Below are 52737 nucleotides of genomic sequence, written 5' to 3'. Positions count from 1 at the left end.
CCACACGCATCTTTAATTAGGGCACTTTCCCCAGGCATGAAATTGACACCAGGTAATTTTCTAGGGGAGAAGTTCCTTGCACATAGATGCTAAAAAATTATAACATGAATAACATTATCATTTATTGATTCAAATGGAAGTTTATCCTCTCCTTCATATTAGAGAAGCAATCTCCCTTTGAGTATTGCTATTGTCAGCAAGTGCACCTTCCCTGGAGTTGCTTGAAAATTCTCCACCCCTCTCTGTCTCCCTTACCCTCACCAGTGGGGCACTTGGTCTGTCTGTTCTATTTTTTTCTCTAAAGCATCCCTTTGTCTTAATCTAGGCCTTTGCAGCTCTTGCCTGGATTGGCAGGCAAGCATGTGGACAAGACTCTGGTTTCTTGGCAGAATGGTTTCTTTCTTTGCACCCAAACTTACTAAAAGCAAACCTGATCATCTTATTTCTGTGATTGAAAAAACAGCTAGTTTTCCCCTATCTACTGGATAAAATATTAATGAGGCATAGAATCAGGATTATTTACCACCTCTCAAGATTCATTACTCCCTCCTCCCAAAACCCTTGCCCCCACTACACACACACACACACACACACACACACACACACAGAGCTGACAATCCATTCCAACAGAACACTCTGCCTTTCTCACTCTTCACCAGGTTCTTTCATGCCTCCCTGCCTTGGCACAAATTACTGCCTTGAATGTTTTGTCCTATTCTCCACCTAAAAGGTCTTTCAAGTCCCATGCTATATTCAACTCCCGGGGCGCTCTCTCGGAGTCTTCCTGTAGCATTTGTGTTATAACCCAACCTGCTTGAGGGCAGTCACGCGTTTTATGACTTTGCACTCCAGTGCTGCTAGCCCAGTGCTTTCATATAGGCTGGCGGGGGGCGCGGGGTTGCAGTAAATATTTGATGAATGAATGAGTGACGACATTATTTCTGGTGCCCAGGACAATCAAGGCAGATGATGATGAAACAACTTGTCACTTCTGCAGAATGAGGGCAGGAGGTTCAGAGTAGTTGAAGGTTCTTTATTAGCGGTGGCAGGAAATATTGCTGACGATGGTAGAACTCCTGAAACGTTTGGCAGAATGTTGAAAACTTGGGTGGCTGAGGACAGGACAGTCTATGCACATTCGTAAGGTTTGCCTTACCTCCAAAGTGTCATCATCAGTCTGGGGGGGCCACCTCCATCCTCACGAGGGAGGAGGAACTAAGCATCCTTGGTCCTTCTTCACCCGTCCCATCATCACTCTGTCTTGAAATTCCTGGCTCTTTCTCTATCCACTAATCATCCTCCTTCTGGTCAGGCTTCGACTTTAATTCTGCCCTTAAACTGCAGAATGATTTAATTAACATGCCTATCAGTGAGGTTCTGGAGGACTGGACAGGGTCCAAATGGCTAAGTGGTACATCCTGCAAACATTCTGTACTTGACATGCGACCTACGAAAAAAGCAAACTTGGAAGATGGGAAGATAAATCAATTAGAACAGAAGAAAATAAATTTGTTTTGCTCGTATTGAGATGAAGAGCACCACAGAAGTTCTGGAGTTTATTAATATCCTTTTCAAGAAAATGGATTAAAGTAAATAGCCATGGAAGGCGGCACTGAACAAAAGAGCAAGTAGGAGAGACCAGATGACTGTTTAGTCAAAAATGTGGGGCTTGAGTAGCTTTTTTCCTTTGTATGTGTTGTAATTTTAACTGCTCATGATGCAAAGTTACCAATTAAAATTTACAATGTGAAGATACTTTGTGTGGTTAATAGTTTATCCTTACCATTCGATCTGTCTCCAAAAGGAGACTTGGAAAGACTTGGCTGAAATTTGTCTCAAGCTACTTTGAAAGATGTGATCTAGGGGGAAAATCCCCAATGATTTTTCAAACACCATTAAGTTAGCCAGGGCTCAAGGCGAGTGAACGGACGAAAGTGATGACTGGGTTGTGAGAGCAGACATTTCAGCAGAGTAGAAATTTGCCGGTCCCAAATGAAACGTAGTCATCTCCTGTTTGAATGAGATGCCTCCACCCCAGTAGAAAATCAGGTGCCTCCACCCCAGTAGAAAATCAGCTTTCTCAGGACTGGACGGGTCATCATCATTGAATTCAGCCCCACAGCACCTATAAGGGTCTCCCGTGCATAACAGCACCGCCCCCCCCAAAAGATATTTTGGGCACCCTCCATCAAACTGTCAGACGTGGCTCTTCTCCTGGTGAATTGGAAAGAAAATGTTCTCCAGAGCAGGTCTGCTGCTAAGTCACTTCAGTCGTGTCCAACTCTGTGCAACCCCATAGACGGCAGCCCACCAGGCTCCCCCGTCCCCGGGATTCTCCAGGCAAGAACACTGGAGTGGGTTGCCATTTCCTTCCAGAGCAGGTCTACTTGGACAAAATAGGTATCATCCCTTTAAAAAAAAGTTTTACTTTTTTTAATTGAAGTATAGTGGATTTACATTGTGTGCTAAGGCTCTTCGGTTGTGTCTGACTGTGTGCAATCCTATGGACTGTAGCCTGCCAGCCTCTTCCGTCCATGGGATTCTCCAGGCAAGAAAACTGGAGTGGGTCGCCATACCCTCCTCCAGGGGATCTTCCTGAGCAAGGAACTGAACCCAGGGCTCCTGCGTTGCAGGCAGATTCTTTACTATCTGAGCCACTAGGGAAGTGTTGTGTTGATTTTTGCTGTACAACAAAGTTATTCTGTTACACACATACATACATTCTTTTTCATGTTCTTTTCCACTATGGTTTATCACAGGATTTATTTTTTTTTAAAGATTTCTTTTGATGTGGACCATTTTTAAAGTCTTTTATTGACTTTGTTACAATATTGCTTCTGTTTTTTTGTAGTTTGCTGTTTTGGTCCAGAGGGTGAGGCATGTGGGATCTTTGATCCCTGATTAGGGATCGAAACTGAGGCCCCGGCACTGAAAGACCAAGTCTTACCCACTGGACCACCAGGGAAGTCCCATTATCACAAGATACTGAATACACAGTAGGACCTTGTTGTTTATCTACCCTATATATTGGGTTGGGCAAAAAGTTCATTCAAAAATTCAACTGGCTCCAGTTTTCTTGCCTAGAGAATTCAGTGGACAGAGCAGCCTGGTGGGCTAAAGTCCATGGGGTCACAAAGAGTCGCACACGACTGAGTGACTAAGATTTTCATCTTCTATGAGCATCATTTCATGTTCCATGAAGATTAATGCGTAAAGTTGTAAAAACACTTGCTACCATTTCTTACCAGCACTCTCTATTTACATTAGGAGAACGGTGGTAAAAACAGCAGAGATTACTTTGCCTGGGAACACTCACATGGATTTTTAACTCCGGAAAAGTTGGGAAGATTCAGGAGCTCCTGCCAAAGAACAGTTACCAAGCTGCCTTAAGGAGGCCGCACAGGTGGGCTCCTGAGTGAGACCAACTTCACACCCTGCCTTGTTGTCAATCCCCTGTGAACTTGGGCAAAGTGAAAAAAAGAAGAGTTTCCTTATCTTAAAATGAAGCTAACACTACCCGTCAAGCAGAATTGTTGTCAGAGTCTGACACACACGAGGTACTCAGTTGTGGTTGTTGTTGTGTTGTTGTTGTTTTAATTTTTAAAAAACATTTATTTTATTTATTAATTTGACCATGTGGCATGCAGGATCTTTGTTGCATCCTGCCTGATCTTTCATGGCAGCAGTGCTTGGACTCTCTCGAGCTGTGGTCCTCAGGCTCAAGCGTCGTGCAGGCTTGGTTGCTCTGTGGCAGGTGGAATCTTAGTTTCCAGACTGGAGATCGAACTTGCATCCTCTGCATTGCAAGATGGATTCTTTTTCTTTTTAAATTTTAATTAATTCAATTTTTCAATTGAAGGATAATTGCTTTACAGAATTTTGTTGCTTTCTGTCAAACCTTCAAAAAGGAGGGGATATATGTATACCTATGGCTGATTCATGTTGAGGTTTGCAAGATGGATTCTTAACCAGGGGACCGCCAGGGAAGTTCCCTGTCACTACTAATATTTTGAAGTTGTTTTAGGAAAGGGCATACTTGAACACTCTACAAGGTATAAGTAGTTGCTTTGAATGATGTGATTTTTCCCACTTCACATCTGGGAAAAAGAAGGTTTGCTGAGGGGCAGTTATTCAATCAATAATAATACCTAACAATTCTTGATCTTTTACCATATGCTAGCACCTTAATTTTCTCCACAATCCTCTGGGTACCGTTACGATCATTCCCATCTTTCAGATGAGGAAACTGAGGCTCAGAGAAGTCACACAGTGGCCTCAGTTCATTTAAGCCAGGAACCAGGAAGCCTGGCTCCAGGAAGAAGAAAGAATTTCAGAAGCTGCTTCCCTGGCCTTCCGTAGGGCCTGCCATCACCTCTGAGGGAATCCCTGGGACCCTGTTGCTAGTATTTGAGCCCTGGAGGAGGAATCTGCATTTTCACGAGCACCCTGAAGTCCTGAGGCTGTCTCCTGTTTGAAAGCTCTGAATAAGATCCCAGTCCGGACTCCTGGACTCCACCCCAGGCTTCCTGTTTAACCAGGGAAGTCAGACTTGTAGGGGGGAAGGCAGGGGTGTCACACGAGCAAGGGGCCTGGACTGGCCTGGTGCTGTGGCTGGTGAGGCAGGTGAGGCTGGTGCTGCATCCAGGTGGCGGGGCTGCCCTTCCCTGAGAGCTCCTGCCTTTGAAGGCTATGGGGGTGGGGGTGGGGGTTCGGGCCGTGGGTGGGAGCTGGGGTGATGGGCATGGCCAACATGTGCGGGCCCCAGGGCTGTGTGTTCTCCCCAGACTCTTCTCTGACGGGCACCTGGAGGAGATACCTCCACAGCAGCCCTGGTGATTCATGTGCTTTCTTTTCTCCAGGAGGCGGGAGGTTAGCACCTTGCAGGGGAGGAGGGGGTGAGCTGCAGGTCAGCTTCCAGAGGCTGTGGCAGTGAGCAGGTCACTGCAGAGTGGTTTACTGCTGGAGCAGAGCTTCACAGAGCACAGTGGGGGCTAAGAGTGCCTCCCCGCCCCAGCTCAGGGTGAGTGTACTTGCTGGGGTCGGGGGCAAGAGAGAGGGAAAAGAAAAAGGTTTAAAAAGAAAGGCCAATGAATTTCTCCAGATGGAGAAAATATGAGGCTTCTGCCCCAATGTTTGAGAGGCCATTGGTGATCTGTGTGCTGGTTATATCTTTGTAGCATGATAATAAGATAATAAACAACAATTACCTACCATAACTACTGAATATGCACTGTGTTCCATGTATTACGGTTTTAGAGTTCTCCAGAAAAACAGAACCAAGATAAAGATGTATTTGTATTTATTATCATTACTTTAAATATTTATTTATTTGGGTCTTAGTTATGGCACAGGATCTTTACCTGTGGCATGCAAGCTCTGAGTTGCAGCATGTGAGATCTAGTTCCCTGACCAGGGATCCAGCCCAGGCCCCCTGTACCGGGAGCATGGCGTCTTAGCCACTGGACCACCAGGGAAGTCCCTCTTATGACTATTATTACAAGGAACTGACTCATGTAATCACGGAGACTGAGAAGTTCTGCCATCAGCGAGTTGGGACCCCAGCAGTGCTGACGGTGTGTTTCCAGTCTGAAGCAGCCAGTCTCAAGATCCAAGAGCAAGTGTTTCAGTCTGAGTTCAGAGGCAGGAAAAGATGAATGTCCCAGCTCCAGGCAGTCAGGCTGGAAGGAGTTCCCTCTTACTTAAGGAAGGGTCAGCCTTTCTAGTCTATTTAGGCCTTGACTAATTGGATGAGGCCCACCCACACCAGGGAGGGCAATCTGCTTTCCTGAATCACATGTTAATCTCATGTAGGAACACCCTCCCAGACACGCCCAGTATAACGTTGGAGCAAATATTTGGATACGCCATGGCCTGGTCAAGTTGACACATGAGTAATTTAGCCAATCACATATAGTAATTTAGGTGCACTCACTCATTTAATCCTCCCAATGATTCTATTAGAGTAACTCATTGTTTTCATCCCCATTCGACAAATGAGGAAAATGAGGCTCAGAGAGGTTCATTAACTTTCTCATAAGCCTCTCAGCAGGTAGAGTGGCACAGTTGAGAGTCAAGTCCAAGTCTTTCTGATATGAAAACCACTGTACTGTACTTCTTTCCAAGCCAATCATCCCCCTGCAGGCACCCCTGGAAGCTGCTACCATTCTCCTGATGAAGCATTTGACCTTGACTATTGCATGGTACACCTGTCAAGGTTTTCATTTACAAACAATAGAAAAGACTCTGGCTGATTGAAAAAAACAAAGGTGGCAGGGGTTTATTAAAAGGCTTTTAAGTAAGCCACAGAATCACTGGGTGAGCTAGAGAACAACCGTGGGGGCTGCACAGTTAGACAGAGGCCAAGAAAATATCTGACATTTTCAGCATCTGCTTTGGCAGGTGGTCCCTGCCTCCCACCCAGAACTTTGAGGTGAAGGCTCACTCCAAACGTTGGTAGGGGTTCTGACACCAAGGTGGCAAAAGCCACTGCACCCACTGAATGGTGACTGCGTGGTGCAGAGGGTTGTTTCCCACCCTAAAGGTAAATGTGACGATGGCCAAGGCCATATTTATTTATTTATTTGGCTGTGCCGGGTCTTACTTGTGGCATGTAGGATCTAGTTGCAGCATGTGGGATCTAGTTCCTAGACCAGGGATTGAACCCAGGTCCCCTGCATTGGGAGTATGGTGTGTTAGCCATTGGACTGCTAGGGAAGTTCCAGCAATGACTGTCTTAATCCATACTTTCTCTTGCACGTGGCTGCATGGCTGTGGTGACGTCTGCCTTCAAAGCTGCCAGCTTGCCTCCAGAGGAGCCACCTATGGTTATTGGGACCCTCGCTGACCATGCAGGGCACACTGTGCGAGAGAGGGCACATGAGCCTGTGAGAGCCGATCAGGAGGGTGCAGTTCTAGAGAAGGTCCCCAGGAAGATTTGACTTCTGCTTTGACCTGACAGCTGGCCCCGGGCAACTGGAGGTCCTTCACCCTGCCCCCTGTCCTTGGAATGTGCCCTTTGCTTGTCCTCCCTGCTCCAAGAAGTTGCAGGGGACTTAGGCTTGAGACAGTGATGTGTCCAGACCATCTGGACTGTGCGTCTGACTGCACCCAGCTGAGGCCTCTGGGTAAGCTTTCAAGATTCTCGAGGGCGGGGCGGAGATCTTGTTGTCTTGCAGCCGCTCCAGACGCCACGTGAGTTCCCTTGCTTATTAAACCTGCTGCCTACCAGTCTGAGGTGTCTGTCTCTTTCTTCCGATTTCACCCAGGAAGCTCCTGAAGAGGCGTGTGAACCGACAGGGCAGAGGCCTCTCATTGTGACACTGACGAGGATGCAGTTAGCGTCCAGTCATGTTCTTTACGGCGTCTTTTCCCTGTGGCAGGAGATCCAGTCGCATCATGTTATTCAGCTGTCATGTCTTGCCCGTCTCCTTTAACCCAGCTGTAATATTTTTAGGTTCTTTTGTCCAAAGCCCAACCTTTATTGGCAAAGTCACTTTTAGAAAATAACATACTTCATTCGCATTTCAGACTCTCAACATGACCACCTGAACAGCATCATTGAATCTTTCTGAAGGCGTGGTTCCTTTGGCACAAAGCAGGCCACTTTTTTTTTTTTTTTTTAATTTCATGCTTCAGAAGGTTAAAAAAAAATGAACATTTTACAAGATTCCCTTTTCTCTTTCTCGGGTGCGCTGAAAACCCTGAGTGCCACGAACAAGCAAGAAGGAGGCACCTGACCAACGATTTTGGGGTTGCTTGAATGACCGGCTGTATCAGACGATTAGGACCGAGGACAGTTTAACTCATGAGTCTTCATGACACCCCATGGGGTGCAGTCCGGGAGCACCCCTTCCTCAGTCCCCCTCTTCATTGTCCCCATTCCCCAGTGCACTTTAAGAAGCCAGCATGCTCACCTGTGATTGCATTTTAGGAGGAGGAGCCTGTAACAGACGCTCAGGTCTCAGAGGCCTATTACTGGCCCCAGAGTCAGCTTCTCTCTTCTCCCAGCCATCCGGGTATTTGAAAGGAGTATCTGTGTGAGTAATATCAATACTCATTCCATGAAGGGATTCCAAGTGAAGTCATTCAACTGCTGACAGATTTAGATGCTCGAAAACAGGCATTCACGTCACTTCCCTCACACTGACACGCACATCCGAACGCCCACTGGAAGGATGGTCAGGATCCGGAGCCATGGAAGACTCCAAGTGGGGGAAAACTTGTGCAGACGGTCGGAGCAGCCCATCAGCATTGTTCTTCCCCCTCGTCCCTCCACCCTCTCCTCTGGAAGGAAGGCCGCTGCGCCTCCCTGCTTGATCTCTGCAGGTCGACTTCAAGCCTGTTGGAGGCGGTGGGATCCTCCCTTGTCAGTCATGGTCGAGTCTTACCTGCCCGTCTAGAGTGGCAGTATGTGTTTCCCGACACACTCTTCTCTTGGTTCCTACCAGACCTCGTGCATTCATCGACCCTAAACACGGTTTGTCTGTTCTGTCTCCAGGCCCGCATTCGTGTGCTCCTTCCACATGGAACTCCTGCCCGTCAAGCTCCTAGCCTGCCTGCAAGAGCAGATGCACATTCTCCTTCCTCCATGGAGCCTCCTCTGACCCCTTCATGCCTCTTCCCTGGGCCCCAAGCACATAGTAGGTGCTTGGTTGTTACTCTGAAGTGAGTTGAGTAAATGAAGGGGAAAACCCCAAACTGCTCATTGCCTCTATTACTCTTAGTAACGCTGATTAGAGTCACAGAAATTATAGCACAAGTGGGCTAAGGGACTATCCAGGTCACAGGAGAGTGGATGGTTGCCAAGGATCGGATTCAATTAATTTGAATTTTATGTGTTCTTTTTCTGTTTGTGCTGGGAGGCTGGACATAGAGATGAGTGCACGAGGCCACTTGGCCCTGACAAGAATGTGATCTTGCTGATGCTGAGTTTGTCCGGGAACCAGAAGTCTGATGTTTGTAAATATTCCTTTAAATGCAAGCATTAAGGGTAGAGGTTGTTTGTTTAAGTTCTTCCGGAAGAGGGTTGACAATCCCAGTGTTACATGCTTGTGGCAGAGGCCAAACTGACCTGCTCGGATCCCATGAGGCCCTACCTTGCAGGGTCCATGTCACTGGGGCCACTCCACCTCCCACCACTCCCCTACCCCCGCAGCTGGTTGAACGTTCTGTGCCATCCGTGGTCTTGTTTCATCCCTCCTTGCTGACCGCGGGGCAGGAGAGGAGGGGAGCAGGAGCCTCAAGACTGACGGAGCTGGGCTCCCGTGTCATTGACCCGCTGCCCACGTGGCAGCTCCTTAGAAGCAAAGGAATTTCTGTTAGTAACTGACCTTTGCTTTGGTGTAGCTTTCTGGAGCCTGCACACATTTTTCATGGCTGCTGCCTCATTCAGCCATCGAGGGAGCCTGTAAATTAGGCAGTGAAGCTATTATTTCCACTTTTCGGAGGAAACCGAGGCTCAGAAAGACTACCAGCTTTGACCACATAACTAGAGTGTGGCAGCACGGGAATCAGAGCCTTGTTTTAATGACTGCTCCCGCGCGCTCTCCACTCTACACACCACCTCGTGCAAACATTAAGAGTTTTGTGCCGTCCGATGTTCAGTCATTGGCGTTAAGCTGGTTATTGGGTGATATAATGTAATGATAGCGGTGTATCATGCATCTGCATGCTAAATTGCTTCAGGCATGTCTGACTCTTTGCGACCCTATGGGCTGTAATCTGCCAGGCTCCTCTGTCCACGGGATTCTCTAGGAAAGAACACTGGAATGGGTTGCCAGTTCCTCCTCCCGGGGATCTTCCCAACCAGACTGAACCCGTGTCTCTTATGTCTCCTGCATTGGCAAGTGGATTCTTTACCACTATCACCGCATCTGTGTAGATGGCCAGAGTCAAATATACCTGGTGGAGCAGAATTTTCCAGTTTTATTTTTTTGAAACAGGTGTATTATGTAGTTCAGAAAAATGTAAAACTATAAAAAGGCGTAAAGTGGAAATCTGGAAATCTTCACTTCGTTCTGTCCCTATCCACCCCGTTTCACCCACATACCCAAAGGTAGCTCACTGCTTGTGCTACTTTACAAGCTGTTTCGAATGTTTTCCTCAGACCAAGGTTGATTTGAGTCTTTTCTCTTCTGGAAGATGGACTCATTCGACAATGTGGAGTCGTTTAATCATGTGTCTTTGTTTGTGTGGCTGGGTCAGGTCTTAGCTGCAGCAGGCGAGTTCTGGTCCCCTGACCAGGGACTGACACTGGGCCCCTGCACTGGGAGCACACGGTGTTAGCCACTGGAGCACCGGGGACATCCCAGTGTCACATGGCTTAGCACGAAAAACTTACCTATCGAGTCCAGAATCTGACTTTGAGTTCAAACCAAAGGTCTTTTAAAAAAATAACTTTATTTATTTAGTTTTGGTTGTGCTGGGTCTTTGTCGCTGCCCACGGGCTTTCTCTAGCCGCAGTGGGTGGGCTGCTCACCGCAGTGGCTTCTTTTACTGTGAAGCACGAGCTCCAGGGCGCACGGGCTTCAGCAGTTGCAGCTCCCGGCTCAGTGGTTGGGCACACGGGCTTAGTTACCCCACGGCATGTGGGATCTTCCTGGATTAGGGATCAAACCTATGTCTCCTGCATTGGCAGGTGGATCCTTTACCACTGAAACCAAAGATCTTATGGTAAACCCCAGAGTAGTATTTGTGTATAGTTACAGAATTGGGTTCTTCTTTTTTACTCAGTTGGGAAAGCAATTCCAAAATATTCAAGTGTTGGCAGTGTTCAAACAGCCTTGTGAACAAGCTGAATTCACCCAAGAAATAGCCATGCCTCCTGGCTCAGTCCCTTGAGGACTCTGACCCAGTAGACATCTTCCTGTTGTATTGCCAAGGGGTGTTTAGCGGGTCCACATTAGGATTCAGTAAAGTGCATGAAATGTGATGTGGTGTTCAAGCTCCCAGCTGGTTTGAGTCAGGGCGTCACTGTTCTGGTGCAAACTGACAAGGACTATGGTGAAACAGGGACCCGTGGGCAAAACATCTTCTACCGTCCCAGATCAATGCCTGTAACAGGAGCACCTCAAGTAATTTAATTCTGGCTATTTAGTTTCACAAAAGAGGAATTTCAATAGTGCTGAAAGTGACTGGGGAGATATCAGCAAACATGTCACATGAAGGAAAGGAATAGCACCCACAATGTACCAAAAACATAGCTAACAATGGGTTATAACCAGTGCTGAGACCTCTTCCTCGCTGTAATGTCCAGCGGAGGGTGTGGGTTGCAGTGGAGTTGAGAACCATGTTGAGGGGCAGCATAAGCAGCTGATGGACCCCAAGGCATCAGCATAGCATAGAAGCAGGATCCCCAAAGTGTGTGCACACATGTGCACATGTGTGTGCATGCATATGTGTGCACAGGTGCATGCGTGTGCTGCCACCTCCCACTGCAGATGGCAGGGATATGAACAGTCCTCACCCTGGAAGCTGAGGAGCTGACTCTCTGCAGGCTGACATGAGAGAGGGTCAAGGCGGAGAGGGCGTCTAGTCTGTGTCTTTTTGGTATCTTGGAAAGCCCTCCCCCGACCTCTGTTTTGTTCTAGGATAAACAGGATTAGAGGTGACTCCTCGGTCCTCAGTCTGCAATTACGTACAAGTCCTTTGTAGCTAGCTCCTCTCAGTCTGCATGAATGACCAGTGGGGGCTGACTGGGGTGCCCCTCACAAAGGAGAAAGCACATATCACATAAAATCCCACTGAGAAGGCAGGGGGAGAGATGGCACAGAGAAGTCAGTGGAAATGAAGCCTCCAGGACAGAATCACAAGGGGTGGGAAACATTTGTCCTTTTTCAATCATGGAAGCCGGAGTGGGTGGACAGGCAATAGTTAGCAGCAGAGGGACCCTGAAAGTTGGGGGGCCCTGTGCCATCACGTCCTGAACATCATCTGGATGGTTTGACCACTCTGAATCAGGAGGACAGCTGTCTACATTTTCATTGGAGTCTGGAGAAATAGCAATTTGAAATTTTCATCACTGGCAGGTTCCAGAAATTCTCAACTTGGATCCATGGACCCCCAACACCAGATATTCTCATTCATTAGATGTGCTCTTTTTTTTAACTTAAAAAAGTATTAATTTTCATTTTTGGCTGCGCTGGGTCTGCTGCTGCATGTGGTCTTTCTCTAGTTGGGGTGCACTAGCTTCTCATTGCAGTGGCTCCTATTGCTGAGGAGCACGGATTCCAGAGCACAAGCTCAGGAGTTGTGACACAGGCTTAGTTGCATGTGGGACCCTCCTGGACCAGGGATCAAACCCGTGTCTTTTGCATTGGCAGGCAGATTCTTTTCCACTGTGCTCCCAGGGAAGCGCCATTTGATATGCTTTTGGAGAATCCCATGGACAGAGGAGCTGGCAGGCTACAGTTGATGGGATCACAAGAGTCGGACATGACTTAGCTATCTTTCTTTTCCTTTCCTTAACAAGCATCCCAGTTGTCTCCTCTGTAGACAGTCTCTGGATACTTGGAGCACAGAGTCGATCAGAGTGAGACTGAGCCAGGAAAGTCCCTGTGTTCCGTGGGCCTCTTGCTGGTTTCAGTCACTCAGCAACTAGCCCACATTCGGATTAGATAAATCTGGGCTGGAATTCCCACCCCACCACTTTATAACTTGATCAAAGAACCCAGCCTCTCCACCCTCAGTTCACGCAATTTGTGTGAGGGGTAAGGGAAGTGACGTGTAAATGCACAGGCATCTGGCACAAAATAGGCGCCCAGGAAATTTGCATTTTTATTGTTGTTGAGATTAACTCTTAAATAATTCCTGTTTCTCTTCATATCTATCATTTATGCTCTACTGTGTTTTATCCCTTGGCTGTCGTGTAGAGCTTAATCAAATAGAATAGGACATTGATAAATGATGGTGAATCCCTTCCAAGAGTGCCTGCTCTCATTTGGCACCCTTTTCCCTCCTTGCTGGGAAAAGTCTTGCAGAGATGTGCCAGTGTTATTTTCCCAAATATTTTACCTGTTGCTCTTCCTTGCCTTGTATAGACACACTGTTGGTTCCAGGATTATATAGGACAATGGTCTGAGGTTCAGGAGGGTTGGGCAGCCAGCATGGAAGCTGGTTGGAGAGGAAAGTGGCCCCAGTTCATGCTGGACTCAACAAGCCAACCTCTGAGATTAAACAGAGGTTGAGATCCAGAGTGTGGCCTGAATCGGTGCGGTCAGGTGTGACAGGTGAGATGAGGACAGGAGGTGGGGCCAGGTAAGCCAGTGGAAGCGAGGCCAGGAGTAAACACTCAAGGAGAGATGGTACCAGTCAGAGCTGGAGAGGTGCCCAGGGTCTGAAGGGTTGGGGGTTATGAGCTGGAGAAGGAACGAGAAGCACCAGCACCTAGAAGTCAGGGAGGTCATCCCTCGGCCAGGTAAGAAGCCAAGGACTCCTCCCTGAACGACAGGAACCATTAGACACAACTGGGCTGGAGCCAAGAAGGAGAAGAAACAGGAAGACCTGCCTACCTGGCAAGTGACCTGCCAGAGGGCGAGCAGGTGCTCCAGGAAAACACTATTCAGTGCCTTGCACAGGTGAGGATTACAGCAGAAGAAACGTGCCCACCCAACCCACAACTGTGCAAGGCATGTGGTAGATAAGGGGCAGACACTGACTAGATTAGTTCTCGACCAGTTAGGAAAATACATTTCAGGGCTTCTTTTCACATGACTTCTTCCCTGAGGTGAGGAATCCAGGTTTGGAGAAAGCAAGTCATCTTTTTTTGTCCTGGTTATGATTTAGTGAAGTTTTTGGTGGCTCAGATGGTAAAGAATCTGCCTGCCTGAGTCGGGAAAATCCCCTGGAGGAGAGTGTGGCAACCCACTCCAGTAGTCTTGCCTGGAGAAGCCCATGGACAGAGGAGCCTGGCGGGCTACAGTCCATGGGGTCACAAAGAGTCAGACGCAACTGAGTGACTCACACTTCACTTTTGCCCCAGGAGGGTAAGCAGGACTTGTTGTTTCATCACGGGATTCCTTTGAAGTCCCCTCCGCACAAACCTCCCTCCCCACAAGTTTCTGCTGAACTGGGATTCTAAGATTAGCTGTTTCCTCCCTCCTCCCCCAGGCAGAGTTGGGGCCTAGAGACACTGTGCGCAGGGGGACGGCCTGGCTGGGAGGGGCTGCACAGGTTTAGCTGGAACTTGGTTGAGTCTTTCTTAAAATGGAAGCATGTCTGTTAGGACTACTACTTTTGGCTACAATAGAAACTCCAAGATGACAGCGGCTTCAATAAACAGGAAGTTTCTTCTCATATTTAAAAAGTCCCTTAGAAGCAATCCGGAATCTTTTATGAGATGAATGGATAAACTGTGGTTCATCCAGGCTGCTGCTGCTGCTGCTGCCAAGTCGCTTCAGTCGTGTCCAACCCTGTGTGACCCCATAGACGGCAGCCCACCAGGCTCCCCCGTCCCCAGGATTCTCCAGGCAAGAACACTGGAGTGGGTTGCCATTTCCTTCTCCAATGCATGAAAGTGAAAAGTGAAAGTGAAGTCGCTCAGTCGTGTCCGACTCTTAGCAACCCCATGGACTGCAGCCTACCAGGCTCCTCCATCCATGGGATTCTCCAGGCAAGAGTAGTGGAGTGGGGTGCCATCATCCAGGCTACGGAATACTAATTCAGCAATAAAGAGAAGTGAGCTTTCAAGCCACAAAAAGGCATGGAGGAGATTTATGCACATATAACTAAGTGAAAGAGGCCAGTCTGGAAAGGCTACGTATTATCTAAGCATATTCTGGAAAAGGCAAAACTATGGAAACAGTAAAAAGATCAGTGGTTGTCTGGAATTCCAAGGGAGGGAGGGATGAGCAGATGCAGCATAGGGGGTTTTCAGGACAGTGAAACTATTCTATATGATACTGGGATGGTGGATCCCTGTCATTTTCATTTGTCAAAACCTACAGTATGTACAACATAAAGAGTGAACCTGATGTAAACTATGGACTTTAGTTTATAATAACGTATCAATATTACTTCACTGAGGGTAACAGATGTACCACTTTCAAGCAAAATTCTGATTTAAGCAAGAAAACCGTGGGTAGGAGGAATTCTCTGAATTTTCTGCTCAATTTTTTTCTGTAAACCTGCTGCTGCTGCTATGTCACTTCAGTCGTGTCCAACTCTGTGTGACCCCAGAGACGGCAGCCCACCAGTCTCCCCCGTCCCTGGGATTCTCCAGGCAAGAACACTGGAGTGGGTTGCCATTTCCTTCTCTCTGTAAACCTAACACTGTTCAAAAATGAAGCCAAAGAATTAAAACAAAAAAAGTCCAGTGTAGAATAACTCGGGCTGGAGTGGTAGTTCTATTGCTAATCTGAGATTGAAGAAACAGTCATCTTTCTGCCCTTCTAGCTAGCGTGTACCTCTCACCCTCAGGGTCTTCCTCATGGTCCAGGATGGGTATGGAGCACCAGCTATCTAAGTTCCAGGCAGCAGGAAGGAGGATCCCACTTGACCTAACTTTCATTTATGAATCTTCCCAGAGTCCTACACAATACTTGCATTTGTATCTCCTTAGTCACACACAGTTTCAAGAGAAGCTGGGAAATGTAGACTTTTCTCTGGGTGTCTTTGCACCCCTAGTGATACTGTAGTTCTGTCACTAAGGAAAAATAGAAGGGGCAAGACTCTTTAGAGTCCCTTGGACTGCAAGGAGATCAAACCAGTCAATCCTAAAGGAAATCAACCCTGAATATTCATTGGAAGGACTGATGCTGAGGCTGAAGATCTAATACTTTGGCCACCTGATGCGAAGAGCCAACTCATTGGAAAAACCCTGATGCTGGGAAAGATTGAGGGCAGGAGGAGAATGGGGCGGCCATGGATGAGATGGTTGGATGGCATCACCAATTCAATGGCCATGAGTTTGAGCAAACTCCAGGACTTGGTGAAGGACAGGGAAGGCTGGCAGGCTGCAGTCCACAGCATCACAAAGAGTCAGACATGACTGAGCGACTGAACAACAGTTGGCTAGCAACTAGGTCTCTCTACCTCATTTTTTTTTTTTGGCTCCACCATGCAGCTTGTAGGATCTTAGTTTCCTGACTGGTGATCGAACTCACGTCCCCTGCAGTGGAAGCATGAAGTCTTTATCATTGGACCACCAGGAAAGTACCAGGGAGGCACAATTCTTCTTAGGAGCGTAGGGTTTGGCCTTTTCAAGAAGCTCTGTAGTTTCTCAGTGACCCTGCTTGGGGGACAACACTGCTGGGTCTTGCTCCAGCCTGGAGGAATTTCAGAAGGAATCTGTGACTGAGGAGGAGTGTGGGGACTGCTGGACTGGACAGGTGCTATTAGGAACACTTTCCACCCCCTGGCCCCTTCCAACAAAAGCTCCCAGGGCTGCAGGCAGACACCACTTTTCTACCCTCATATTGGAGGGAGAAGCGGAATGGAGCGAAGGATGACTGGGGTAGTAACAGGAGTGCAGTGGCAGCGCCCTGGGCCTCCTCCTCTGGGGGAGGGAAGGCCTGCCTGTGTGCCAGGCGGGGGCTGGGGGCTGGGGCAGCAGGGCACGGCCCCTGTTTTCTATGCAGTGTGAAGTGGAACAAACACACCAACTCCCAGTTCCTTTAGCCAGGCTGGGTGCCCTCCCTCATGAATCACAACCCTCCCAGCAGAGCAGAGCTGCTGGCAGTTGACGGGGCTTCTGTCTGACAATGCTCCCCGTGATCTTCCCGGTGTGTCAGATGCCCTGTTAATTGCTCTGAATGACGGCACAGCACTGGAGGGCAGAGCAGTGGGTGAGGCTGTGACAGGGGAAGAGAGCAGGGATTCATCCAAGGAGACACTGGATCTGAGCAGACAGACCCGTGATGTATGTGGTCTGTCAGCCTGTTAGGTGGTGAAACCTCCTAACTCCCCACTGAGAGCTGTCGGTGTTGGAGCCAAGGGTGGGGGAACCTCTGAAACTCCAGCCACGTGTTGGACTCGAGGGTTGAGGGTGTTTTCTCTGCCCCTCCCCTCTCTGCTTCCTAGACCCTGGGGGCTGACAGAGCCCAGATAATTAAGGTTCAATATCTTTTTTTTTTTTTTTTCCCTGTGTGAAGAAAACACTTTATTTTAAAAACCATTATGTGTTGTGCTGGGCTTAGTCACTCAGTCGTATCCGACTCTTTGGGACCCCATGGACTGTAGCCTGCCAGGCTCCTCTGTCCATGGAGATTTTCCAGGCAAGCATGCTGGAGTGGGTTGCCATTTCCTCCTCCAGGGGATCTTCTCAAGCCAGGGTTCAAACCCAGGTCTCCCACATTGCAGTCAGATTAACATCTGAGCCACCAGGGAAGCCCATGAATACTGGAGTGAGTAGCCTACTCTTCTCCAGGGATCTTCCTAACCCAGGGTCTCCTGCATTGCAGGTGGATTCTTTACCAGCTGAGCTACCATATGTCTGCTTAAATATAAAGTTAGCTAACAGTGGCCATCAGGTATGGAGTAACATGTTACCTGACAATTATCTGGACTTATTTAGCAGTTATTCAAAGGGCCAGCTTGGGGAAATGCCAGGGAAGTGAGCAGTAGATTTAAACCTCAAATCTATATGCTGCTGGCCAGCGTGAGGCCCCCCTCTCTGTGTTTTCTTTCTCTGGTGACTTCAGGCATGTTGATGCTTATCCTTGGAGTGCTCCAAATCTGGGCTTAGTTCCTGAATGGTGTTTGTCTTTCCAGAGACAACAAAGACAGACACAGATGATTGTGGGATGAATCGCAAAGAGACACAGGTGTCATTCTGCTTGAATTACTTAAAAGACTCTTTCTTGCTATTGAAACACTTGTAACTATCCTGCAGAGAGAGATAGACAGAGGAAAAGAAATTTAGAAATGAATGAGAACTAAATTGCAAAATCACATAGCAATTGTCCTAGCTGTCAGATCTGTCGCTCCACCCAAAATCTTCCTCAACAAAATGATTTCCCTTTTTATCACTCCACATTATCATTTTTTATCATTCATTGTTCATCTTAAACATGGACTGGGCAGAAAGTTCTGCCTTTTCCCATTTATCACTCACAAAAAGCTTGTTTCTATGGTGTCTTTTTGAAGGTTTATATGAGGATATGTGCGCTTAGTTGTTCAGTCATGTCTGACTCTTTGCAACCCCGTGGACTGCAGCCTGCCAGGCTCCTCTGTCCATGGGCATTCTCCAGGTAAGAATAGTGGAGTGGATTGCCATGCCCTCCTCCAAGGGATCTTCCCAACCCAGGGATCGAACCAGGTCTCCTGCATTGCAGGAAGATTCTTTACTGTCTGAGTCACCAGGGAAGCCCCTTATATGAGGATGCCGCTGCTGCTGCTGCTAAGTCACTTGAGTCGTGTCCGACTTTGTGCGACCCCGTAGACGGCAGCCCACCAGGCTCCCCTGTCCCTGGGATTCTCCAGGCAAGAACACTGGAGTGGGTTGCCATTTTAACAGAATGCAATTTACTAATTCTGGCAAAAAGCTCCCCAAAGTATATGCTATTCCCTAGAGAATCCCATGGACAGAGGAGCCTGGTGGGCTACAGTCCATTGGGTCCCTAAGAGTTGGACATGACTGAGCAACTAACACACACACACACACACACACACACACACGAGTGCTTATTCATTTTAATCAGTTGCAAATTGTGTAGATACAGCGTCAAGATAGAAAATGCAACGTTTCTTGGTTTGCTACTCACAGAGAATAAAATGGGTCCTGAAAGATTTGGGCTCAAGCATGTAACATTTTATAGAAAAAAGATTTTCTTAAATTTTCCAATCAGAAAAGACTTCTTCACATTTCAGACAATATTTTTCTACAGGATATAAGAACATGATTATAAAAATGAGAAAATAATCCTTCTTTGAAATTAACTTTTTCAGATCATTGCAGCAAAGTCATAGCATTAAAATGAAAATAAAATTATAACTGAGATAAAATGACTTTATAATACAAAAAAGCAATCAGCATGCTTGCTTGAGAAATCCCATGGACAAAAGAGTCTGGCAGGCTACAGTCCATGGGGTCACAAAGGAATCAGACACGACTGAAGTGATTAAAACAACAACAAAAACAGTGAGAATAACACTAATTTAAGGAAATTTTCCAAGTCAGTCTTGAGAGAAGGATAAATCATTGTAGATGATTTAAACAAATGAATTTTACAGGCTCATGGACTTGAGCAGTTTTTTTTTTTTTGCCAAACCCATGGCACATGGACTATTAGTTTCCGACCTGGGATCCAGCCTGTACCCCCCTCATTGGAAGGCAGATTCTTAACCACCGGGCCACCAGGGAAGTCCCTGGCTGTGCCATTTGCATTTTCATCAGCAGTGAGTGACAGTTCCTGTTGCTTCACATCCTTACCAGCATTTGGGGTGATCAGTAGCTGGGATTTTAGGCATTCTAATAGTGTGCAGTGATATCTTATTGTTGTTTTAATTTGCAAGTCCCTAATGACTATGATGTTGATCATATTTTCATATATTTATTTGCCATTTGTATTAATATGTCTTCTTTGATGAGGTGTCCTTTCAGATCTTTCACTCAATTTTTTTTTCTTTTTTTTCTGGCTACACTGAGTGGCTTGTGGGACAATTTCTCAATCAGGATGGAACCCAAACTCCCAGCAGTGACAGCACTGAGTCCTAATCACTGGACTGCCAGGCAATTCCCTTTTGCACAACTGAAATTCATTTTTGTTTTCTTAGTTTTAAGAGTTCTTTGCATACTGTAGATATCAGTTCTTTATTAGATATGTGTTTTGCAAAATTTTCCTCCAAGTTTATGGCTTATGTTCTCATTCTCATGACAGTGTCTTTCAGAGCAGAAGTTTTAAATTTTAATGAAGTTTTATAGTTGCCAGGAGAGAAGGATAGGGGAAAGAGATAGTTAGGGAGTTTGGGACCGACATGTACACACTGCTATATGTAAAATGAATAACCACCAAAGACCTGCTATATAGCACAGGGAACTCTGATCAGTGTTATGTGGCAGCCTGATGGGAGGGGATCTGAAGGGAGAATGGATACATGGATATATATGGCTGAGTCCCTTCACTGTTCATCTGAAACTATCACAGTAATGTTAACTGGCTGGACCCTAATAGGAAACAAAAAGTTTAAATTATTTTTAAAATTTTAATGAACTTCAACTCACCCTTCTTTCTTCCATGGATTATGCCTTTGGTGTTGAATCTATAAGTCATTGCCAAACCCAACGTCATCTAGATTTTCTCCTATGCTGTCTTCTAGGAGTTTTATAGTTTTGCATTTTACATTTAGGTATACGATCCACTGTGAGGCAGTTTTGTGAAGGGTGTAAGGTCTGGGTTTAGATTCTTCGTTTGTTTGTGTTACCTGTGGATGTCCCGCTGATCAGCGTTGGTTCAAAAGACTGTCTTTTCGCAATTGAATTGCCTTCGCTCCCTTTCCAAAGGTCAGGTGACTATATTTGTGTGGGTCTCTTTATGGGCTCTCCGTTTTGTTCTATCGATCTATTTGTCTATCTTTTCACCAAGCGCACACTATTTGATTACTGTAGCTTTATAATAAGCCTTAAGCTAGGTGGTGTCGGTCCTCCAATTCTGTTGTTCTCCTTAAACCTCACGTTGGTTCTTCTAAGTCTTTTGCCTCTCCATATAAACTTTAGAATTGATTTGCTGATATCTACAAAATAACCTTCTGGTGCTTTGATTGAGATGGTGTTGAATGTAATCATTATATACATTTTTGGTGGGTCTCTACCTATCTCTACCTAGCAGTAGAATTGTTGAATTGTGGAGAAAGCATATGTAAGCTTTCATTCAATTTATGTTCAGTTTTCCAAAACTTGTTTTGCAAATTCACATACCAACCAGAAGTAGGTGGGAGTTTAAGTTGCTCTGTATCCTTGCAGTATCCAGTGTTTTCCCCTTTATCTGTTTTGGTAGGTGTATAATGATATCACATTAAAATTATAGTTTGCATTTCCCTGGTGACTAATGAAGTCGAGAACTTTTCAGATATTTATTGGATATCCTCTTTTGTTGAGTTTCTGTTCAAGTCTTTTGTTCATTATTTCTATGAAATATTCTTTTCCTTATCGATTTGAAGGGTTTTTTTTCCTATTCACAATGTGAGTCCTTTGTTGAGCATGTATTGCAAATGCTTCTTCCAATGTGTAGGTTCTATTTTTAATCTGCTAATAATGTCTCTTCGATGAATAGGAGTCTTCATTTTAATATTTTCCAACTGAAGTCATTTTTTTCTATTATTACCAAAGTTTTTGTGTCTTGTTTAGGAAATCTTTGCCTCCTTCAAAAATTGAGGGAGAGCAAAATTTAGTCATCAGAATGGGGCTGTGTGTAATAATAAATTTACTTATTCATATACCTATTTGTGCCATAAATATTTATTTCCTGGTATATTTATATAATGGAATACCATACAGTAGTTTAAGTGAACTACAGCTGCATGTATTAACAAGAATGTATCTCAAAAGCATTATGCTGAATGAAAAGAGTCACAGAAGCATGGAGAATATATAGTATACTATATATAGTATATTACTATACTATAGTAATATAGAGTAGAGTAATAGTTGAAATTTAAAAAAAAATTTAGTTTTATTTATTTATTTGGCTGAGTCGTGGCATGCAGGAACTTTGATCTTTGTTTTGACATTCAAACTCTTAGCTGTGGCTTGTGGGTTCTAGCTCCCTGACCAGGAATCGAACCCAGACCCCCCAGCATTGGGAGCACAGTCTGAGCCACTGAACCACCAGGGAAGTCCCAGACTAATAGGCAAAATTAAACAACGTGTTGTGTAGAAACTCATACGATTGTGGTATATCCTTCAAGAAAAACGAGGGAATTGTTGATGTAAAAGTCAGGTGTACAAATACATCTTAGAGGATGCAGAGGGGTGTGGTCAGGGAAAGCACATGGGGACTTCTGATATTCTGATAAAGCTCTGTCTCCTAAGTTGGTTGGTGGCTCCAGGTGTTTATTTCACTATTTTGTACCTGTACAGTCCACGCACTCTTTTGAATGTAGGATATAGTCACAGTAATAAAAGGGAAAACAAAAGATGAGCATGTAGATTGAAGGGACACACCCAGTCTTATGCAGAATAGATACAAATATGTCCTCACACAGACACAGCAGGGAAACCACAGCAGCCTAGCATCACCAGAAAGACAGGTACCTAAAAACAAGGATACTTTGACTGACAGTGGGCTTAGCAGATGCCAGCAGCTACCTAATGACATCTCCAGACTGCTGAAGGAAAAGAATTCCTTACCCACAGGTTATTCCCAAGATCTAAGGTGCAATAAAAGCAGCTTTTGGCTCCGTCTCTTCATTCTTTCTAGGGATATTTCTGCACTGTTCTACAATAGCATATTGGGCACCTACCAACCTGGGGAGTTCATCTTTCATTGTCCTATCTTTCTGCCTTTTCATACTGTTCATGGAGTTCTCAAGGCAAGAATACTGAAGTGGTTTGTCATTCCCTTCTCCAGTGGACCACATTTTGTCAAAACTCTCCACCATGACCTGTCCATCTTGGGTGGCCCCACACAGCATGGCTCATAGATTCATTGAGTTAGACAAGCTGTGGTCCATGTAATCAGATGGGTTAGTTTTCTGTGGTTGTGGTTTTCAGTCTGTCTGCCCTATGATGGAGAAAGATAAGAGGCTTATGGAAGCTTCCTGAAGGGAGAGACTGACTGAGGGAGAGACTGGGTCTTGTTCTGATGGGTGGGGCCATGCTCAGTAAATCTTTAATCCAATTTTCTGTTGATGGGTGGAGCTTTGTTCCCTCTCTGCTATTTCAGTTAAGTTCAGCTCAGTCGTGATCAACTCCTTGCGACCCCATGAATCGCAGCATGCCAGGCCTCCCTGTCCATCGCCAACTCCCGGAGTTCATTCAAACTCATGTCCATCATGTCGGTGATGCCATTCAGCCATCTAATCCTCTGTTGTCCCCTTTTCCTCCTGTCCCCAATCCCTCCCAGCATCAGTCTTTTCCAACGAGTCAACTCTTTGCATGAGGTGGCCAAAGTATTGGAGTTTCAGCTTCAGCATCAGTCCTTCCAATGAAAACCCAGGACTAATCTCCTTTAGAATAGACTGGTTGGACCTCCTTGCAGTCCAAGGGACTCTCAAGAGTCTTCTCCAACACCACAGTTCAAAAGCATCAATTCTTCGGCGCTCAGCTTTCTTCACAGTCCAACTCTCACATCCATACATGACCACAGGAAAAACCATAGCCTTGACTAGATGGACCTTTGTTGGCAAAGTAATATCTCTGCTTTTGAATATGCTATCTAGGTTGGTCATTAACTTTCCTTCCAAGGAGTAAGCGTCTTTTAATTTCATGGCTGCAATAACCATCAGTAGTGATTTTGGAGCCCCCCAAAAAAAGTCTGACACTGTTTCCACTGTTTCCCCATCTATTTGCCATGAAGTGATGGGACCAGATGCCATGATCTTAGTTTTCTGAATGCTGTGCTTTAAACCAACTTTTTCACTCTCCTCTTTCACTTTTATCAAGAGGCTTTTTAGTTCCTCTTCACTTTCTGCCATAAAGGTGGTGTCATCTGCATATCTGAGGTTATTGAGATTTCTCCCAGCAATCTTGATTCCAGCTTGTGCTTCTTCCAGCCCAGCCTTTCTCATGATGTACTCTGCATATAAGTTAAATAAGCAGGGTGACATACTTGACGTACTCCTTTTCCTATTTGGAACCAGTCTGTTGTTCCATGTCCAGTTCTAACTATTGCTTCCTGACCTGCATACAGGTTTCTCAAGAGGCAGGTCAGGTGGTCTGGTATTCCCATCTCTTTCAGAATTTTCCACAGTTTATTGTGATCCACACAGTCAAAGGCTTTGGCATAGTCAGGAAAGCAGAAATAGATGTTTTTTTGGAACTCTCTTGCTTTTTCCATGATCCAGCAGATGTTGGCAATTTGATCTCTTATTCCTCTGCCTTTTCTAAAACCAGCTTGAACATCAGGAAGTTCACAGTTCACATATTGCTGAAGCCTGGGTTGGAGAATTTTAAGCATTACTTTGCTAGCATGTGAGATGAGTGCAATTGTGTGGTAGTTTGAGCATTCTTTGGCATTGCCTTTCTTTGGGATTGGAATGAAAACTGACCTTTTCCAGTACTGTGGCCATTGCTGAGTTTTCCAAATTTGCTGGCATATTGAGTGCAGCACTTTCACAGCATCATCTTCCATGATTTGAAATAGCTCAACTGGAATTCCATCACCTCCACTAGCTTTGTTCGTAGTGATGTTTCCTAAGGCCCCACTTGATTTCACATTCCAAGATGTCTGGCTCTAGGTGAGTGATCACACCATCGTGATTATCTGGGTCGTGAAGATCTTTTTTTGTTCAGTTCTTCTGTGTATTCTTGCCACCTCTTCTTAATATCTTCTGCTTCTGTTAGGTCCATATCATTTCTGTCCTTTATTGAGTCCCTCTTTGCATGAAATGTTCCCTTGGTATCTCTAATTTTCTTGAAGAGATCTCTAGTCTTTCCCATTCTGTTGTTTTCCTCTATTTCTTTGCATTGATTGCTGAGGAAGGCTTTCTTATCTCTCCTTGCTATTCTTTGGAACTCTGCATTCAGATACTTATATCTTTCCTTTTCTCCTTTGCTTTTCGCTTCTCTTCTTTTCACAGCTATTTGTAAGGCCTCCTCAGACAACCATTTTGCTTTTTTGCATTTCTTTTCCATGGGGATGGCCAAGGTAAGAGAAACAAAGTAAAATGGTAGGTGTTGCAAGAGGGCATCAGAGGGCAGACACACTGAAACCATAATCACAGAAAACTAGCCAATCTGATCACATGGACCACAGCCTTGTCTAACTCAATGAAATTAAGCCATGCCATGTAGGGCCATCCAAGATGGGCAGGTCATGGTGGAGAGGTCTGACAGAATGTGGTCCACTGGAGAAGGGAATGGCAAACCACTTCAGTATTCTTGCCTTGAGAACTCCATGAATAGTATGAAAAGGCAAAATGATAGGACACTGAAAGAGGGACTACCCAGGTTGGTAGGTGCCCAATATGCTACTGGAGATCAGTGGAGAAATAACTCCAGAAAGAATGAAGGGATAGAGCCAAAGCAAAAACAATACCCAGTTGCAGATGTGACTGGTGATAGAAGCAAGGTCTGATGCTGTAAAGAGCAATATTGCATAGGAACCTGGAATGTCAGGTCCATGAATCAAGGCAAATTGGAAGTGGTCAAACAGGAGATGGCAAGAGTGAATGTCGACATTCTAGGAATCAGCAAACTAAAATGGACTGGAATGGGTGAATTTAACTCAGATGACCATTATATCTACTACTGTGGGCAGGAATCCCTTAGAAGAAATAGAGTAGCCATCATGGTCAACAAAAGAGTCCGAAATGCAGTACTTGGATGCAGTCACAAAAACAACAGAATGATCTCTGTTTGTTTCCAAGGCAAACCATTAAATATCATGGTAATCCAAGCCTATGCCCCAACCAGTAATGCTGAAGAAGCTGAAGTTGAACAGTTCTATGAAGACCTACAAGACCTTTTAGAACTAACACCCAAAAAAGATGTCCTTTTCATTATAGGGGACTGGAATGCAAAAGTAGGAAGTCAAGAAACACCTGGAGTAACAGGTAAATTTGGCCTTGGAGTATGGAATGAAGCAGGGCAAAGGCTAATAGAGTTTTGCCAAGAGAATGCACTGGTCATAGCAAACACCCTGCTATTTACCTGGGGCCAAACTGTGGTGGAGGTAATGAAGATGATGGTGACCTCCCTCAAAAGATCCCATGCATGCTCCTTTCCCTGGGTTCTGGTGCACAAGGTTCTGTTGTGCCCTCCAAGAGTCTATTTCCCAGTCCTGTGTAAGTTCTGGAAATGAAGAAAGGAAGCTTCAAAGAGAAGGCTGAATATGACGAAGGAGGCACTCTTTGACCAGAGAACAAGTAGCAAGGGTACTTCAGGCAGAAAGTATCACTGCTTCTGTAAAGGCATACAGATGGATAATAACTTTAAAAACTCAGAAATGAAAGTCACCCAATAGCTTTAGAAAATAAGGTCAACAAACGAACAGGAGTGTGACATTAAAATGAAACCAGTTTTGGACTTCCCTTGTGGTGTGGTGGACAGGAGTCTGCCTGTCAACGCAGGGGACACGGGTTTGATCCCTGGGCCCGGAAGATCCCACGTGCTGTGGAGCAACTAAGCACCTGTGCCACAACTCCTGAGCCCGCACTCTAGAGCCCTCGCTCTGCAACAGGAGAAACCACTGCAGTGAGAAGCCCGTGCACCGCGACGAAGTGGAGCCCCCGCTGGTTGCAACTAGAGAAAACCCACGTGCAGCAACGAAGACCCAGCACAGCTGAGAATAAATAAATAAAATTATTTTTAAAAAATTATTAAATGGAGCCAATTTTATGATTTTGCACTGGGCTTGAGTAAGATACTAAGCAAAATCCGTAAGTTTGCTCATTAAAGTAAGTTCATGGGACTTCCCTAGTGGTCCAGTGGTTAAAAAACTCCACACTCCAATGCAGGGAGCATGGGTTTGATCCCTGACCAATCTAGACAGCATATTAAAAAGCAGAGACATTACTTTGCTCATTCATGCAAAGATGGGCTCAATAAAGGACAAAAATGGTATGAACCTAACAGAAGTAGAAGATATTAAGAAGAGGTGGCAAGAATACACAGGAGAACTGTACAAAAAAGATCTTCACGACCCAGATAATCACGATGGTGTGATCACTCACCTAGAGCCAGACATCTTGGAATGTGAAATCAAGTGGGGCCTTAGGAAACATCACTACGAACAAAGCTAGTGGAGGTGATGGAATTCCAGTTGAGCTATTTCAAATCATGGAAGATGATGCTGTGAAAGTGCTGCATTCAATATGCCAGCAAATTTGGAAAACTCAGCAGTGGCCACAGGACTGGAAAAGGTCAGTTTTCATTCCAATCCCAAAGAAAGACAATGCCAAAGAATGCTCAAACTACCACACAATTGCACTCATCTCACACGCTAGCAAAGTAATGCTCAAAATTCTCCAAGCCAGGTTTCAACAGTATGTGAACCGTGAACTTCTAGATGTTCAAGCTGGATTTAGAAAAGGCAGAGGAACTAGAGGTCAAACTGCCAACATGCATTGGATCATAGAAAAAGCAAGAGAATTCCAGAAAAACATCTACTTTTGCTTTATTGACTATGCCAAAGCCTTTGACTGTGTGGATCACAACAAACTGTGGAAAGTTCTTAAAGAGATGGAAATACCAGACCACCTGATCTGCCTCCTGATACATCTGTATGCAGGTCAAGAAGCAACAGTTAGAACTGGACATGAACAACAGACTGGTTCCAAATTGGGAAAGGAGTACATCAAGACTGTATATTGTCACCCAGCTTATTTAACTTATATGCAGAGTACATCATGTGAAATGCTAGGCTGGATGAAGTATAAGCAGGAATCAAGATTGCTGGGAGAAATATCAATAATCTCAGTTACTCAAATGACACCACCCTTATGGCAGAAAGCCAAGAAGAACTACAAAGCCTCTTGATTAAAGTGAAAGAGGAGAGTGAGAAAGTTGGCTTAAAGTTTAACATTCAGAAAACTAAGATCACAGCATCTGGTCCCATCACTTCATGGCAAATAGATGGGGAAACAATGGAAACCTTATTTCTATTGTGAGTGACTTTATTTTTTTGGGCTCCAAAATCATTGCAGATGGTGATTGCAGCCATGAAATTAAAAGATGCTTACTCCTTGGAAGAAAAATTATGACCAACCTAGACAGCATATTAAAAACCAGAGACATTACTCTGCCAACAAAGGTCCATCTAGTCATGGCTATGGTTTTTCCAGTAGTCATGTATGGATGTGAGATTTGAACCATAAATAAAGCTGAGTGCCGAAGAATTGATGCTTTTGAACTGCGGTGTCGGAGAAGACTCTTGAGAGATGCCATGAACGCTTTGAGAACATGAACGTCACATTTTACAACCAGTGATGTGTTTCACTGGTTGTAAAACACAAAAAAAGCCAATTCAGGGCACTTTCACGACAAGTTGGACTTAATACTTTAGCATGACTGTTGATGTATAGCATGAAAGGATTCTGAGAGCGTCACTTTGTTCTCTGGGAAGAGTAGTATCCTAACTTCAGACTTTTCTTAAGTACACATGGTTAAAAGTATACTTAACAACAGAAACACAATGTAGGACTTCCTTGGTGGCTCAGTGGTTAAGAATCCACCTGCCAAAGCAGGGGACACGGGTTTGATCCCTGGGCCAGGAAGATTCCACATGCCGTAGAGCAGCTAAAGCCATGTGCTACACCTACTGAGCCCATGTGCCCAGAGCCCACGCCCCACAACAAGAGAAGCCACGGCAATGAGAAGCCCACGCCCCACAATGAAAAGTGGCCCCACTCACTGCAGCTCGAGAAAGCCCGTGTGCAGCAATGAATACCCAGGGCAACCAAAAATAAAATCAAATAAAAAGAAATAAAATATATAATTTTCAAACTAAAAGAAGAAACTAAGAGAATAAAAAAATATCGCAGGTAGGAAATGAGCAAAATGAAGCATGAAAAACGCATGATAAATAGAAAACCAAGAATTATCTGGTAGAGACAAGTCTCCGTAACAAGCCATCATGATAAACTCGGGCAGTTAAATCATATATTGAATTATATACTAATGAGCAGAGTAACCAATTAATACTTATGAGAAATTAACAAAATCTGGCTCTGTGCTATTCTCAAAGAAGAAAGGTCGAAAGTGAAAAGGATGTTCAGGCAAAACACAAAGTGGGCATAGCAGAGGTTGCATTGAGGTGGAAATAACTCAGGCTGAAGGCCTCTAGAGAGGAGTGGGGTGGTTGGGTGGTGGAGGGGCTAGTGAGGAAGTGATGTGAGACAAGGGTGAGAGGTCATGTGCAGATCTTTAGGAAGAACATTCCAAGGGTCCTCAGGGAGGAAGAAATTTAACATGTTCGAGGAGCAGAAAGGCCAGGGAACTGCTGAGAGAGTGGTGCAAGAAATGATCAGGAAGGACCTGGGAGAATATTTGCATTTTATTTTTAGTGCAGTGGGGGTCAATTGAAGAGTTTCCAGTAGGAGAGTCATATGATATTTTTAAAAAATATTTACTTCTATCTATTTCTATTTATTTATTTCCCTGTGCTGGGTCTTGGTTGTAGCATACGGGATCTTTACTCTTTGTTGGGGTGAATGGGATCGAGTTCCCTGATCAGGGATCACAGAGTGCAGAGTTTTAAACACTGGACCACCAGGGAAGTCCCCTCTCCTAAATATTTCAGTAATCATCTTCTAATAATAAGAATATTGTCTTACACAACCATAAGAAATTTTCAAAAGTCTTCAATATGATCTAATATCCAGTCCATGTTTAAATTCTCCTAGTTATTCCCAAAGCGCCTTTCTTAGTTGTTCATTTTTTTTCAAGCCCACATTTACCAAGTTTCTCTCATCACATCTGGTTATAAAGGCTCTTTAGTCTATTTAAATGTGGACCATTTGTCTCAGTTCTTGACACTGATATTTTGTTTTTGTTTTTAAAATCAACTGTATTGGGTATACTTTAGATTTTGTAAATTGCAGTCATTTCACATGTACTGTTCATACCTTTGACAGATGCAAGCATCAGTTAATAATCTTCATGCCAATCAAGACACAAATCTCTGTCATCCTAAAAAGCTCCTCTGTGCCCCTCTGCAGTCATTCTTCCTCTCTGCTCCTGGGCCCAGGCAACCATTGATCTGCTTTCCACTCTCATATTGATTTTCTGAAGAGGCAAGGCCAGTTTGTCTTGTAGAATGTCCCACGTGTCTAATTACATCCTTGTCGTGTTATTATCTTGATGTCCTAGCTATCGAATTTTCTGTGCATTGAAGGTAGGACTAAAGGCTTAATTGTGCTTAGTCGCTAAGTCGTGTCCGACTCTTTGAGAGCCCAGGGACCGTGGCCCTCCAGGCTCCTCTGTCCATGGGATTCTCCAGGCAAGAGTACTGGAGTGGGGTGCCATGCCCTCCTTCAGGGGATCTTCCCCACCCAGGGATCAAACCAACATCTCTTACGTCTACTGCACTGGCAGGCAGATTCCTCACCACTAGTGCCACCTGGGAAGCCCCAAAGCCTTCATTTAGGGGCAGGTTAAATACTCCATAGGTGGAAGAAATGCTTCACAGGTGAAATGGGGTGCTCCCTGTGGCATCACCTCAAGAGGCCCAGTGCCACGTGCTCCACTGTTAGGGATGCCAAGCTTGCTCCCTTGGTTGAGCTGTGGCCTCGGCTCCTGAGTGATACTAATCTGCATTCAAGGTTGGGAGTCGTTGCAATAAAGGAAAGATAGAGCCTCCGAAAGTCCATCAACTAAAGAGGAGGAACAGTTTCCAGCCTCCGGGAGTGATCATACTACTATATGGACGCTGCAGTGGCGGTGGAATAAAGTTTGAAGTTACTGTTCTCTTTTATACACATGCATCCTTCCTCATGCATGTATGTGTGTGCGTGCACACATATATATATTACACACGTGAGATGCTCTTCCTGTAAGAGATCCAGTGACACAACAGGAATCAAAGAAGCATACCTCGGGACTTCCCTATTGGTCCAGGGGCTAAGACTCTGCACTTGCAATGCAGGGGATGTGGGTGCTGTCCTGGCCAGGGAGCTGAGATTCCTCATGCCGCATGGCCGAGAAAGAGAAAGAAAGAAACGCACCTCCTCCTTATTCTCACTCCCACACCAGTTCCGTAACACCGTGCCCCCCCACTGTAAGGGCTCCCTTGCAATTCCTCAGGCTCCTTTCTGTGCACTTTGAGCACCTTCATGCACACCCATACTTTTGTTCCTGCAAAAATGAGATCACGTTACCTAATTTGATCTTTTTAAAAAATTTAACAATTTTCATGGCTAATGCTTCTTTTTAACAGCTATTCAGTGTACTTGGATGTTTGTTATGGCTCATTCTCTGGTTTACTTAGCTTTTCCCCTATATAGACATGCTTTCTGGTGACTTTTGTTTGAACTGATGTAAAAACTCTTAGAGCAGTAACCCCCAAACACAAAGTTAGATGAGCATAATTAAAACTATGACTCAGAATCACATTCAAACTTAGTGAAGAACTTTAGTCACTGATGTCTTATAAAAGTCACAAACCTTTGTTTATCAATCTGGAAGCACTTCAGCTTTAGGGTAAAAAAAAGAATAGAAGAAATATTATTCTGGAAAATAAGTGTGTTTTCTACTGAAAACTATGAAAGGAACAGGAGTGTGATCATTCTTGAGTGGGAGGAAAAGAATTAACAACAGCTCATTAGACTGAAGAGAAAGGAGCCAGGAGGGGCGTGGTGGCAAGCAGACACCCCCTCACTCCTTTTCTGACTCCCTTCCTTGCTTTATTTTGAGACAAGAGTGGTTATGCATGTGTACATCACTCGGGGTGACTAAGCTGAAGGTGGAGTAGAAGGCGACACTGTCTCTCCTCCGTCACTGGTCTTATGAGCCAGCAATGTTGAAGGGGATATCAAGCCAGAAGCTGCAATTTCATGAAATCACCACCGCTATTGTGGAAGTGTCAACCGCTTCTGAGAACTCCTAGTTGGTGGTGAAACCAGCAGGTAGATTTTCCAGGCTGGAATGCCATTGTGTAAGGGTTCAATTAGATGCTCGTTCCATCTGAAATAAAAATGAAACCGTGTTCTAGCTCGCACTTCACCAGCTGCCTCGAGCAGGGCATGGAAATGATCGATTGGTTCAGAGCCTAATGGAAATGCTGAGTTACCCAAAGGTAACAGCTGATGTCTGGATTCAAGAGGTCCTGAGAGAATCCTCTGATGCTCAAGCCTGGCACTTTGCCTGAGCCTAGCTAGTCAGAGTTAATATTAATAGTATAGTTTACCAGGCTTATTATACCGAACATGCTTGTTTAGAAACATGGCTGCCTGGGGTTCACTGGTGGATTATTTCTCCTAAGAAATAGATGAGAAGAAAGAAAAACAATCAGCCATTTGTAGTCAGGCAGTTCAATTTTCCCAGAATTTTTTTCTTTTCTAGTAAATAATTAGAGGGACATTGTAGGAGATATGTCTGGGAAAACACTCAACATATGTCATGTGCTAATCCTAACGGAGCCAGGACTTCCTGTGGCTTCTGTCTGGGTGCTGCTCTGCTCTGCTCAGTGCTACGGTCACACAGTGGGCTATGGCCAAAGGCTGCAGGGAAACTCAGCTGGGAAAATGCAGATGTGGGCATTAAGAGGCCATTCCAATCGCTGCAGGCAAGTTTTTTTTTTTCTTTTTAACTTTTTTTTCTATGAAGTACAGTTGATTTCCGGGAGAAATATCAACAACCTCAGATATGCAGATGATATCTCTCCAATGGCAGAAAGAGAAGAGGAACTAAAGTGCCTTTTGATGAAGATGAAAGAGGAGAGTGACAAAGTTGGCTTAAAACTCAACATTCAGAAAACTAAGATCACAGCATCTAGTCCCATCCCTTCATGGCAAATAGACGGGGAAATAATGGAAACAGTGAGAGACTTTATTTTCCTGGGCTCCAGAATCACTGCAAATGGTGACTACAACCATGAAATTAAAGATGCTTGCTCCTTGGAAGAAAAGTTATGACCAACCTATACAGCATATTAAAAATCAGAGACATCACTTTGCCAACAAAGGTCCATATAGTCAAAGCTATGGTTTTTCCAGTAGTCATGTATGGATGTGAGAGTTGGACCATAAAGAAGGTTGAGTGCCGATGAACTAATGCTTTTGAATTGTGTTGGAGAAGACTCTTGAGAGTCCCTTGGACTGCAAGGAGATCAAACCAGTCAATCCTAAAGGAAATCAACCCTGAATATTCATTGGAAGGACTGATGCTGAAGCTGAAGCTCTAATACTTTGGCCACCTGATGGGAAGAGCTGACTCATTGGAAAGACTCTGATGCTGGGAAAGATTGAAGGTGGGAGGAGAAGCGGATGACAGAGGATGAGATGGTTGGATGGCATCACGGACTCGATGGACATGAATTTGAGCAATTTCCAGGAGATAGTGAAGGATAGGGAAGCCTGGTGTGCTGCAGTCCATGGGGTCACAAAGAGTCTGACACGACTGAGCAACTAAACCACAACAGTCGATTAACATGTTGTATTAGTTGCAGGTGTATAGTAAAGTGATTTTGTTATTCATATACATGTGTCTATTTTCTTTTTAAAAAACGTTTTATTTTGTATTGGGATATAGGCGATTAATGGACTTCCCTAGTGGCTCAGTTGGTAAAAAATCCACCTGCAATGCAGTAGGTAGACCTGAGTTTGATCCCTGGGTTGGGGAGATCCCCTGGAGGAGGGCATGGCAATCCACTGCAATATTCTTGCCTGGAGAATCCTCATGGACAGAGGAGCCTGGTGGGCTATTGTCCACTGGGTCGCAGAGTCAGACATGACTGAGTGACTGAGCACAGCACAGTAGCTGATTAACAATGTGATAGTCTCAGGTGAGCAGTGAAGGGACTCAGCCACATGTATCCATTCTGCCCCAAGCTCCCCTCCCATCCAGGCTTCCCTGTAACACTTAGGCAAGTTTCATGCCTCATCTTTTTCTAAACACTTCATAGAGGGTCTATGCTGCTGCTGCTGCTGCTAAATCGTTTCAGTCATGTCCGACTCTGTGGGACCCCATAGACGGCAGCCCACCAGGCTCCCCTGTCTCTGGGATTCTCCAGGCAAGAACACTGGAGTGGGTTGCCATTTCCTTCTCCAGTGCATGAAAGTGAAAAGTGAAAGTGAAGTCTCTCAGTCGTGTCTGACTTTTAGAGACCCCATGGACTGTAGCCTACCAGGCTCCTCCGCCCATGGGATTTTCCAGGCAAGAGTAAGAGGGCCCATGGGTAGTTAAAATTTCTTCTTCCTGCATTCTAGAGAACAGGTTGAGGTGGTTAGGAGGGAGGGCTGGTTACGAGGCACAACGCCTCTGTGAGTGTCCTGTGAATGGCCTGCCTCTGGAAGATCACTGCCTTGTTTCATTCCATGTTGTGTGCTTAACTCTTACCCCGTCTCTGCCGGATAGCACCAAGCCGTGGGGTCGGAGTGATAGCACGATGGGTCTGATCTCCCAATCCTAGTGGCTGGAGTCCGGCTGGCTACGGCTTGGTCCTGTGCCATAAAGTGCAGTCCTATTACCAAGGTTCCTTATCACTCATGTTCCTGGTAACAGGGGCTTCCTCCAGCTGTGCTATTTCATTAAGTCTGGGGATTAACTGTGACTCATCATGGAGGGCAAGTGAGCGAGGACCTGGCTACTTTAATAGCAGTCTAGTGGATTTTCCTTTGTCAGTTATGTCTGTTTTGAAACAGGCCAGTCTTGAAGTGAGCAATCCTTCTGGCCCAGAAGTGGCTCAGCATCCACGCAGCACCACTGACCCCTCTGGGACCCTCTGGACCACGTACCTTCCCAACATCACCTCGCAAGTAGAACACAGGACTGTCTCACAATGACATGAGATCACACGCACATTTAGAAGGCCCTGAGAGTAGACAGCAGGGAGACAGGCTCAGGAACAGGAGAATCTGCTCCCTGTAGACTGGACCCTCCTGCAGGACAGGGACAAGGCAGATTGTGCTCACAGCTAGTCCTTGACCCTGAGCACACGGTAACTGCTCTGTGAATGTTTGGGGAATGAACAAAGAGATGAGAGAAGAACCAGGAAGCATCTGGCCAGCAAGGTGAACAGTGTGCACACACGTGCTCAGTTGTGTCCAGCTCTGCGACCCCATGGACTGTAGCCTTGGGCTTCCCAAGTGCCTCAGTGGGAAAGAACCCACCTTCCAGGGCAGGAGATGCAGGTTCGATCCCTGGGTCAGAAAGATCCTTTGGAGAAGGAAATGGCGACCCACTCCAGTATTCTTGCCTGGAGAATCTGATGGACAGAGGAGCCTGGAGGGCTATAGTCCACGGAATTGCAGAGAGTCAGACACAACTGGGCGACCAAGCACAAGTGACTGGGTTCTTTACCAGCTGAGCCACTGGGAAAGCCCAAGATGAATAGGAACGACAGCCAAATAGTCCCACAAAACAGATGCTACAGTACAGTACCGCTCAAAATTTCCATCAGAGCTCGCTCCCTAGAGAAGTTTAGAGGGGATGCTCATCTTGGGGTGGGGGTGGGGGGTCCGGAGTGTAGCCCGGGGGACCAGAAAGCATACTCAGCCATGTGTGACCGGCAGTGTCACAGCTGTCACATGCTCGCCCCGAGGTCCTTCCATGGATGACAGTTGGTCCAGCTCCTGCACTTCCTCCGTGACACGGAAGCCTTTCTTAACTCCTGTGCTCTGGGAGTCCTCTGAGCGCCTGCAGGTCCTGAGGGACTGTGGCCCCAACAGCCAGATTTGCTTCTGTCCTCCCATATTTTCTTTCCTGGCGGAGATCTTTGGATTTTGTCTTTTCTCTGGAGACGTTGACTTCTTGCCTCGGAGGCGTGGCCCTCTCCTGGGGTAGTGACAGGAAGATCATCATAGGTCAGCATCGCGAGGACCAGGACTGCTAAGGAGGCAGACGGGGCTTGTGCAAGGGGTGCAGGTTGTGTGAATTAGGACAGCAAGGCGGGGGGATTTCTTAACAAGCTGTTGACCGTCAAAATCAACTGACAAGGGGACTTCCCTGGGGGTCCAGTGGCTAAGACTCTGCACTCCCTGTGCAGGGGGCCTGGATTTGATCCCTGGTCAGGGAACTAGACCCCACATGCTGCAGCTAAGAGTTCGCACGCAACAACTGAAGATGCCTCTTGCTGCAGCTAAGACCTGGCACAGCCATATAAATAAATATGAAAAAAACAGTCAACTGACAATAGTGTGAAATCTGCTTAGAAGGACTCTAAGATGAGAAAAACCCCGCATCCGTGCAGACTCCATGAGCAGGTGCCTGTCTGAAGGCAGAGGACAAGCTGGGTGATCTGTCAGGCTCCCAGGACACCACAGTTCCCCAGCCCCTGGCTCGTCCAGCACCTCTCGCCGTGTTGTGGTGGCCCAGTTTCAAACAAATCATTTGATCTTATTTTTGAGGCCGGGAAATCTAGATCACGGCATGTCGGACCATTTTGCCCAAAGTGAAACCTTTGTCAGCTGTCTGCTGTCCTCAGAGGAGAGGGCAAAATTGGCAAAGTTCTGGTTTCCGGCTTAAAATTAGCCCCCAGAAAATGATGACAGATCACCCTGCTATGCTGAGGCCAGTCCTCTTTTCCCAGGGACCTGACACAAAGTCCCTGCACCAGCTGCGCCAGCCCTGTTTATCGTTCTCTTGCTGCCAGAGCCCCGGGGCTGCAGGAAGAGCTGACTGGGCTCCTCCTGAAGCTGCTCCCCAAGCAGGGGTTCCCACGGGGGTGGGGAGGGCCCTCATCCGGCTGAAGCCCATGGGCTCAGCTCTGGGAGGTCACTGAACCCTGGCTTGCGTCCCTGGGTCCTGGTGGAGCTCAGAGGTCACAGGGGTTAGCTCCTGGCTGCAGGTGTCTTAGAAATCCAGGGACATGGGTCCAGTTAGGGGCTTCTGATGACTTCTCTGTACGTCATGGCTGCTCTTGCTCATATCTGAGTATTTCAGGCCATCTGGTTGACCCTGGATTTTCTGGTGTGACCTTTGGATTGGGAGGGATGTGCTCTCAACACAGATGTGTTTTCAATGGAAAGAAATGCCCTTGCTTGGGGCAGCAGGTTTCTCTGCTGGAAGTTGGTCCGTGGCCTGTTGCTTTTCTGCTGTCAGGCCTCGTCTTCCCACCTCTCCGCCTGGTTTCTGTTCTTTCAGCAGCAGCGGTGTGGGCTCCGGGGCCCCACCTCCTGCAGACAGGCCCTCTGAGGGTTCAGCCCTGCCTCCCAGCTGGTGGGGGCGGGGGTCCAGCTCCCTGCTACTGCTGGTTCTGGCCACCCCGCAGCCCTTTGCTTGGTCTGTCGGCTTATCCTTCCCCTGTGTTGAGTTCCTGCTCTGAATCATGGGGAGGGCACTCTGCTATCACAGTTGGACAATAAATCGTGTGCCTAGAGATTCCTACCCACTTGGGTGTCTGGTGAAGACGCAGATTGGGCCAAATAGTCTCACTAAAAAGGGAAACAGAAGGAAGAGATGGAGAGACAGGTAGCTTTTGGAGAAGCGGCTCCCGGGGAGGCTGGATAGCAAGATGCGGAGGAGGCGAGCAAGGGTGTGATCGCCAGAATCTAGCAGAGCCTGGTCAGTCCCTCCCATGAGGACTCTGGGTGCCAGGTTCCCTCAGAACCATCTGGAATGAAGCTCCACCCAGCAATCACTTCACCAGAAGCTGGGTGGGCAGGGGTGAGTTCCCCGCTCCCTCAGTGGCTCTGTGATCTGGGAGCTACTGTGGAGAGGAAGAGCCAGACACGGAAAGGACACCAGAGGGACAGGGAAGAAGGGAGCCCAGGAGTGGACCCAGGGGAAAGAGTAGGGAAGCTGTGGGCACTTGCTGTGCTCAGAGGAGAAAGCCCTGTAGTCTGGCAAAGAATAAGTAATTCTAGCTTCCACCGGGCTGGAAGGAGACCCCCAAGAGCAGGGCTGGTCCCCCAGGACCCAGCTCAGTGCAGACCCAGAGAGGGGTTCAGAGAACCCTGCCTCGCCTGGGTGATCACTCCCCCTACAGGGCTGCCCCTCACCAGGTCAGGGGTGTCTAACCCCCAGAAACACAACCATGCTCCTTCTCAGGATGTTTGAACTCAGAACCCGAAACCGTTGTGTGAACGCCTGTCCACAAAGGAACACACTTTTGGTGATGCTGTTCAAAAGCTTTGTAGTAGGTTCTGCAGATAAGTTAGGAGTTTCTGGATCCAAGATCAACCTAAAACCAACTGCCTTTTGGTAAAACAGCAGCAAACAACTTGGGGGAAAATAACCAAATATTTACCAGACTTCAGTACAGATCTGTATTGAGCATGAAAGGAGGACAGACATAGTGTACACGGACTGAAGACTCCATGCTTTAAAGATGTCAGCCCTCCCCTAATAACCTAGAGAATCCATACAGTCTCAGCTGGGTCTGTCGTGTGGGACTCCAGGATCTGACTCTGGATTGTGTGTAGAAACGTGAAAGCCCTCTCAGGGTCAGGGTCATGGTCCCCTCCTGGGGAGAAGCAGGAGGATGCATGGGCTGGGGGCTGCACGGCTCCTCTAAGGAAACGGCAGCCTTCTCTCTTCTCTCTCTCTTCATCTGGGCACTGGTGACTCTAGTGTTTGTTTCCTAACCTGTAGATGAGATATTAAAAATCATGAAAAATAAAAGCAGCAGGAGAAAGGGTTGTCTGCAGAGGAACTAGACTAAAGAGGACAAGGAGTGAGGACGCTACTCTGTGATCCAGGTGAGAAGTGCTGAGGGTCAGAATGCTGGCGGGAGAGTAGAGCACCAGGGGGGCATCATGGAGTCCCGAGTGGTGGCCCCCAGGGTTAGACCCCAGGGTTGGACCCCAGAGTAGACTCTAGGGTTACACCCCAGGGTGGTAGATTCCAGTGTCACACCCCAGGGTGGCAGACCCCAGGGTTAGACCCCAGGGTTGGACCCCAGAGTAGACTCTAGGGTTACACCCCAGGGTGGTAGATTCCAGTGTTACACCCCAGGGTGGCAGACCCCAGGGTTAGACCCCAGGGTTGGACCCCAGAGTAGACTCCAGATTTAGATCCCAGGGTGGTGGACCCCACGGTTAAACCTCAAGGTTAGACCGCAGGGCATCTGCAACTGATGCTGCACTTAATGAGGGCCAGGGAAATGTCTAGAATATCCAGTGACTCCTAGGTTTCCAGCCAGGGGACTGGATGGCCCATGGTGGGTGGGTAGCAGGGGAGTGGGTTGGAAGGGATGATACATTATGTTTGGGGCAAGTTGAATTTGGGGTACTTGTGCAAATACCCGAGCGGATAGTCTAGTAGTCAGTAAGGATTATAGCTCCGTGGAGGAGCACCCAGCAGTCTCTGAGAAACGTCCAGCTGCTAAAGATTATTACAAGTGTTTACTTCCTCTCTCTACTTGTCAGGAGGGACCCGAAGCTCCCCAAGGCGCTGGTAATTTTGCAGACTGAGTCAGTGGATGGCCCTTCTCTTGTGGTTCATCTTTCTTTACCTAAGAAGAGAGTTTAATGATTTTTCAGGCTCCTTTTCCCTCAGTTACAATATGAAACTGCTCAGCCTGGTACTTAAGAAACTCATTTCCTACACAAACCTTATTAGAATCTAATTCCTTCACTCACTATAAAACGGCAATGCAATAACCTCAGTTTCCCTGGCTAAGTGGAGGAGAGTGGCTCTGACAGCCGCAAGCAAACAGGAAAGGCGGAGGGAATGAAGGAAAACATAATCCTTACTCCGGGCCCTGGGGAGCTTGGTGAGGGGCATCCCATCTGCTCTGTGAGGACACATCTGGGACTCACAGTAAGCCTGGGGCAGGAGGACATGGGATAGCTGGGAGCGAAGGGACCATCCATCACCGGTCCAGCCCAGGGAGGTGGAGTGACTTGCTAAGGGGACCTGGCAGGAGGGACATTCAGGGCTGGGGCTGGGGAAAGAGAGGTGCTGAGGCCCCCCGTTTAAGAAGCACTTGTGGCCCTAGGAGTGACCGTCTCCTTAAAAACAAGAAGAGTAAAAGGAGGGGACTTGCCTGGTGGTCCAGTTGTTTAGACTTTGCCTTCCAATGCATGGGATTCAGGTTCCATCCCTGGCTGGGGAACTAAGATCTCACGTGTCTCAGGACAATGAAGCCTGCACACTCCGGAGCCTGTGGGCAGCAACTAGGACTTGATGCAGCCAAAATAAAAAAATATTTAAAAAAACCCAAGAATATAAAAGGAACAGTAATAAACCCTTCACCCAGATTCACATACTGTTAACATTTTAACTCATCTGCTCTATTGCTCTATCATTCTCTCTCTCCCTCTCCCCACATCTCAATTTTTTGAACCATTTGGGAGTAAGTTACATCCACGAGAACCTTTATTCCTAAATACTTCAGTGTGTATTTTCTAAGAACAGGGATATTCTTTTACATAACCAAAGTCATCAAGTGCATGGATTTTCATAGACCTGTAATTTTAACTTAAGCCACTGTTCATTTTCAAATTGTTTGTTGACCAAGAGTGAGCTTTCTAGCATTTCTCTCACTCCAGGACAGAAGCTTGCATTTAGTTATGTCTGTTTTGCTTCTTTAATCTAGAAGTTTCTTCTTTGCAATGCCATGCACACATGACCTTGGAGATCTTCACATCCTGCATGGACAGATTTGACTTGCAGAGGACAGAGTCCTCTCGATGAGTTTCATCAGACAGGGATTTGGCAAAGGGTATTAAATTGCCTATAGAATCATGGCAACATTTAAGGTAACAGGTTATAAATGGAAGTCTCCTGCTTCACAATCATCAGTCTAGGTCCTGAATCACATGAGAGCATCAAAACTGCTGCCTGGCACCCTGCCTCTGGACATCCATGGGCTAGTGAACAGACACGGGAAGGGGCAGCCTTTGCTCGTTCTGATGCAGAAAAGCCAATTGCCTGGGTGGGTGTGCTCACAGACAGACTTGGTTGGCAGCAGCAATGCAGCCCGCGCCTCATGCTCCCCACATGGCCCACATCCACAGTCTTGTCTGCAAGGATTCTGGAAACGGTGGTCTCTCATATACCCTCCTCCATCACATCCACCTGCCTTCCTTGGCTTCTTCAGTTGACCAAACAGCAACCCTCTAAGAATTCAGGTGCGCTCCTGGCCCACACCCTCCTCCTCATCTCAAACAAATCCAAGAGCCCCCTCCATTTTGTAATGAAAGTTCCAGCAATCAGAGGGAAGCTGGCTTTGAGACCATCCCTTACAGCTCAGACCTGGGATTCTGCACTTCTCTCCAAAGTCCTGGTTTGAGGAGAGGAGAGCTAATAGGAAAAGCACTGATCAGGGTCAGCAGATGAGAGCATCTCTTGAGGGCATCATGGCCATGCACAGCCTGGCAGGTGGGATCGAGCAGTTACAGTGCGAAGGAAGGCAGAGCCGAGGAGGCTGGAAGCACTTGGCTCAGCATCCAAGGCTGGGCTGGGTCAATGTTGCAGAGGCATTTCTGGGGCTCTGAGGCAGACCGCTCCTTAGTACAAGGGGCAGTGGGGACCAGGGGGTGAGGAGGAGTGGGCACTGAGGCCATGCCAACAGAATATTCAGGGCAAGCCACTCTTTTTTTTAATTTAGTACTATTTATTTGGCTGCATCGGGCCTTAGTTGTAGCATGCAGTATCTTCCATTGAAGTGTAGGGGCGTCTCTCTAGTGGTGCTCTGACTTAGCTGCCTTGTGGCGTGTGGGATCTTAGTTCCCCGACCAGGGATCAAACCCATGTCTCTTGCATTAGAAGGTGGATTCTTAACCACGGGACCATCAGAGAAGTCCCAGCCACTCTTGTTTTGGAATTCTGCATCCGCTTCTCCTCCTGGCTCCCTCATCTTCCTGCTCCACCTTTCCGGAGTCCAGAGAGTCCCTCTGCGCCACCCACCTGCACGTAGAAAGCTGGGAGCTGCTTCCAGGGAGGGGAGTTCTATTCTTGGCTTTGCCACTTGATCAAGTCACTAAACATCACAATCTGTAAATGTGTGTGAAGCCAAATCATAAACTATTGATGATAAATATGAGGGATTATTGTCATTATTGACTTTGAACTTTTAGAGCTCCACTTTAACACCAAATATACTATAGTGATCTTCAGGATCACAGAGTCAGACACAACTGTGCCACTACCTTTACTTTCACTCTTCATACTGTAGTGAAACTGTTGGTCAATCACTCATGTCCAACTCTTTGCAACTCCATGGACTGTAGCCTGCCAGGCTCCTCTGTCCATGAAATTCTCCAGGCAGGAATACTGGAGTGGGTTGCCATTTCCTCCTCCAGGGGATCTTCCCAACCCAGGGATTGAACCCGGGTCTCCTGCATTGCAGACAGATTCTTTACCATCTAAGCCACCAGAGAAGCCCCACATATACTCTGAGCAGGTCATAAATATTAAATATAAAAACAATAATGACACGACTACATGCTGACGAAGGAGCACTGCTCTGTGCGCCCACTGCCCCTCCTGTTGTAGGGACTAGGCCACGGTCAGGACAGCTCCATCAAAGTTCACCCACCCTGAAGATTCTGGAGGAGAAAGTTCAGTCACTGCCCATAGCCCAGCCACTTCCAGTTCTCATCTAGGGAAAATGACTCACGCAGCAATTATTTTCGAGATGGGGAAGAGAGAAAGGAAATGAATAATTAGGAGCAACTGAAGAGATGCAAATTTCCCTTTGCTCAGAGCTGGTAGATTAAGATGCCTCTTTTCATTCCATTTAATTTCAAGTGAACAAGGAGAGGGGGTTGGAGGACAGGAAAAGCGAGACAGGAATAAGAGAGATAAGAGGAAAAGAAAAACAAACTTCCTGCTACAGGAAAGGCAACCATTGCTATTCTATCGTAAAAGTAAAACTGCAAGAAATGACCGTGGGCAAGGAAGGATCCTAATCCTTTATCAGAATCCCGGTGTCCACAAGGGGAGCGTGCCCGCTATCTCTAGGTCCCTGTCATGTGGCTCCTTTTGCTCCACCCTTGTCTCCCCTGAACTTCCAGCTCCCCAGCGTGGACTGTGGGATGGTAAGCAAGTGCCCACAGCCTCAGCATGCAGCCCGTTATTTTCTGATCAAAGTCCTTTAGTGAAAACAGTTTCACTTTGGTGACTTGCTCTGGGGCAGGCACCACGTTGGGCACCTTGTGGGTGTTCAGCTTCTCCAGGTGGAGCCTCCACAGGGGGCCCAGACGGAGGGCTGTTGGCTTGCCTGCAAGACCCCACAGTCTCTTTGCAGGGGTAGGGGCAGGCTTTGGGGAGAGGCACCCTCAAGGTTCAAGGGCTGCTGCTCAAGTTTGGGGCCAAGGCAGAGAGCTTCTGGGAAGCTTTCCCTGATTCCAGGGGTGCCCAGCACCCTAAGATAGAGTGTCCTATGCTCCCTGTCAGGACACCGTGTTGTTGTTCAGTGACTAAGTCATGTCCGACTCTGTGATCACATGGACTGCAGCACACCAGTCTCCTCTGTCCACTATCTCCCAGAGTTTGCTCAAGATCGTGTCCCTTGAATCGGTGATGATATCCAACCATCTCATCCTCTGTTGCCCCCTTTCCTTTTTGCCCTCAATCTTTCCCAGCATTAGGGTCTTTTCTAATGAGTCGGCTCTTCCCATCAGGTGGCCAAAGTATTGGAGCTTCAGCCTAAGCATCAATCCTTCCAGTGAATATTCAGGGTTGATTTCCTTTAGGATTGACTGGTTTGATCTCCTTGCAGTCCAAGGGACTCTCAAGAGTCCTCCAACACCACAATTGAAAAGCATTAGTTCATCGGTGCTTAGCCTTCTTTGTGGTCCAACTCACATCCGTACATGACTACTGGAAAAACTAAAGCTTTGAATATACGGACCTTTGTTGGCAAAAGGACATCTCTGCATTTTAATATGCTGTCTAAGTTTGTCATAACTTTTCTTCCAAGGAGCAAATGTCTTAATTTCATGGCTGTAGTCACCATCTGCAGTGATTTCAGAGCCCAAGAAAATAAAGTTTGTCACTGTTTCCATTGTTTCCCCATCTATTTTTCATGACTTGATGAGACTGGATGCCACGATCTTAGTTTTTTGAATGTTGAGTTTTAAGCCAACTTTCTCTTTCACTTTCATCAAGAGGCTCTTTAGTTCCTCTTCACTTTCTGCCATAAGGGTGGTGTCATCAGCATATCTGAGGTTGTTGCTGCTTCTCCTGACAATCTTGAGTCCAGCTTGTGCTTCACCCAGATCAGGGCGCCACGCTGGGTGACAACTGTCCCCCACTAGCCTGGGAACCCAGAGGACAGCACTGCCTTTCTTTAGTTCACCCTCAGTGTGAACAAATGCGGAGCACTCGTGTGCCCAGTGCATGGCACAGGGTGAGCAGGAAGTGTCCATGAGGCCGATGCTGCCAGCTGCCCTGTTGTGTGTCTTGGGGGCACAGTCTCAGTCAGAGGAAAGATCTTTGCAGCCAGGAAGGCAAGATAAGGAATCAGTCTCACGTGCCAAGGAAGGAGCATGCCAGGCTCCTCCCTCGCATGGAAATGGGGAATGAAGGAAGAATTTTAGTAATGAGTGCACAGCTTCAGGTATTGCACCCAGAGGTGGTAAAATAGTTGCCTGGGTGAATTGTCAGGTGGCAAAGATGTCAAAGGGCTTCCCAGGTGGCTCAGTGGTAAAGAATCCACTTGCCACTGCAGGAGTCACAGGAGATACGGGTTGGACCCCTTGGGTTGGGAAGATCCCTGGAAGAGGGTATGGCAGCCCACTCCAGTGTTCTGGCCCAGGAAATCCCATGGACAGAGGAGCCTGGCGGGCTGCAGTCCATGGTGTCCCAAAGAGTCAGACACGACTGAGCAACTAAACAACAACAACAAAAAAGAAGCCAAAACCCAACTCAGGCTATTCTGCCAGATGGAATAAGCCCAAAGTCACGGGGTTGCTAGCATTACCCACCCCAAAAGGAAACCACAACCCATCTTGGTTAAAAAGTACACAGATGATAAACACAAGCTGACTTACTGGCTGGGGAATTCGTGAATTTTTTCCCAGAGAGGGCCACAGTGAAGGGCTGTGCCTTCAGTGTAACACGCTCAGTAAAGATTTACCGCATCCTTGGGTTCTCACGTTCCCCACGCTCAGCGCCGTGACGCCACATGGCCGGCTGGCATCCTGTCTCATCTTCACGTTGTTCTGCCTGAAACCCCAAACAAGGTCATTGGGGTTTAGAAGGATAGACGTGTCTCTGGCAAGACGCGGATTTGGGAGGCACGACTCCGGCCTTTTAAGGACAACATCACGGAGAGGTCTCTCGTGCCCCGGCAGAGCCTGGGAGGTCAGAGGAAGGCTGGAGTCGCTGCAGGATTGTCCCAGACATGGTGATTCATGCTGGATCGTATCTGAGAAACCACTTAGCAGATCTGCAGAGAACCTCCTTGTGTCCCACTTGAGAGGCTGAGTGGAGGGAGACCTGGTCACACGTAGTTCTGTTCAGTCCTTATTCTGCGGCAACCAGAAGGGCCTCTCCCTGGCTGTGGACCAAGCTCCCCAGGCAGGGCTGGAGAGGCAGGCTTAGAAGGAGGTTAACAGCTCCTGGAGTGGTGCTTTGCCCACACTGTCTCTGTGCAGGTGTGACCCTGACGTGGCCTGACAGAAGGGCACGCTGAGGCTCAGAGAGGTCAAGTGAGCTACCCAAGGTGACAGTCAACGATGAGCAGGGCTGGGGGTAGGGCTTGACCACTCTGCTATCTGACCCCTCCCGAACCAGGAGGCTTTCAAGCTGGCCAACCAGAGAAACAGCCATGTGCTTGCGCTTATTAGGAACACCTCCAGTCGTGAGCTTTCTCCTTTGGGGTGTTCTGCTTCTTCCCAGAGAAGGAAAGCATGCATATGTGGACTGCATTTTCCAGGGCTCAGGGAGTGTCCACTGAGCAAAGCACAGGTACTGTAGCCGATGCAGACTGATGTCACTGGGTGGAGAACGGTCAGACGTGTGACAAGTCAGTAACATAAAAGTGACAAGGGGTCTAAAGGAGGGTTTACATAAGAAGCACGTTTGATACAACGTGAAAACGGTGATTTATATCTGTCTACCTCTAGTCACCTTCCGCGGTGGCTCAGAGGTAAAGAATCTGCAATGCAGGAGGTGTGGATTCCATCGCTATTTTGGAGAAGAAAATGGCAACCCATTTCATTTGCCTGGGAAATCCTAGACTGAGGAGCCTTGCGGGCTATAGGCCATGTGGTCTCAAAGAGTAGGCCGCAACCGAGTAAAGAGCAGCAACAACGAAGTCCAGAGGTCGAAAACTCACATGGCCTGTGGCACAAAGGTGATACAGAAGAGACGCATCAAGACGCACCCACAGCCCCGGGTCCTGAGGAAAGCATGGCCTCCAGGGCAGCTGAAAGCCCTGGGTGGGTTTGGCATTCTGAGATGGAGCGGGACCCTACGGTCCTTGCCCTGAAACCATGACCTCTGCATGCCTTTTGTCTATCTTTAGTGAGAGAATAAGTTTCATCAGAGAAGTGACAACTGTGGAAACAAAGGAAAACAGTCAAAGAAGACTAAATAATAATAATGTAGTCATTAAGAATAGTCAAGGACCTTTAGTTCTTTCTCAAGGGCTATAGATAATATTCTGAGCCATATCCTGTGAGCTGTCTTATACATACTAAAAGCCCAGGTGAAGTTAACTACTTGATGACCAGACTGTACCCATGATAAGAGCTGCCACAATTCCAAGAATTGGCCGCAAAGAAATCAGAACAAATGGATCCCGGAACTGAAGATTAACTGTACCTAAAACAACCAAGGTGATGCTGGACAGACCACTGATGAGCAATGGAAGATGACTGTCAGAGATGGCTGTGCTTGTTTCTGCATGTAGCCCCCCCACCCCAGCACCACGTCTATAAAAGCTCTTACCCTCTGCTTGTTGGTGGTGGGGTAAGTCAGTCTTTGGACGGACGTCTACTCCCCGCCGGGCCCCCCAGTTGCTGACATCTGAAATAAAGCAAACTTTATTTTCCACCAGGCTGGCCTGTTTATTGGCTTTTGGGCAGCAAGCAGCCAGACACACACACTCTCTCTCTTAACAATTCTACCCACCCCCCACTGCAGCGTTCCTGCCCACGAGACCCGTCCACAAGGAGAGGTGCTCCACCAAGATTGGGAGGATGGTCAGAAGGGGAAGAGGGTGCCCTGTACGCGCCCGAGTCCTCACCCAAACGTCCTGGGTCACTCTGCCGGGGCTTGTCTCCAAGGAGCGCGTTCATCCCTTCAATCACCCAGCTGCTCCCTGTTCATCCCTCATCATTCTTTTAGCGTCACAGTTTATCACAAGCAGAGCTGAGTGCTGGTTATAAAAATGGAGAAAACACACCCCCTGTCTTCAAACTGTTACCATTCTACAAAGCGCTGTTATACAAGCTCAGTTCTATGGGTTTTGCTTGGAGATGCCATGCCTGGGAGCTGGGGGTGGGGAGGTTTCCAGAGAGAAGAGCCTTAGCCGGATTGTTGGAATGAAGGGGCATGTCCCCAGGTAGGGGGCAGTGGGAGGGCAGGGCAGGAAGGGACATCCCAGTCTGAGGGAGCTGCAAACAGGAAATCACAAGCGATCAACTCGTCCCATAATCTTTCTGGCCACCCAGCTTCCAGTCTGTGGATCAATCCTAAATCTGCCCCTGGATTATTTTTCTGAAAACCCATGTTATTCCCCTGTACCAGCCCTTTCATGGCTTAGGATGAAAACCCCAGTGCCTCTCTTTGTTTTAATGAAGTATAGTTGATTTGGGCTTCTCCGATGGCTCAGCTGGTAAAGAATCCACCATGCAGGAAATGCAGGAGACCCAGTTTCGATCCCTGGGTGGGAAGAAGCCCTGGAGAAGGAAATGGCAGCTCACTCCAGTATTCTTGCCTGGAGAATCCCATGGACAGAGGAGCCTGGCGGGCTACAGTCCATGAGGTTGTAAAGAGTCAGACACAACTGAAGAGACTGAGCACACACACACACACACACACACACACACACACAGTTGATTTACAACATTGTGTTACTTTCAGGTGTAGAGCAAAGTGAATCAGTTTTGTACGTAAATGTATATTAGATTATTTTCCATTATAGGTTATTATAAGAAATTGAATATATTTCCCTGTTTTATACACTAAATCCTTTTTGCTTATTTATTTTATTTTTTATTACTTAAAAAATATTTATTTATTTGACTGTGCCAAGTCTTAGTTGCAGCATATAGGATCTTCTTTTAGTTGCCCCATGTGGGATCTAGTTCCCTGACCAGGGATCAAACCCAGGCCCCCTGCTTGGGAGTTCGGAATCTAAGCATCTGGACCACCACAAAAGTCCCTGCTTATCTATTTTATGTAGAGTAGTCTGTATCTGTTAATCCCACACTTCTGATTTATTCATCCACCCCTTTCCCCTTTGGTACCTGTGAGTCTGTTTCTGAAGCCCCAGTGTCTTGATTGGTGTCCAAGGCCATCTACTGTCTGAAACCCACCCACTGCTGGGCAGAATTCCTGCCCTCTTTGCCCAGCTAGTTTCTCCTTTAACCACAGCAGGTCTCTGTAATGCCAGTCCAGGTGGAAAACTCAAAGCCTCAGAGGCCACAGATCCCAAAACAGCAGGACGTGACAGAGCAGATGACTGCAGGACGCCTGTGACAGAAGATTGCTGGCTATTGGCATTTCCCTGGGTGTCCTGCTCGCTGTGCTGGGGAGGGCCTTGCGGAGCTGTCCCATGTCCAGTCCTGCATCCAGGCCCTGGTCCAGGCTGGGCCTCCCTCCTGCCTGCCCCGCCCCATCCGTCTCCTATCCTTTCTTCAACACTTAACCTCTTGTGAAACTTCCTAAAACACTCCAGGGAATAAAAGCTTGCCTCCTGCCAAACCAAACCCAAATTTGTCTGGAACCAGATTCATCTTCCTTTTCCAAACTAGAGGAAAGCAGCAGCTGACTTAACAGCATCCTCACTTGTGCTCACCTGGAAGGCGCCGTTGGCCCTTGACTTCACAGCAAGCAAATTTTCTGGCTGTGCATTTAGTGCCAGGAGCCAGTCTGTGCCTTGGATGACCGACTTGAGCCTCAGGCTCCTTGTCTACATTGGGGCCAGGAGCAGGCCGTCCTCTTGGAATCCGTGATGTTGGCTCAGCTGGCACTGCCCCGGGCTTGTTAAGGACTCAGACGACCCCTGCTTCTCCTCCATCTCCTAAGTTATCCCTGTTATTGTTTTGTCACTCAGCTATGTCTGACTTTGCGATCCCATGGATGCCAGCCTTCTCTGTCCACCATCTCCCAGAGCTTGCTCAAACTCATGTCCATTGAGTCGGTGATGCCATCCAACCATCTCATCCTCTGTCGTCCCCTTCTCCTCCTGCCTTGAATCTTTCCCAGCATCAGGGTCTTTTCCAGTGAGTCAGTTCTTCACATAAGGTGTCCAATGTGGAGCTTCAGCTTCAGTATCGGTCCTTCCAATATTTGAATAAGTGATCCCTAGAGAACTATGTCTCCATCATGGAGTTTGTGCCCCAGCCTCACACCTCAGACATGCAGGCTCTGGTTAGGAGCACCACCAGGGCTGAACTCCCTGAACTTGCGGTCCTTCCCCTCCTCCCCACAGGGACATGCTGGCCCAGTGACCAAATGCTGGGGTGTAGGAAATCCCGGCACACAAGATAATATGAAAGGGGGAGGAAAGAGCACAGGTTCTGCGAAAAGAAAGCAAAGCAAACATCTGTTGTGCCTTTTGAGAAGGAAGGCAGCTCACCTCCCTCTGGGAAAGATGGGCCCAGGTTCCCGGCCGCCGGCTGGACCAGGCCCCACTTCTGAGTCCATAGCCCCACCTGGCGGTGCAGTCAGCATGTTGTGATCACCTATCTTGGTGAAGCCAGATTGTCCCTCTCCTCTTACTAATAAAAATCTGCCTGTGATTTGAAAACCAAACACAGTATCTAAATTACTTCCTCTACAGTAAGCCATTGCCCCTGGGAAAGCTATATTCATTTCTGTTTTTCATTTTGGGCAAAACATTCTTTTCTGAAGAGGAAATGCCACTTCGGCAACATGACTCTGATACACCTGTTCTCTCCTGGACTGTAGGGAAGTGCCCCCTTCTGTAGGATAAAATGTCGCTGTCCGTGACGACACCTGCACAGGTAGCCTTCTGGCCTGGATGGACCCTCCCTCCTCCCGCACCCCCTCGGTCCCCTCACAGGGCTGTGGCCCTGCCGGCCCCTGCTGGGAACGGTCCTCCCCTTCCTGGCTGGCTCCTCAGGTGCACTCTCATGAATGCATCCACATGCCACCAGTCTAAGGGGTCCTTCACACTGCACCCTCGACGTAAAAGCGTCACTAAGGTGTCACCTCCTTCATGACTTCAGGAAGCACCTTTGTCCCTTATTTCTTGTCGGTCTCTCTCCCATCTGCAACATGGGCAACCTTCATATTTCACGTTTGCATTACTGATCGTGTTCTCTGCTTTTCTCGCAGCGTATGGTGCCCGGACTGTAGACACACTCCGTGACTATTTCCTGAATGAACCCATGAATTCATCTTTCACAGCTGGGCTCCTCTGCCAGCTCTGCAGCCTGCCCCGGCCTGCCCTGAGGCAAGGAGCAGGGAGGAGAGGATTCACAAAGACACCTGAGCCCTTCTTTAACCGGTGAGCTGGGAAGCAGTGAGGTCTCTGCATGTGTGGATTGACCCATGTCTGAAGAGACCCATGTCTGACGCCCTCATTAACTCACCAAGCAGGTGGCCTGGGCCTGTGTCTGGGTCTTGGCTCTGCTGGGAAGAGATTCATTCTATTTTTTTGCGGGGGGCCCACACCACTCGGTATGTGGGATCTCAGTTCCCTGACCCGGAATCGAACCCTCGCCCCCTGCAGTGGGAGCTCAGAGTCTTAACCACTGGACCACCAGGGAAGTTCCTTATATCCCTTTTCGACAACCTTTCCAGGTCCCATCACTGTGCCTTTCTTGTCTCTAACTTCAAGTTGTGTGTGTGTGTGCGCTCACAAGCCCAGACTCTCCCACCCTCAGTGCAGGGTGAAGGGGGAAGGATACTTTGACATGGACACTCCTTAAGATATGTTTGCTGCTTAGGAGACTGAAAGTGCCCCCCGGAGGGTGGAGCAGGGTATAGTCTCTGTCATGCTCACACTGACACCACTCTCACACAGAGCTTTCACATAAGGAGGAAAGAGGCCATTTAATTTCCGAGCACTGGCGCCTAGTAACCATGACGGCCAGCAAGTGTCGCTGTTCCCCAAGAAGTGAAGTGCAGGGACCAGGCCTGTCAACCTGGGTTGTGGGGGAGGAGAACTGGATGAGGCTGCCCCTAAAGCCAGGGATGGTCAGGGGCCTCGGAGTCATTCATATGCTGGTTCACGGTGGGAAAGTAGCTCATGTCTGGCCTGCTGACCTCCCGAGTGAGTCAGGAGGAACATTTTAGTTCAGATAGCCGTTTTATTTTGAGGGGATGTGTTGGCCACTTTTTTTTTTTTAATTAATTAATTAATTAACTTCGTTTTTGACTGCACTTGGTCTTTGTTGCTGCTCTTACACTTTCTCTAGTGGGGGCAAGCAGACGCTACTCCCTAGGTGCAGTGTGTGGGCTTCTCATCGCGGTGGCTTCTAGTTGCAGAGTCCGGGCTCTAGGTGTGCCGGGTTCACACGGACTTAGCTGCTCCCCTGCTCCGGGGATCTTCCCGGACCAGGGATTGATCCCGCATCCCCTGCACTGGAGGTGAACTCTTACTCACTGCACTACCAGGAACGACCCGTCCCTTGTTTTCGTTGCTGCAGCCCTGCCCTGCTGGACGCCGGGACTTTCTGGAGCTGCGTGGTCACTGGCCCTCTTGGCCCGCCCACCTGTCTTCGAGCTTGTAGGTTAGACTCTCCCCTGCCCCCGACACTGCTGCTGTTTGGGGGTGTGGATGCCCCGCTGCAGACACAGGGGCTCTTGTCTCAGTCCCGTGTGACGTCTTCCTCTAGGAATCGCCTCCTGCCTCCAGGCAGTTGTTCCTTCCTCCAGGCAGGAATCTCAGGAATCTCAGGGACGCTGATGCGGAAGAGTGAGGCCTTGCTCCTGTCCTGACCAAGGCCTCCAGATTCCCATGGTCCATAATTTGTCCTTCGTGTTTAACAATTTCTGGAATATGCACGTCACTGATAAGATGTCCCAGGGAGACCCATCCTGGGTGCTGGTGATGCAGCCCATCGCAAGCACCACCCTCAGGGGGGTGGGGAGCAGGGCTGCCCCAATAATCCCTGGGTTAAATCATAAGCTCCCCGCCCCTCCCCAGGGCTTCGATCCCTGGGTCAGGATGATCACCTGGAGAAGGAAATGGCAGTCCAGTATTCTTGCCTGGAGAATCCCATGAACAGAGGAGCCTGATGGGCTACAGTCCATGAGGTTGACAAGAATCAGACGCAACTGAGCGAGTAACACTTTCACTTTTTAACCCTCTCCCCAGTCTATCCTGGCTGCCCACCCACCCCTGCCATCCTGAGCTGACGTCTGCTTCTGGTTCCATCTTCAGGGCTGGCCTGTCCCTCCTGGGCCAGTGGAGGCGCCCTTGCAGGTAGCTCTCTGGGGGCTGAGATTTCTGGGTCTCGACTCTTGCCTGGTCCTGGGATGTCAGGTTTCCAGTCCCCTAATAAAGTGCACACAGGGAGGGAGGGTATTGCATTTAGCCACGTCATTCTGCCCCAGGGTCAGTGGCACCAGGGTGGCCTCACCCCAGTGGCATCAGTGCAGGCATTGGGCCAGGTATGCCAGGGAGGTGGCCAAAGGACAGCCCAGCTCTCTAACCCTCTCCACCTCTGCTATCCGTGATGTGGGTGGAAGCAGACCCAAGAAAAACTGCCTGCCACACCCCCATACACCCAGGAAGCACTTCCTGGAAGGCATGTACTAGAATCTGGTTCGTGAGTTCCCATTTCTAGCTTGTAATGCCTCTGGGTTAACTTTAACACAAAACAATACACTGTGATTGTCTACAACTCTCAAAGGCAGGGCAATGAAAGTTTAAGACACCACTACATTTTCTCTGGATCATAGAATTATCAATGTTTAAGAATGGACCAGATTTCTTACGCCTCCTGATAGAG

At 47.4% G+C, this 52737-nt stretch overlaps 1 long non-coding RNA gene across 2 annotated transcripts; it reads left to right on the top strand.

Moving 5' to 3' along the window:
* Nucleotides 1-4744: 4744 nt before the first annotated feature.
* On the top strand, nt 4745-50407 carry LOC104973577 (uncharacterized). Of its 2 annotated transcripts, XR_009496710.1 has the most exons (3): nt 4745-5020; nt 8498-8664; nt 50114-50407. It is a non-coding gene; the product is annotated as an uncharacterized lncRNA (long non-coding RNA). The 2 variants fall into 2 exon arrangements; XR_810210.4 differs by lacking the exon at nt 50114-50407 and having other exon boundaries at nt 8498-8701.
* The last annotated feature ends 2330 nt before the right edge of the window (nt 50408-52737 follow it).

Source organism: Bos taurus, chromosome 12 (genome assembly GCF_002263795.3).
Source record: "Bos taurus isolate L1 Dominette 01449 registration number 42190680 breed Hereford chromosome 12, ARS-UCD2.0, whole genome shotgun sequence".
Classification (NCBI taxonomy): domain Eukaryota; kingdom Metazoa; phylum Chordata; class Mammalia; order Artiodactyla; family Bovidae; genus Bos; species Bos taurus.
Note: the sequence above shows the minus strand (reverse complement) of the source record. Positions and strands in the feature narration are given on the sequence as shown.